Source organism: Pezoporus occidentalis, unplaced genomic scaffold (assembly GCF_034315485.1).
Source record: "Pezoporus occidentalis ecotype Australia unplaced genomic scaffold, CSIRO_AGI_Poc_V1 ctg89, whole genome shotgun sequence".
NCBI lineage: Eukaryota > Metazoa > Chordata > Aves > Psittaciformes > Psittacidae > Pezoporus > Pezoporus occidentalis.
This window is the reverse complement of record NW_026916253.1, coordinates 782,818-847,502: the sequence shown is the minus strand read 5'-3', so window position 1 is coordinate 847,502 and position 64,685 is coordinate 782,818. Positions and strand designations below refer to the sequence as shown.

General features: G+C 38.5%; 1 protein-coding gene across 3 annotated transcripts; it reads right to left on the bottom strand.

Moving 5' to 3' along the window:
• Window positions 1-17,991: 17,991 nt before the first annotated feature.
• N4BP1 (NEDD4 binding protein 1) lies at window positions 17,992-34,977 on the bottom strand. 3 transcript variants are annotated; one of them, XR_009962016.1, is made up of 8 exons: window positions 34,628-34,977; window positions 29,930-31,692; window positions 26,282-26,412; window positions 25,048-25,144; window positions 23,309-23,416; window positions 21,630-21,737; window positions 20,622-21,448; window positions 19,927-20,079 (listed from the first exon to the last, which is right to left on the bottom strand). XR_009962016.1 is itself a non-coding variant. In XM_062604936.1 (7 exons), exons 1-7 carry the CDS (start codon window positions 34,829-34,831, stop codon window positions 18,550-18,552), a joined length of 2,748 nt encoding a protein of 915 aa, XP_062460920.1. In that variant the 5' UTR covers window positions 34,832-34,973; the 3' UTR covers window positions 17,992-18,549. The 3 variants fall into 3 exon arrangements, 2 of the variants coding, with proteins under 2 accessions (XP_062460920.1, XP_062460921.1); XM_062604936.1 differs by lacking the exons at window positions 19,927-20,079; window positions 20,622-21,448 and adding an exon at window positions 17,992-18,886 and having other exon boundaries at window positions 34,628-34,973; XM_062604937.1 differs by lacking the exon at window positions 19,927-20,079 and having other exon boundaries at window positions 20,618-21,448.
• Window positions 34,978-64,685: the final 29,708 nt, after the last annotated feature.

Sequence of the window (64,685 nt, the reverse complement as noted above, 5' to 3'; positions counted from 1 at the left end):
TACAGTTCTATAGACTAAAATCATAATGAGAAATCTATTTAATATTTTCAACCTTATTGTTAGCTTAGCTTAAAATATTTCAGCTTGCACCACCATCAAATTGCCAGCTCAGTTACTCTCTTTTAATTGGGGAAAAGCAACAAATAGGTTTTGAGGGCAAGACTCCCATCCAGAGGGACTCAGTCTGGAAGCTTGGATCAGCAGGAATCTAACAAGATTCTAAAAGAACACGTGAATCATCCTACATTTTGGATGGGACAACCACGTGCGAGCATGCAAGCTGAGGACAGTTAGGCTGGGAGAAGCTAGGATGAAAAGAAGCTGGTAATAACTGGTTAACAACAAGCTGAACATCAGTCCACAGTGCGGTCTGTCTAGCACACAAGATAGTCAGTAGCCTCCTGGGCTGTATTAACTGGAACAAGAGGCAGAAGAAAGCGATTGTCCCTCCTATACTTAGCACTTACGAGGCTGCATCCAAAATACTATGACCCATTTTGGGTTCCCCAGTCAAGGAAGACATTGGTAAACTGTCAAGAAAAGTTCAGTGGAGAACCACCACAACAGACAGGGTTTGGGGCACTCATTCTGTGAGGAGAGGCAGAGGAAATAATACTGACACAGCCTGGAGATGGGAAGGTTTTGGAGGGGGGTAACACATGATAGCAGAAGGTTATCAAGGAGACAGAAGCAGGCTCCTCACAGTAATGTGTGGTGGAAGGATGAGAGATAAAAGACAAACTGAATCCAGAGAGGGCCAGATGGAAGGAAAAAAAATAATCTTTTGAGCATGAGAATAGCCAAGCAGTGGAGCAAGTTGCCTACTCTCAGTTCTTGGAGGTTTTCAAGAGCCAACAGGATAAGGCCCCAGGCAGCCCGATTGTCCTGCGTTCAGCAGCAGCAGTCATTTTTTCTGCTTCTTAGTAGCTGGTGCAGTGCTGTGTTTTTGACTTTCTGCCTGGGAACAGTGCTGATAACACCGATGTTTTTAGTTACTGCTCAAATGTTTAGTCTGACCAAGGACTTTGAGTCTTACGCTCTGTGAGGGAGGAGGGGAAACTGGGAGGAAGGAGAGACAGGACACCTGACCCAAACTAGCCAAAGGGGTATTCCACACCACAGCATGTCATGTCCAGGATGCAAACTGAGAGTTACCTGGAAGGGCTGGCTCACTGCTCGGTTGGGCTGGGTATCAGCGGGTAGTATTGTATTCTCTTCCCTTGTTATTTCCCTTACCATTATTATCATTGGTGGTAGCAGTACTGGTTTGTGTTATACTTTAGTTACTGGACTGTTCTCATCTCAACCTGTGGGAGTTGCATTCTTTTGATTCTCTTCCCTGTGCCTCCGGGGGAGGCGGGAGGAAGAGGGGGGGGGGGGAGTGAGCTAACGGCTGTATGGTTCTGAGTTACAGCTGGGCTTAGACCACGATACTGATCTAGTAAGAGGTTGGACTAGGTGATGTCCTGAGGTCCTTTCCAACCTGAATTAATCTATGACTGTATTGGCTTAGTAAGCAAAATTGGGCCCTGCCTTGCACTTGACAAACAATTGCTAGCCCTGTGGAGAGCAGAGCAAGGGCTTGGAGCAGGCTGGTAGTGTTCAGTGCCTGTCAGATCCTCTTGCTGGTACAGTGGGCCCAGTGAACCTGATCAGCGGTGGGGGGCAGAGGCAGTCCCAATGGGGAGGATGGCAGCAGAGCCAGGGAGGCAGTGGCAACAGAAGAGGACCTGGCCCTCAGCTTCAGCTTGGACTCCAAAGATCCCTGAAGCAGAAATGCTGACCTGCTCACTGCTGAGGAGCCACTGCTGGATCCTGAAGCTAGGACCTGCGATCCAAGTGGCCATGGTGACCTGCTGGTAGGAGAAGCCCGCTAGTGGGAGAAGCCCGCTGGGACAGCTCGGCTGGAAAGCACCCCAAAGATGAGGCTCAACCAGAGATCGGAGCCCCTAAAGCCAGTTTGGATGTGAGGGGCAAAAATGACCCTAAAGACTTACCCCTGAGGCAGCTGCCAGCTCACACCCAACATCACGGAGCACTGGGTCATGCTGGGACAGGATGCAGCAAATGCCAACATGGGGATGGTGGAGCTGAAGGCTGAGGCTCTGGCCTGGGATGGGAAAGGGGCAACAGAAGGAACCACAGAGGAGACCTCGGAGCAGTACAATGGGAGTGTAAACCGTGCTATGGCAAAGGGCAACCGGCTGCAGATCTTCCCTCCAGCAGCCCCATGCTGCCTCCCCCATCCCAGAGACAGCCTTGGGGAGAAAAGGGGGACCTGGAGCCCCAAAACCTGAGGTTGATTTGATGGCAGGAGAAGAAAGCCCAGAGACCACAAGAACAGTGCCCAGGAATGGCAGCAGAATCCTGGCCAGTAAGGTGACACCAAAGGGACACTGGGAGCCCCCCTAAGAAACCAGCTGACCAAAACTCATCTGTAGGGAGAACAAAAGATAGTTAAGGTCTTTCACCAAACATGCTTAGACTTTACAAAAGCATTCACTGCAGAGAACATAAAAAAAAAAACACACAAAAAAGAAAAAACAACCACCCCCCCCCCCCCCCCCACCTCCCTAAAGGAGGAATAAGCATAAATAAGCATATTGGATGCTGGCTTTGCTACTCTGAAAAGAGGATCTGTATAGACATGATATTGTAATATTCATGGAAACAAGAGATTTTGTCTAAAAATTCTTGTACATAAACATTTCTCTTTTCCCTATCCCTGTTATCAAAGGGAGGTTCCGGAAAACCATTTTCAGATTTGAGATACAAGCTCAGGTCTTATTTTTGCTTTAATAATGTAAGATTTTGCAGTTACTGTGTTTATGAGGAATCTTGAATCCTAATTTGCATATATACAGCTATAAAAATCTACCAATACAGAAGGATCCCAAATGCTACACTGTGTTTTACTTAGATACATGAATATTCAAGGACTTTACACAAGTATTTGAAGTTAAGCAGAAGTTACTGTAGCCTAAAAAAATATACATATATGAGTAATATTTTTTTAATGCTTAGAACTTCATAAGCAGTGAACAACTATGGATCTTTACATGGATACCTTTATTCTGTACATTAAATTATATTCTTTTTCGTTTTCTAATTCCAGGCCTTATGTTAGCCATCAGGTAAACAAACAGTGGGCAAGACAGAACTAATGTACAGAATCACTGTAATATCAACCTATTAATACATTTACTGGAAAAAGTTTGGTCATTGAGACAATTTCTTCCAAACTTAAAAAAAAAAAAAAGCCCAAGCAGGGATGTTGGTCTATTAAGGTAAGGTGAATAACAGCTGCATGACTGGGAAGCTAATCTATTATATTAAAGTCAAATTTTAGAATATTTAGTAGATATTAAGGAAATTTACAAGGCTATAAACTTCCTAGGTAACAGCTTCACTGATGTGGATAATTTCCAGTGATTGCCTTGTGGCCAAGGTTTCTCTTAATTTCTGATCTATTTTTTGAGATAAAAGTGTTCCAGTAAATAGATTACGAGGGGAGTTAAGCATCCTAGCTCAAATAATAAAACCTTGTGCTGATCCCAAGGTATACCTGCAGTCTTCCCCAGTGAACCCTTAAGTTTACCTCATAGATAAACCAGCTGGGAAGGTTCTGCAGCACTACAATGAATGCCCTCTTCCAGACCATATGCCGTTTGTGTCAGTCCCAGATTAACCTAGTTTATCTGAATTCAAAAGCCACACATGGTACTTTCGTAGGCCATAGGAGTAACTCACAGAGCTCCCTGCTCTTTCTCTCAGAACCCCCCACCCCCAAACCTACCCTACCCAAACAAACTTAACCCCTTGAAAATGCACCTCCAACTAAAAAGAGATACCCCGCCCTCCTCAGACCACACAAAGCATTTTTTTTTTATTACAGACTTTCTTTACATAGAGAAAGAAAGTTTTCTATTTTTTTTTCCTGTCATGGTGAAGCAGAACCAGAGGAGGACATACTGAAGGAATTTGCATTATTAAACTAGTTAAAACATAAAACTCTAAATTAGAGTGCTTCCAAATTGAACCAAACCAAATAAAAAATTAGACCAGTTACAATGTCTCTAGGATTTAGAGGCACACGGTTGTCTGAAAGTCCTTTCTTCTTTAAATCCACAACCAACTTTTTCTTGAATGAAATAAATAGTGTGTTCAATATTCCATTTGAAAGTGCATTGGCTCTTGCAACTTAATTAAATGCCTCACTAACTTCACACATCCAAGCATTTCAACATGGTTGCCTCATATACAGTTCAGAAGAAACAGAACATCACAGTTCATAACAGTTCAGAAGAAACAGAAAATATCACAACATGCTTCTGATATCAGATATGCCAATGTTCTATAATTTGTTTCCGTGTAATAGGAATCGTGATAATAAATGCAGATGCAGCTGGTAGAGAAGCCTTTATGGTTAAATGGTCCATCATTTCTTTATCACTGGTTAAAAGAGGGGAATTCCTAAGGAGACAGTTATAAGAAGCTTACCTCCCAAGTGCTGGGCTAGGAAGATTAACAGATTCTCAGTCACACCAAGTCATCATGATTGTTACTTCACTTTTACGCAAGTGTTCTGTTGCTTGCTAGTTTTGGATACACAAGTTGTTTGAAAATACATGTTTCATGTAAGCATTTGTGCTTACTTTTGTATTGAACATCAGTCATAAAAGGAGTCAGGATAGAGGATGAACTAAAGACCTGGAAACCACCAGCAAAACACACGCTCAAGAGTAGAAGATGGGGAGTTTGTCAAGAAGCTTTGTCAGACCAAGAGGGCTCTGATTTCATATGAAACTAAGATCAAAGCATCAGTACATTTAATGTGCCAAAACCATGGCTGTACGACATACTTCACACTGGAAAAGTTCTTTCTGTGTTAGAAGAGTACTATCCTGTGCCAGTTTTAGACAAAAACAGACACCTCGGAGTGTTCTGAAGCTTCCGTGAAAGCATTTCAATGTCAGTCTCTGCAACAAGATACTGACTGAATTCACTAACTTTAATGACAGCTACTAGTACTGACACTCTAGTCTGTATCTCAGTATGTGCAAACACCAAATCCTCTAAAAGCAATCTTGGCCTGTACTAACAATTGCAATGAAACCAGCATCCCCCACATACTTCAAGTTGCTATGCAGCCACTGTAGTACAACCTGCTTCATGTTGATACCTCCAGCTTTTAGTGTCTAGTCTTGGATCCCTTCTATCTTCATGAAAAGAAGTTTAATAAATAGAAGAATTGGAACTAAATCCAGTAAGTTTAGCAAGTCCACAGTTTCACTACAGTGAAATCAGTCCCTTCCCCTTTCTGAAATCTTTTAACAACCTGTGGCCATATTTGGGGCAGTTTACATGGAAATGCTGCATTGCCATGTGGCTGCAGTTGCACATTCCTGTGGCATGTGACATACTCCTCCAGATGGTGCTAATGAATTGGGACCTAAAGTACATTTACCTCCCACTATAAATCCACATCTGATCTTCCTTTCCCAAGATAGTCACATTTTGGTAATACTATATGAACGCAAAAGATGGGCTTTTCAAAACTCTTAAGTGCTTAGGTGCTAAACCTTCACTTTCTAAAGTACTTGATGCACTGTGGCTTTCAGAGGTATTCATGTACCTATACACTAATGAAAATTCTGTAGAGCTCCTTTCTTTATCTGTAGATGCCCAAGTGACATGTAAAGCTCTTGAGTACCTTCTGGAACAAAAACTGCCCTGTCAAAAAAAAAAACACCCCCCCCCCCAACCCAAAAAACAACAACAACAAAAAAAAAAAAACAAAAACACACAAAACCCCAAAACAATCCAAAACTGACAAACTAGTAAGAGAGAGAGAGAGAGAAGCTGAAGCTCCTGGACCACTATCTGTTACAATTGAATGAGTTGCCTGTAAGGAAGTATTTGTTTCCATCTTCACATTGTCTGCAAAATTATTTCAGATCTAAAATGCAAACTGAAGGAAAAAAAACAACCCAAAGAAACCAAAACTAGGTAAGTAGCATCCCTACTGAAAAGCAGAAAAAAGAAGGATACAAAAATTCAGTTCAGCTGATTTGTTTTCCTCAAATTCACATGATATTATTCCCTTTTAAACATAGTAAACAGCTTTATTATATTAAACACTAAATCACAACAGGCAAAGAAAATGCATAGAATATTACCATCATTTAGAAAGCGTCCATATACTGACTGGCAACAACTGTATATAGAAATATATGTTACATATAGTGATGCAAATCTTACATTTACTTTTTTTATTTTGTAAAATTTTTGGAATATTGGGAACACAGTAGTCCCAATAGGGTAAACTGTATTTTCTCTACAAGATTTTTTTCCTATTACTTTCTTTATTATCCATTTAAATTACAGGTTTTCCAAGTTGCCTAAGCAACCCATTTGACTTTACTGGATTTTAATTTATCCATCCATCAATGGAAGTAAAAATACATACTTCTTACTAACAATTCCCTAGAGATTAAATGTGAAGAACCCTCCATGTATCTCAAGAATTATCACTGGTGTGTAAACATTTTGTTCTGCAGCACTTTTAAATGGCTTTCTACCTACAAAGGGTTTTTGTAAACAGCTTAACAATAATTCATGACTGCAGATCATGACACCACATTTTGATAAGGGAACAGTTCTAGGACTCCTTGATGGTAGGCTACTTAAACCTTTGGGAAAAGCATACACAGGGAAAAGTTCATTCAAGTAAGTGTGTTAATAAGTTGCAACTAACTCGAAGAGAAACATTACATCTCAGTAGCTCAAAAGGTATTGAGGCACCTGAAGATACCAATTTTCAGTAGTTATTTTTACTTCTAGATTAATTCTAATCTGAAACAGAGTTCTCATGGAGAATCAAACCAATATAACAGAATAATTAAGCTAGCAGGTGGTTGGATAGGCCAATTACAAATAAATCATAAATATCTACGTAAGTTTTTCACTAAAACATTACGATTTAAGGTGCAGCAAGATAACTAAACCCAGAGGAAAATAGACTTGCATAGACATATAAAAGTATCACATTAAAAATTCCTTATAAAAGTCCTTATAAATTAAGACTTGATCATATGATTTTCCAAGCTCACAATTCTGGCTTTCTATTACCAGTTTAATTTCTTCCCCCCAATCACTTACCAATACATTAGTATCAAATACAAAACATCTTAGGCTTACACAAAATCAATAACTTACATCGATTACTAAAACAACAGGAAACTGAAAAAACCCACCAACAATCAAAACTACAATATAAGTGGGAAACAACAGAGAAAAACCCCAAACATTACATGTAAAAATAGCCAGCAAATTCTTACATATATGCAACACCCTCCCAGTTCTCTAAATTTTCCATTCATGATGCAAAGAGTTTCATCATGTGACCTGCCTTTTATCCTGAATTTGCAGGTCACATGGCATAGCAGAACCTTAATTCAGCTGGGTCTGTCAGGTGTTTCCATAATACCAGTTACCAATCATTCCAGCATATCTTCTGTTCACCTGTAAGCTATATTACCTTGTAGGTGCATCACCTTGCTTTAGGAGTCAAGGGGGAGAAAAGTATCACAGATGTCTTTAATATAATGCTTGCAGAAAACTTTGGGGAACAATCTGTTTGAAGGAGGATAAGGTCACAGTCCGGCACAGTGTGTGCCGTATTTCTCCCTGATAGTTCTGTTAAGAGGTTGTGAACCCTTCCTTCTCCTTTTTTCTGTCTTAGCAGGTAAGACTTGGAAGCAGCTTTACAGTTTTGCAAATGGAGGGGTTGCACTGATAAGTTAGATAATGGTAGGTCCTGATATAGACCTTCACATGCTCTAAAGCCAATAGCTGCATAAAAGATACACAATATATATGCCATTTTAACTTCTGAAATATGCACAACAGAAAATATGCGCCTATTGCCAACACTGTTCAGTAGCATAGAGTGTCAAGTCCATTAGTAGGTCAGTTCTCAGAAAGGCAGTTAGTTCAAATGATAGAAAATATAAAAGTTAAAGTTGTACAGTAGGATATTATTCCATACCTAGCTCCTTTGACAGTTACAGTCTGTAGAGAATGAGACAAAAACATTCTCTATGGCAGTTTGGTAGATTCTTACAACCTATTCCAAAATGTAAACGCAGCTTTCAAATACACTGTCAAATTTTTACTTGTAGAATACAACTCCCTCTATATACCCACTCAGTGTGTTTCAGAGACTTCTGCTGAATGCTGCTTATCATATTTCCCATCCTTTCACAGACTGATATCTGATCAGACCTTCTGCTCCATGTCTGTGTTCCCTAAGTACAAGATAACCCTAAACAAGACTAATGGACAGACTTTCTGCTCGTTTCATTCAGCAAGAAACTGGGAAGAAACCTTCTTAACTTCAATTTTAAATAATAAAAAATAAATTTATAGCAGCATATAGAACTGTCCATTTTATTATTACATCCTCTGGACTAGAAATACCTTTCTAGATAGAACAGCACATCTTGTTTGGTATCAAAACAAACAGTAGAGGTTGTATCTCCTTGCCCAGCAGCTTGCTTTGTTTAATTTAGCTGAATTCAGCTTGCGTGTGAGTGTTTCTATATGTTTACAGCATTAGGAGATATTATCTTAACAAAACTTTTTCAGACTATACCTACCCTTTATTTTATAGGAGAGAGAGATCGCAACACTAATATTTAATCCATAACCACCACAACTGTATAGCAGTCCTAGTAATGAGGAGGTGTCATGTATATCTTAGATGGGAAAAAAAAGAACTAGATTCTATTTCTGTCTCTGCCACTAACATTGGCAAGTCTGCTAACTCTCCACTTCTCCTCCCACCTAAGGGCTTAAGAACAGATACACACAGTTTAAGACAGGCTTCCATTACATCTTTCTTACTATGTATTACACACCATTAGTGCATTATGATACAAACAAAAAACAAGCAAGAGCCTATCAGTGAGGGAAGAAATAAAAGGCCATAATATTTTTTACAGGAACATTGCAAACTTATTTAAACTGCCTTATTATTTGTATATAATTAAATATAATATTAAAAGTAATCATAACCTCCCCTCCCAAATAGCTCCTCAAGCACCAATTACAATCACCTCCTACCAGAAACATTTGAATAATGTCCCTGAAAGGCCCTGACACTAAACCCACCAGATGGGATAGACGAGATATCCTGGGCTTTTGCATGAATTATTTCAATCCATCATAATTTAGAAGACTCATAGCTGCTGTAATACTGGAAAGCTTAATTTGATTTCCGTTTATAAAGTAGGGCTTTGATGGATGCTATAAACCAAAGGATAACCATCCACCTACTCTATCTTTATCTTCTCTCCATTTTTGTTGACAGCAGAGAACTGAGAGCTCTGCTCATGACCCACAGCAGTTTAAAACAATATGCCAGCTGTGACAGCTGAAAAACTAACACACAGCAGCCCTGCAGTAGCAAGGGTAGCTGAGGTGAATCTTCTGCCAATAACAATGGCAACGTTTTAGGCCACAGCATATACTGCTTATGAATCAGAGCCCTGAATAATTGTGAGTCAAAATTAATATATTGAATGGTTTGAAACAAAAATAATTGTGTGCACACACTGAATCTGTAAAGACTTTGCAAATTAATTTAGACAGTAGCATTGTCTTAAACCATTTAACTTTTAGTGCCATCTCCTTATTCATTTAATCAAAAGTCAGTTTCTGACTCAACTCTGGAAGGAAAATGACTTTGAATGTTGGGGAGCCGAGTGTTGATGTTACGTGCTTCACACTAAGTTAATTCAGTCCTGGAAATTTCTCTTTAGGTTAGGTGCTAGCAGCTGACAGACACACATGCCAAGAGAATAAAAAAATTGGTTAAAAGTTAGAATATAGCGAATTCTATTTCCCTAAGGTAAAGAATCCTTGGCTAGCTACAAATGCAACGGAAATCATGAATTTGTTTCCATTGGAAGTCAAATATTACTATTTTAATGCCCCTTCATTTCAGAATGTCAAGAATATCCTTATCCATATTCTTGGTGTTCTGCCAGTGGTAGATCTGGCCAAGGACTCTGGTGTGCTTTTTAATTCCAGGCTGTCTGCTGCAAAGATCTCCCACAGAAAAGTATTTTTAAACCACAATGTATATCCTCCTCCTCATCTCAGAAAATATAGCTAGACCTTCATGCTTTGCCTTTTAGAAATTATCAGTTTACTTCTGTCTTTGCAAAAGACACAACTGTTTGGGTTCATTTGGATTTGTAGTAACGTTTTTCACACTAAGGAGTCAGGTGCAGCAGACTGGTTCAGTATCATGTAGTCCTGTGTGCTCCACTGTGTGTCCCAGTTAGATGGCTGTCCCCTTCCTGCCGCTGCTTACCAGGTTAGGCAAAACTATGCAGCCAGCTCTGCTCCTGTCATTATGCAAGTCTCTGTGATATCTTCTCTGATTTTTCATGTAATCCCTCTGAATTTATTTATTTATTTGTTTTTAATATAACTTCTGATGTTATATGGTAACAGTTTAGGCTGCAACAACATACACTGCTTATAACTCAGAGCCCTAAATGATTGTGAGTCAATATACCTGATATCTTAACTTTTGACAATCAGGATTGTCCAAACAGCAGATTTTTGTTTGCAAATGAAAGCTAGCATACAGTAGGAAGGATACCAGTAAAAGTCTAAACAAATACGAAAAGACATACAGGTGAATTTCTGCACCGCGGCAGCGTCACCGTGCAAATACTTACTATGTTCATTCATCATCCCACAACATCCTACGTTTTCTTTTGCAAGCCAAACGAGCAGCAATTTTACATACAAACTGGGGCGCTAACAAGTGGCTCCCCCTGCTGTTACAAGAATGTCGGTACTGGTATTTCTTCCCAGAAACTTTTAAACTGTTTTGTGACCATTAAAAGTATTATATAAAATTAAAGAACTGAAACGCTCATAGTTTGGACTAATTTTTAACATCTGTTTTAAAAAGCCTGTATGTGTGTGTTTCTATACCAAAATATATGCAAACTAACCTTTTATGTTTTACAAATACCTCTGAATAATATTTTGCTTAGCAGTGTTTTCTTTTAAAATTAATGATACTGAGACTCACTACTTCGAGTATAGTATGTTTATTCAACAGCCAGGGAGAGAAATTAGACATTACTTTGGGTTTGAATCACAATGATTCCTGTACTTAATGACAAATGATAGAATCATAGAATAGTTAGATAAGAAAATAAAACTTAATTGGTAGGTTTCAGCTGAACTCTGATGTCTTTGGACCAGAGTATTTAATTTTTTTTTAGTAAAAATATGTAGTATTTTTGTTCTCTTATGTAGATTGAAAGTACTATTCCTGAAACAGTTAAAAATGTACTCAAGTGTAAACTGAAAAGGGGAACTGATGTGTTCAAACCCAATTTCCTCTTTAAAAATGCTCTCTTAGAAGTAGCCATTTAAAACTATAATGCAGTCTTACAGAATTTAGCTTATAGACAGGCAGCAAAACTTAATTTGTCATATACAGCTGCAGAGCTTCCACAGTACAATGGAACCACATTCTAAACATAAATGTGTACACAGACAGGAGAAAAATGCACATATCTAAAATCCATCTGGTTTTTATAATTAATCAATAGTTTATCCCTTCTACCTGAGCATTGCAACATTTCCTCTGTATGCAAAGAATTACGTGCCAACATCTATGTACAAAACTGAGCACACACTGCAGCAATCTGAGGCACTAAAAATATGTTGAGCACAATTAGTTGCACTGCTGTAAGGCCCAAGAGAGAAACTGAATGTATCAGAGACACGCCTGGTTTTGTAACCAGACTCCTCCAAATACCAGAATACCTACCATAGTTTATACCACTTCACACAGCAGATTAGGTTGTTTTTGAATCTTCAAAGTAATTATTATTTTAAACTGTATTTGTGAAAGTAACATGTCCTATACATAAACTATAGCAGAGCTACAAGCTTCCCAATAAAGAGCCTCCCAGAACTTAAATTAGGCCCAGGTCTAAAAATAGCATTGCATGCAGCTACAAAAATTCCAGCAAGAAAGGCATTCATAACAAACACAGCCTGCAAGCTTGCAAAACAGAAGGAACCACTGTCAGTATTAGAAAGTGTATGATTCACTGTTTTTAATGCAACTTTCTCAGACACTTGCTCTGCTATTGCAAAAGGCAGCTCAGAAATGCTCTTCCAAAACACAAACTACCCTTATATGGCACTGAAAGAGAAAGGAAAAACAGCAGCCCCAGCAAACACTAGGATTCATTTGATAGCTTCGCATGTTTACAACAGAATAAAATTATTTGTATTACATAATGACTATCTTAAAACTTGGAGGGAAAAACTGCTTTAAATAGTAAACTGATGACTTTATCACCATCTTCACACAAGGCATCAGAATCAAAGTCTCAGGACTTTGTCCTGGACAGACATTCTGTGAAGTGTTAAAGGCAGGGAGAGGGGAATACCACAACACTCACTGGTAACGGATGGCCCCTGTTATTTTCCACTCAAAACACTGCTCCCAGTAGTTTTTTCAGAAGTCAAAAGCTGCCTAGCATGAAGCATACTTCAGGAACAGACTTTAGACAAAGAAGTAAAGGTTACAATATGTGTATTTTTTCACACCAGCACCTAAGAAATTAACATGTACGCAACCAGGATACGCATAAGTGAAAGAAGACAAGTTCTTCAAGGAGCATGTTCACACACGCATGCAGGCTCCAGGCAGTTTAAGGGAGCCTACAGCTAATATCAGACCAAGTGAAAAAAGGAAAGGCTATTTCCCTTTAAAACCAAGAACAAACAAACAAACCCCAAAAATCACAGGGGCGTTCTGGCTTTGCTTGATTAAGTAATTGTGTGACTTTGAAGTGATTCATCTGTTCCTGATTAAATCCAAGCATGAATATTTATTTTGGCATAAGAACATAAAACTGAATACTTTTCAAGCATAGCTCAATCATTTAGGACAAGAAAAACAAACCCCCAGAATCCCTGCCATCAGTTGTGGCAAACCAATTCATATGAAATAAGCCTTGCTATACACTGAGGTAAAAAGATGGAATGCCATCTCCTTCTTTACTACGGATAGCTACAGTGTTTATATAGCCCTAACAGGAAACACATTCTATTGTATCTTACAGGAATTACTTAAAACCAGGAGTACAGTCTTGGCCTCTCTGATACTTGCTTTCTATCTAGGCTGTTCAGCACAGTGCGCTACCTGCAGTTTGTCATCTCAGTTTAATACTGACATTATTTTATCAAGCTTAGCAGTATGGGAATAGCAATGAGATTTAAACCTACCTGAACCACATGCCTACTGTGGGGCTGCTCTGTACCCCGCCGAGGGCTTCGTTGTTACGACAGATTCTGGCACTAAGCAGGCGTTAGGCTTCTGCTCCACCATTCCCTGTCACTTTCTTGCCAGCTTCTCTTGCCTCAATGTATCACACGCATTCACTCTTAACCTGCCTACAAAATGAGGCCAAGGCATAGAAAACCAGCACAGCTGCTGCCAGGCTGCCATACAAGATCCTAAATCCTACCCTGAAGCCCTGTGTCAGTCACCGGCCCTCCTGTTCCCCCATGCCTCTTTGCTTCCATCCTTGCCACAGCTCACCTGAGGTGAAACAAGATGGATGCCCTCAGCAGCCTCATTTTCCACAGCAGCAGGGCTGTTGTGGTGCTGGTTACAGGGTGGAGAAGAGCTAGCTGAGAAGCATCTTCACATTAGGCTTGAACAGCCTAGGCAGGAGAGAGATTGCTGCGGGATGAGGTGGGATTTACCAAGGCTGCTGCAGTGAGGCTTAGGGAGCTTGCTCACCTTCAGTCTGCCAAACTGAGCAGTTTTAGGCAAGTTGGTTCTTTCTTGTGCCTCAATGTCTCTGTTTGAAAAATGGGAATGATTATGCTGGCCATCTGTGTAGAATGTTTTGGTTGATAAGAAAACAGATATGCATCCAGTACACTCCTTGGCAACTCATTAGCTCCTCAAGTCAAAGCCCTTTTGCTGCATGTTTTCTACCCATTAAAATCTAAGAATTGACTCACATCTATCTTACAAAGAATGCGAATTATGCTGTATTTCATCCTAAAATCAACTCTCCACATAGAATCGTAGAATCATAGAATAGTTAGGGTTGGAAAGGACCTTAAGATCATCTAGTTCCAACCCCCTGCCATGGGCAGGGATACCTCACACTAAACCACGTCACTCAAGGCTTTGTCCAACCTGGCCTTGAACACCACAGTGGATGGAGCATTCACTGCTTCCTTGGGCAACCCATTCCAGTGCCTCACCACCCTTAAGAGGTGATTTACAATATGTTGTTAAGTTATCATTAATCAATCAGTGCCTTTCATAGACGTAAAGAACACACATGCACTTTCTGTAAAACCAATGGGTTACCTGCTGCCAATAGGCACTTTCTTGTCCTCAGCAAACTTGCAAATGTACCTGTGTAATATGCCTATGTGAAAAAAACTGTTCAGTTCTCTAGCAGTCTGTCTAGGGATTTTAATTTACATATGAGTAGATTAGGTTTTCATCGTAACTTTTTTCAGTGAAGAAGAGCTTTCCCAAATACCACAGTATTTCGACAATTTTCATATTTTTCTTCATCATGCAAGTTAGCATTAGAAAATAGTATTTTGCAATAAATACAATAGCGTATTTCATGTTTTTAAACTGAGGTGCTTTTTCCTTTAGGTTGTCAACTCTGTTTTCCAAGATGAGGGGATCCTGTTGGTCCCAAACTGACAAATCCAGAGTAGCTTGGGTATCTAAACTGCACCGTTTGGTGCACAGTGATCACAGCAGAAGTAAACCACTGTTACATATCTGTTATCACACAGACAACTACTTGAATGCACTCAGGCAATTATGATCTTCTATTGTTTTAGTATGGAGCTAGGAGATTACACATATATCTAGGATTTGGGTTTTTTGCTGTTGATAGGTCTTGGCACTTTTTAATATCACAGGTAAACCCAGGACTTTTCTGTCTAGGTAAAAATAGCTTTATCTACTTCGAATTATAAATATCTTCTCCTAGACAACAGAGAAGTTCTGTGAAAGATCAAAGAAATATTTCTTCATCTTCCCATAATACTAAGAAATTGAAAGTTGCATTAGCAATATATATACCGTATCATAAGAAAGTAGTTTATTCTAGGGACCAGGAACATTCTGGCTACATTCAGACTTAGATTTGACCTTTTCCTATGACATTTCACTTTGAGCACTTTGTGCAATTGATAAAGGAAAATCTCAGTCCAACTTTCTTGTATAAAAAAAACCCCATCTTATTTTCTTTGCCATTAAAAAAAAAAACAAAACAAACCCAAGAAAACACCAAAAAATCCAACCAAACCTTGTTCTATTGGGTGCAAGAAAGTTTTCTTGGTTGCTGTTTCATGTAGTGCTAGCTCTGTTGCACCCTGAAAGAGCCATACTAAGTAGACTAGTAGGGAACTAAGAACAAATGAGACTAATGGAAATACATGGTTTTGTTCTAAGTGCAGCTGAAATGCAACCCTGGGTGTTCCCCCATCATATGGCATAGCACTACAACAGCTTCACACCCATCTCCCAAGGAAAATTCAGACCATACTGTTATGTCTGTCATCTTTCCTGTTAACAGAGATGCAGTGTTCAAAACACAAAGCTGAAGTGACAATATAAAATATAACCTAAAAAAAAATGGGGGGGGGGGGGGGGGTGAGGAGAGAAAAAAAGAAAAACAGAAACCAAAGAAACTTTGGCCTCACTTGGCACCATTTTACACGAACTTAGCTGTGACAGTTTGCTTTAACATATAGCACCAAGTTTCTGCTATCAAAACCAATTTGTCAAGTCTGTCCTCTATCTGGGAAAAAGTGACAAGATTACAGATTTTTGATAGCTACTATTCCCAGCTAGATTTATTGTGTCATGCAAAAGTTATCAGCTACTATCAGGGGGGTGGAGCACCTCCCATAAGAAACTAGGCTGAGAAAGTTGGGGCTATTCACCCTAGAGAAGAGAAGCTGCATGGAGACCTCATAGCAGCCTTCCAGTATCTGAAGGGGGCCTACAAGGATGCTGGGGAGGAACTCTTCATTAGGGACTGCAGTGACAGGACAAGGGGTAATGAGTTAAAACTTAAACAGGGGAAGTTTAAATTGGATATAAGGAAGAAGTTCTTTACTGTAAGGGTGGTGAGGCACTGGAATAGGTTGCCCAGGGAGGTTGTGAATGTTCCATCTCTGGCAATGCTCAAGGCTGGGTTGGACAGAGCCTTCGGTGACATGATTTAGTGTGGGATGTCCTTGCCCATGGCAGGGAGTTGGAACAATGATGATCTTAAGGTCCTTTCCAACCCTAACTATTCTATGATTCTACTATGCTGCTGAATACTTGACACTACTTTCTTCTTTAATTCCTTTCAAATTGGATGTTTAGTATAGAAGCAAACAGCACATTTACTAATATTAATATAGTTTCCTAATCCACTGCTAACTGGTGACAAATTTCCATACTTCACCACATCATCCCACACATCATGATAGTAATTATGATGGTACTTATCTCTTGCTGCCCCGTAGTCATAGACAAAAGTCTATTTGGATGTAGAAACACATTAAAGGTCTTTCTTCATTGTTACTTGTATTTTTAATATGCTGCAATAACTGTTCCTAATACTTTGTTCTTTCATCTTTCCCTTTGCTGTTGGTGATGGACAAGCAAGACTTTGTCTTCCGTTTCTGACTTCACAATAAATGTGAAAGGGCCACATGTGAAGACAAACTTTCAACACCCTCATTTCCTCAGTATATTTAAGCTTTCTTGCATTTAACCAAAGAGTGATTTCAGAACCCAGGGAACCAGACAGAAAGCCTCTAGACTTCTGCTTTAAGGTAAAGCTCAGTATGTCAGAAGTTGAACACGGGCTCTGTAGCCCAGATTGTGTTTGTAGCCAAATTTGATTTTACTAATGTGAACACTTAGCATGAGAAAACAGTTAAAAGAAAGGTATAACAGACTTCAGCATGTAGAGACACACATTATTTTGACTTTGCTCCTGCTCCTGAAAGTGGTCCTGTTGGTCAGCTTTCATAAATTGTTCCTTTTTTTTTCCACCTTACCTATGTGATAGATCCCAGAACAGACTCCTCTTTAAAGGTGGAGCTGACTGTTAACTGGAGTGTACTAGCTCTGCACTAGACAGCATGCCATTTCTACGTAAACAGCAGCACATTCTGTTACTAGCTTGTGGCAGCATTCAGATTTAGAACAGACAGGGCAAAGACAAACAAGTAACAGTGCAGATTGACACAGATACTAAAGGTACTCTGAAAAAGTACTGATGGTCACCAGAATTTCCAACTTAAAAGCTAATACACTTATCAGAACTTTTAAAGCATTATAGGTATTTTCTGTTGATTAGGGCTGCGAATTTACATTTTCTACCTGAAACCTTCCTTCTCCTAGGAAGTATAGTATCTCTCAATCTGGATAAAAGGTGTCCAAGAGAAAAAAAATGACTGCTACAGCTGAACCCAGGACAAAAAGCAAATTGAGTTTCTTGGTTTTCATTCTGTGGAGACTGAGATTTTATCCACATACACAAAGCTCCAGTATCAGAAGGCTGCTTCGTAAAAGTTATTAATGTAATTACACAATTTTATCCATAATACTTTTGTTATCAATCTTGCATTTAATCTTTCTGTATACAAGTACAAGCATTTCAGAATGCAAAAGCCTTCCTGTGGATCATTACAAACCAAGGGATGCATAACGCCACCTTGTGACAGAACGTAAGCAATGCACCGAACATCCAGTGATTCCACGCAGTCATCTTCAAACTGCCATCTACAGATCATTAGGAGTATAGCCTAGTTCCAAAATCCACGAAGCAGGCTTAAGGAAAGCAGGTTCACATATACATTATGTAAAAGTCTTCACATCTGAAAGTAATAAGAAGGTCTGTTTTATTTCTATGGCAAAATATGACCAAGTTCATAAGTGAAGGAGGTACTAAGGAGCATTTGTTTTCTAAGAATATCTATACTCTAGATACAAACACCAACAATGATATCTGACAGGTGCATGACTTATGTTAAAGTCTGTTATGGGTGTACCTGGAAAATATATCTAAGGCTGTAAGAGTCACTTTTAAACCTCTGGCATGGCTTTCGCCTTTTGAGGAAAGGGTTTCTTAAAAAATGCTAACGCACTATTTAAAGTGGCAACAGTTCTTTAGAACTGCTGCTGCTTTAATAAGCAATTCATGTGAAGCAGATTTGTTTTTTTTTTTTTCCTAGAAAATATGCCTACAAATTTTTAATAGCAGCAGGTTTTAATTTATCAAAAACTGCTATCTATTAGCAACAGAACATATACAAATAGCTCTGTTTATACAAATAAAATTAGGTTTTGAATAATCACAAAGTAACATTAACTGAGCAACATTTTTCTCCACATCGATATTCGAAGTTAGTCCAATGATTTGGATATAAACCCCTGTATACTATTCAGTCAAGCACCATAGCAGACAGTGCATTAAGATCTCTCATGAATGGATGATCAGTTAGTATTTGATCAATCTTCTGTCTTTGCTCATGATCAGGAAAAATTTTTATCAGGGCTTCTCTTAGGCGTGCTGTTTCTGAGTCAGATCTCTGTGGTGGAATGGCTAAGCAGGCCTCTGTGTTTGTTTCCAGTGGAAGCAGTGCTGATGCATGATCACCATGTACTCTGTTTTTAGGTTGTTGACTGCTACTGGTTGGTCTGGGGACGGGTGTGAAGAAAGGCGTCTCAGAAGAATATTGTCTACTGCTCTGGAAAACCCTTGGTGCTGACTGGAAATCTCTATGGAACAAAACAAAAATTCTGATTAAGTAGATGTTAGCTGTCTCTGTAAAAACACAGACAAGAAAAATTGAGTATAACCCCTCTACTTCAGTGCTGCTCAGCTAGTTATGGATTGGAATCAAGTAATAAGTATTTTTTCAAAGTGAAACAAAACAGTAGGTATAACAGTTTTCAATTTGAATCTGGCATGACTAAATAACATTAACATTATCTCAGTCTAGTTACAATAAATGCAAGTACTTGACAGAAAACAGCAACAGTCAAAGCTTATTTTATGGAAGAACCAACACCAGTGTTATTGAACCAAATGGATAAAAAGACACATTGAACACACACACGATTCAGAGCATGTGAAAATACTGACAGAGCAAAGAGACTTCCAGATGCTCTGTAAGACTATTCCTCATCTACTTTTACTCGTGACTGAGCTGCGCTCACTTTTAGACCAAGGTGTTGTTTCCCCTGGAATGAGATCCTAAATGGGGCAATGAGGTTTTTCAGCAGTGTCAAGATCTGAATATTTTTCCTTAATTATTGAAATTTCATGTCAGACTTTGAAAAGCTGTTGCTACTCTGCTAGCACTACAGAATTTAGGGCCAAGTCTACTTCAGTTGCCACCAGGTAATGAAGAAAACAAAGAAACGAACTCATGTTACAGTCTAGTTTCCTACCAGCAAGAGAAACAGTATCTAAATTAGAAACCTCTATCTTAAAAGCATTTAGATTAGGACATCTCTCATTACTCAATATGGCAAGGCTCTTTTAATTGCTGAAGATCTTTCTAGTTTCTGCTTTTACTCCTGGTGCCATTTATGCTTTCTGCATTATTTAATTCAAGTAGAAAAGTCTCAGGTAAGGAACAAAATTAACTCTTTACACTGGCATCTTTCCTCTGTCAAAACCATCAATATAAAAAAAACCCACCACTCCAAAATCAAAGCCTACTTCCAGTTCCAAGTTTACTGATAGGAATCTAAGCTCTTCTACAGTCTTCTCAGAAGAGTCTCCTTCCATTTCTACAGTGAGCACTGTACTGCTTTCACATTTTTCAGACACAGCACTGTGTTTTGGGCAGCTAAAACACAATGTTCCACATGACATCTTCTAAGGACTTTATATTACAGCCCTTCTATTCAAAAAAAATATATTATATTTAAATATTATTTGTAATTATGCATAATGTACTGTCCTGGGTTCAGCCGTAGCAGTCATTTTTCTCCTTCTTAGTAGCTGCAGCAGTGCTGTGTTTTGACTTTCGGCCTGATGTTTTGGTTTGGCCAAGGACTTTGTGAGCCTCATGCTCTGCCAGGGAGGAGGGGAAGCCGGGAGGAAGCAGAGACAGGACACCCGACCCAAGCTAGCCGAAGAGGTATTCCATACCACAGCACATCGTGCCCAGGATGTAACTGGGAGTTAGCCAGAAGGGCTGGGACTGCAGGGTTGGAGGAGGTATGGGTCAGAGCTTGGTCGGGCTGGGGAAGCGAGTTATCGGTTGGCTGGTGGTGAGGTGCTGTATTCGCTTCCCTTGTTATTTCCTTTATCATTGTTATTATTGGTGGTAGCAGTAGTGATTTGTGTTATACCTTAGTTAGTAAACTGTTCTTATCTCAACCAGTGGGAGTTGCATTCTTTTTGACTCTCCGTCCCTCTGGGAGTAGGGGGAGGGCAAGAAGGGGGGGGAGTGAGTGAACGAGCTGTCTGGCTAGGGTTTAAACCACAACATGTACTTACATATGTACTTACAATAAGTGTTATATTATTTTCTTAGCATTTCCTACTGGAGTTCTAGAACTACACTAGATTTTTCATGACAACATTAAACACAGTTATTTTCAGATCAACCTGTGAACTTCTGGTATATACTTCTCACTTTCCTCAGTTGTTTCCATTAGCTGAGATAAAGATTTACACATACAATTAGTTAAGTATAACTTGTCTTTTTTATTACTGATTTTTAATTACCTCAGTTGTTTCTAAAAGATCGCTGAATACTCCTCACTACCATTAGCATTTATATACTTAAAGTGGTGAAAGAAAAGTAAAGAGCAGCTCATTTTCTCACACAAAAGAGCAAAGCCATTCCCACATCTTGATGGCTAATATAAAGCAAATTCATGCTTGGAATATATGAATATTTTAAATGTATAATAATCTTACAGGAACTATATATTTATTAATATTTAAAAATATTATTTAAAAAGCATTTAATAACAATGCCCTTCAAAAATTGTTTTATTAACAGCACAATTTCATGTCTCAAGTGAGAAGAGAAATGCCTCTCTCATGACTGAGTGTAGAGTTTCTATTGTACCACCTATTGTCCCACTATGAATAAGTGATAAACCAAGGTGTTTTAAATAACATCACCATAAGTAACAGGATACAAGGCTACCACCACACCCAAACCACTCCAGCTTTGTGCTATGTTAACATAGTTTGGACCACCTTTGAATGAAAGCCATCACAATTGAATCTCAGAGGAAGTTATTGTTTTACTTATCTTAGCTCTGAGAGAGATCTTGATTAGATGCAAATGTCACCAGCAGTTTCTGAACAGGCTTAAGAAACAGAAAAATCATGGTTTTGTTAAAGCTACTACAACCTACAGTATTCTTGCCTAATTTCACTATATATTTACTAATACAGATCTGAAGAGGTGTTCAAGTGACTCAGGAAAACAGTTTATTCCAAATGTGAAATTATAACTGCATCAAAGAAAAGTAAAAGTAGTGCTTATACCTAGAAAAGTCTTCATTTTGAAGGAAGTCATCTAATCTAGGTCCATTTCTTCCCAAAGGATCATCAGGAACCATAAATATGTCACCAGCAAAAGTGTACTGGAGCAGCCTGCAAGAGATTTCTTTCAATGTTATTTAATAACAATGTATTACATCTTTATTACCTTCACCTTTGTAGCACAGGATAAGTTGCCTTATAGCAGATACACTATACCATATCAGGAGTCACGGAAGCTTAACTAGTAATCCATTTTAGATACAACCAGTATTTACTGTCAATTTAATTGGAGCTTGGGAGCTTTTGTGATCTGTTCCCATGGCACTGCAAAAAACTAAGCTTTGCTTTTTTTTATTTTATTTTTTTTTTTTTCCCCTTGACAGCAAGAGTTGAATGACTGCAACTTTTTATCACAAAACCAGAATGGAATTTTCTTGGCAATTAGAGAAACTCTTCTGGTTGTTCAAACTTGCCTTACTTGTAAGGGCTTTCAACCATGTAGCTAAAAAGCATATGTTATTTGAAAGCCACAAAACTAGCAAACACAGCATTAGCTGTTTACAGATAAGACACAAGGAAGTTCTTTTTCTGGAATCATCTTGGGAACTCTGCATTGAAGAAAACCAGTTCAACTAAAATTTGTTTTCAAGGAGAAAATTTGGTATAGTGGAATTTTCCCAGAAGTAAAACTAACAGGAGATGTTAACACAAGCTCTTAAAAAAAAAAAAAAAAAAAAAAAAAAATCACAGATCCAGAATGATATGCTAACAATTATTGCTAAAGCTCTGTAGAACAAAGCCTGACTTGGGCAGAACTCACTCGATAAATCATGCAAATATCTACATGATTAGTCAACATGAATTCCACATTCTCCCAGCTATACTGTGAGAACCCAAGGCAGGTTTTATTTATTTCATTTGACCTATACACATCCCACTCACTGCAGCAGATGTATCCTCAGAAAATGTCATGGAGACTGAGGGATTAGTGGGCAACAGAAGGTCATACCTTAATAATAATAAAATGACCTTATTTAACTGGAGGAGGAAAAAGCAAAACAACCAAGCAAACAAAAAAAAAAAGAAACACTTGAACAGGAGAAACTAATTGACAGAGAATCCACAAGCTCAAGCAGGGATAATGTGATAGCTGATTGAATTCATCTAAACCAAAAGGACACTCAACAATTGCAGAGAAATGGCTACAGGAATATTGCAAGAGTTCATTATTTTCTTTAGCTATGCCAATTTGTTGTACTACAGTAATGAATGATTGATTCTAAGACCTTAAAAGTGGTGCTGTACGTGAGCATCAGATATCATGTCTCCTTCAAGAAATGATATCTAAAACAAGAAAGCCTATGAGAATAGACTGCAAAGCATCTACTCTAACAGGATTTAACACTGAATTTCAGAATTGACATATCTTAGCTTCTAAACCAAGCTCCTATTTATGTGAGCAATTAACAGATACACATTAGAGAATATATAACAGGGATATTAGACTACTCAACACATGATTATAAGGCCATGAATCAAAGTGGTGAAGCACAGACAGTACTTTTTTGGGATGCACCAGAATTTCATGACAGACTTAAAACAAAAATCCCATATGAAGGTAGAGTATCCACACCTGTAAGGACAGACATCCTTTTATGCTTTCATAGAAACGGAGTAATTACCTTCTTTGAATAATTTCTCTCCAGGCAATTGATTCTGTCACAAATTCTCTGAAGTTATCATTAGTCACAATAACACCTCCAGTTTTATCAGCAAGGTGTAATAAAAACCTGTAAGATTTATTTCAAAGACAGTTAAGAAAATCTGCTTTGCTGAAAACTGTCTACAGATTTCGAAAACTAAACATTTTATCATCCAAGAGCGATTGCCTTGCATGAAAACAAGCACTCTGATTACCAGAAAATGATGCTGCTCTGACCCATCATATAACTATAAGCATTTTAGGTGGCATGCATTTATTTAGTGCAGCAGAGTCTTCATGGGAGGCTTTTTTTTTCTCATGAAAAAAGAAAAAAAAAAAAACAAACCCCAAAAAACAACCACAAGAAAAGCTTCCTCAAATCCATCAGATTCTAAATATTTGTAGAGATAAACGGGTTGCTTTACAAAAGAGTACAGTATTTCTTACACATTCCAACATAAACTTGTTTCCATATACTATTTTGGTCAACATGGATATCCATTTTCTGCATGTCAGTTGTTTGCTCTGTCAACACTTGTTAACAAAGAGTGTGGTTACTACTTTGTTGTTAAATTGTGACAAAAGGAAACTACAGATTTATTGAGATTTATTTTTTTTTTTTACCCATCTGAAAACAAGCTTTTTGCCATTGAAACTATTTAGCAAAGAGATGGTGTCCTTTAAAGAAAAGTGTACACTTTTGTGCAAATATGTTAGCACAGCACTCATTTCTACTGCACCTAAATAGCATTTCTATATGAAATGCTGGGTGCATATAAAGCATGAGTGTGGAAACAACTCCAGTTTGGCTGCCTTGTACTTTTTTTTTTTTTTTGCCATAACATTATTATTTAAGAGATCACAGTTACCATATTTTAACAAGGATGATATATAGAGTGCACTTATCTTTTTTCATATTAAGTTTTGCAATCAGGTGCATGACTGCACAATCTAACAAAACTAGCCATGCCCATGATACAAAAACATTACAATTTTATAGCCAGAAAAATAACGTATGAATGATTACTTGTAGGAATAAACTTAAGCAGCATGTGCTTTCAGCCATACCTGAAGACTGGGAAAATCTGGCAAGAAGAAGCCCCTGAATCTTACTGTACTGAAAGATGATCCCCACATTTTGAAGCTGAACTTAGGTGTTCAAGTTAACTTGGAAATTTAGTAGCCTACACATTGTTACAAATATAGTGCTCAAGTACACACCAATATCTCTATGCCACAATGGCATCAAGAAAGAAAATGGAACAAAACTGCACCTTATTAGTAGCTCACTTATGCTAGTGTTCTCCAAACATAAAAGTCAATTCCAACAGACTGATAAGGAATGCAGAAGAACATTACTATAAGACTTAATTTCTTATGCAATGCAAATGGCGAGGTTTGAAATGGATCTTTGGGTCTTTGTTTGGTTTTTTTTTTAATGGTTAAAATTGCCACGAAAATGTGCCATTTTCCACTAATTTCTGTGTACATTATTTATCTCTGTGTACATATATATATTTATTTTCTGTGTACATATATTTAAATACACGGATGTTTCATTGGACAGTAAAATAACATAAATGTAGACGTTAGTCTTAAGTTGGAAGCATAGCTCTCTGTCTAGATAGGTTGAAGAATTAACTAATACAACCACTCATGAAGTATGAGGTTTTTATACCCGTTAGACAGATGTTTAAAAAGACTGTATATATTCTATACCTGTCATCATGAGCAGCAATTCTTGCTCCTAAAACCACCCTTGCAGGGGTTAAAGATAATATTCCAACATCCTGGAGCTCTGTTAAGAAATCCTGCTCTGTTAAAACATGAAAAAACTTTTCTTAAAAACAAGAGTCTTCTTTGAGGCTATTTATTCAACAATTTGTGTGAGGTGGGTAAGTGAAGATAGGTTATTTTTGTATCTGTTAACAGAAATAACATTCATAAATGAACATTGCTAATATGAAAATCATCAAATCATAGAATAGTTAGGGTTGGGAAGGACCATAAGATCATCTAGTGCCAAGCCCCCTGCCATGAGCAGGGACACCTCACACTAAACCATGTCACCCAAGGCTTCATCCAACCTGGCCTTGAACACTGCCAGGGATGGAGCATTCACAACTTCCCTGGGCAACCCATTCCAGTGCCTCACCATCCTAACAATAAAGAACTGCCTCCTTATATCCAATCTAAACTTCCCCTGTTTAAGTTTGAACCCATTACCCCTTGTCCTATCACCACAGTCTCTAATGAAGAGTCCCTCCCCAGCATCCCTATAGCCCCCCCTTCAGATACTGGAAGGCTGCTATAAGGTCTCCACGCAGCCTTCTCTTCTCCAGCCCCAACTTTCTCAGCCTATCTTCATACAGGAGATGCTCCAGTCCCCTGATCATCCCCGTGGCCCTCCTCTGGTCTTGTTCCAAGAGTTCCATGTCCTTTTTATGTTGAGGACACCAGATCTGCGCACGATACTCTAAGTGAGGTCTCGCAAGAGCAGAGTAGAGCGGCAGTAAAACTGGGAGGAAGAGGCTGAAACTAGAAACTAAAGAGCATTCAAGACCCAAAACAAACAAAAAGGCCTTCACTGATTGCACATCAGTTATCCTAAACAGCATTTCAGAGAGTGTCTCATACTGTATATAGAAACCCAGCTACTGATGCTGAGCAGCCAGACTGACATGCTGTGGTATGGAATACCCCTTTGGTTAGTTTGGGTAAGGTGTCCTGTCTCTGCTTCCTCTCCTCCCTAGCTAAGCACGAGACTGAAAAGGTACTTGGTCAACGTAAGCGTTACTTAGCCATAACTAAAAACATTGGTGTTATCAGTGTTGTTCCCAGGCTGAAAGTCAAAAACACTGCACCAGCTACTAGGAAGGAGAAAAATGACTGCTACTGCTGAACCCAGGACAGTAATTTAATAAAGAAAACATTAGGAAACTATTTCCCTCACCTGTAATGTTAGGATCACGTCTTGTTCTCCATTGCGGAACAAACACAGTAATATTTCTGTGGCCACGTTTCCAAAAGTAGTCAACAGCTATTGCGATTCCTCGACAGGAGAAGAATTTCCTTAGCCCATGACTGGGGGTGAAAGAAAGAGAGGAGATATGAAATTCACTAGTTTTACTACCATAAACGCAAAGAGAAAGGAACTAAACCTTGCCAAGTGAAGCTGCCAGTTACACATGTGGCCTTACCAGACAAAAAAAAAAACAAACAAAAAACAAAAAAAAACCCAGTAGATTGATGCTACAGATGAAGAATCTTATAAATGGAAAGAGATTTTCAGCAAAAGAAGAGAACAGAAACATCACAATTCCTTAGCCCAGTCTCAGTTTCACAGTCACAACAATATTTGACTAAGCAGCAGTCGGTTTATCTTTAAAAAAATCATCTAGGAATTTCAAGGTGTTAGCTGGTAGTGAAACTAGAAGCATACATCCATTCAGAGCAGCCCTGCAGAGAAGGACTTGGGGGTGTTGGTCAATGAGAAAATGAACATGAGCCAGCTTCAGTGTGCGCTCACAGCCCAGAAAGCCAACTGTATCCTGGGCTGCATCAAAAGGAGCGTGACCAGCAGGTCAAAGGAGGTGATCCTGTCCATCTACTCTCTCTTGTGAGACTTCGCTTACAGTATTGTGTGCAGTTTTGGTGTCCTCAGCATAAAAAGGACATGGAACTCTTGGAACAAGTCCAGAGGAGGGCCATGAGGATGACTGGGGGACTGGAGCACCTCCTGTATGAAGACAGGCTGAGGAAGTTGGGGCTGTTCAGCCTGGAGAAGAGAAGGCTGCATTGAGACCTCATAGCAGCCTTCCAGTATCTGAAGGGGGCCTACAAGGATGCTGGGGAAGGACTCTTCATTAGGGACTGTAGTGATAGGACAAAGAGTAACGGGTTCAAACTTAAACAGGGAAGTTTAGATTGGATATAAGGAAGAAGTTCTTTACTGTAAGGGTGGTGAGGCACTGGAATGGGCTGCCCAGGGAGGTTGTGAATGCTCCATCCCTGGCAGTGTTCAAGACCAGGTTGGACGAGGCCTTGGGTGATATGGTTTAGTGTGAGGTGTCCCTGCCCCTGGCAGGGGCTTGGACTAGATGACCTTAAGGTCCTTTCCAACCCTAACTATTCTATGATTCTATGATTTTCCTCCCCATTAACACAACTGTGTACATGCATGTATGGATCTGTGTTTACGTAGTTACTTCTGGGAAACTGTACCAGCTGTCAACTGTCTGAAACATTAAATTCGTTCTAGATCTGGCTTCAACACTGTTTTGTTATAGTATGTAACACTACACTTCCTCCCCCCCCCCCCCCGCCCCCCATGGAGATGTTTATTTTGTTCTCCTAAACAAGATTTAAGCCTGTTCTTTAGGAAGCATCTTTAATCTAACAGCACAAAGTAGATGACATATGAGACATGTATCTTAAGCAGTCATACAGGTTTGGCTCAGCCAAAGAGCATCTGACAGAATTCATGGGATCATTGGCAGTAGAAATTATCCTATTCAAGAGTTAGTTCCACCTAAATAGGAAGTTAATACAGCCAATACAAAGCTTTTCAGGACTTCCAAACTCCAAGATTAAAGACTGTATTTTAAAATAGTTAAATGTTTAGGAAACAGTCTAATCTTTTCCCACTTTGTCCGGGGATACAGGTGACCTCTCAGAATTACTATTTTGCTTAAAGTACTCTATTTTGTTCTGGCAGCATGGTTTCAAAATGAAAACTAACACAGGTTTATGCATGTTCAGCAGTGGAACCCAGAATGCACTGAAGAAATCTTATATAGCAAGTTCTCACAGTAAGTTTACTCATTAGTATTGACAAGTGGAGCAGACAGTCTGTTTAAAAATTACCACTTCCTCATTAAGAAGTACGGTACTTGTCATTGCTCACTCTCATATTCCAAAGCTACAGAAAAGCCCCATAGCAAGCACTGAATAGACCTTTTGACCTGAGTGTTTGCCAAAATTACTTAGCATAAAAAGAACAAATCCACATCTCTTCCTGACTAAAGAACAACAAACAATTCAAGGACAGTTTTGATGAGATAAATGTCAAATAAACCAAGCAATGCACAAATGTTTCAAATTAACTGAGTTTTGATATTCCAGTTAGTCATAACTTGAAAAAAGATAAAATTGTAACTTGCAACACTTTCCAAAGTTGTCTGCAGTAGAAGCATGAAAAGAGAAAAAGGAATTAGAAGGCATTTACAATAATGGAAAATCCTTGCATCATGGTCAATGCAGTGAACTTTTCAAAGTAAATGATCTTTTTAGTATTAAGTGTACCCACTTTATAGAGTTTGTTTGCATGGTGCTTTGTCAGCCAATCTGTTACAATTATACAACAGCTCTACTCTCTTTTGCATACATTCTTTCAGGTGATGAATAGGCAATGAGGCGTGTGCACACATACACAGGGTTCCCTATTCTGCAAGTTTTATTGAGGGGGATGGAATATTTTTGTTGCATGCCTACATTTGTAAAAAGTAAACAGGACCCAAGCACTAAGGTGTAATGTTGTTAAAGGAAAAATACATTACTACTATAAGAATCTCCACTTCAAAATTACAAGATGCTAAGAGCAGAAGTAAAAAAACAGAACACTTACACTGATGGTAACTCAACTTCTTTGTTAGATGCATGAAAAGCAAATTAAGTTTGATGCACAAAATTGCTTGCAACAGAGCAGAGCTCACTGAAATTAAATTCCTACTGAAGTGTCCATGGAGCTCAAGCACTAATAGTTCAAATCAGGTTGCTTTGAAGTGGCACAAATCAGGCTTCAAATTTGACCATTGCCTAGTAAGCAAGGCTGTAGAATTAATTTACTTTTCATTTGGAAACATATTGTTATCAAATAGGATCTTGCCTACCTCCAAAGCATATCTAGTTTTAATTTTCTTTGTCCATTCCATTTTTTCAGATTACTTTAGTATTTGGGTTTAATAAATCTGAGCTACTCGTTTTTTATAAATTTGCAATTTTTTGTTAGAACAGGAAAGCTAAGCCTAAAAGGCTTTACAGAAAATATTTTCCAGTGTATTGCAATTACCAACCAATTTTTAAGTCAAAATCAAGGACCTATTTTAACCAGTTATTGTATTTGTTCATCTCCAGACTACGTATTCTTTTTTAAGTCAAAAGTAAATTCTACAAGAATTGTTTCATATTAGAATATCCTGCAATGGCACTGGTCTAGCTGGTTTTGTGCACTGAAGTGGACCGGCTAAAAGAACTCTGGATTTCCATCTGTTCACAGTACCTCAACAAGGAATAACTCCAAATAAGTCAGTTATAAAAACTGACACTATCACAAAAAGAGAGTAAAAACTATTAAAATTGCTATGTGCTGGAAATTAAAATGGCTACAGCATGCTCATGTAATTTTTCATTATCAAGCCTTACTGTAACTTACCATTGCAGCCATTCCCAGTAGCTGAAAACCTTGCTGTGAACATGGGCTTTTGGTCACCTAAAAGCTAGCTAGCAAAAGGTTTACATATGCCACAGCATCCTCAGTTTCCGTTTCATTTGAAAGCTCATTGAAATTTTAATAGAGATAGCTGAAGAGAACAATACTTACGTGATTGCAACATTGCTTCCATCAATAATGATGTGTTTTAAATATGGTTTCCCAGGTTCATTTTTCAATTCCAGTCTGTATGGCTTTTTCAGAGAATCCAAAAATCTCTGAACTCCAGTAACAGAAGGATCAGGATGATGTCTTTGTGGTCCCACTGTCTTTTTATCAGGATTTGAGGGCTGCATTTGTGAAGACAATACCTGGTTTGAGACAGGATTTTCTGAGTTTGAGGTTTGGGAACGGCGTTGGTTAGGAGATCTCCCTTGAGAAGAGCTGCAGTGTCCTAATTGGTCCTCAGAACCAGGATGACTATTCTGTACAGTTGAGGGCCCTGCAGTGCTTTGCTGAACTGCAGTTTTAGTCTTAGTCAAGGTACACTGCACATCTGAGCTCCCTCTGGCTACAAAATCAACATCTTTTAGAGCTCCAGCTTGTATAGTCCCAAAAGTTACACCACCATCAGTATCTCTATCACTTGATCTCAAACTGTAATTCTTACCCTGGCAATAAATGTCTCGTTTTTTATAGCACATAGCTGAATTTTTACTGGAAGGAGAAACAGGTTTACCTACCAACGTATGCATTTCATTTTCTGCATCAGCTTGCATGCTTGGTGGATTTCTCATTTTGTGATACTCACTTTTTGTCCCCCTTGAAGTATGACTGGATTTAAGCGGACTTTTATTGCTTTTGTCTACTAGCTTTTGTGAGTTATTTGCATTACTTCCTAAAGAGGGATTGTCAGTTTTAGGCATTGGAGATGACTGCCCATGCTCTTTTTGAGATTTCGCATTTTCCTTTTCAATTTCTTCTAACAGTGTTAATGGTTCCACAGATTGCCCTAGGATACCAATGACTTTTTCTACAATATTTTGGCGATATCCCATTGTTCTGAAAAAGTTCACAAGAATTCTATATTCCATTTCCTCACTGATTTCATCACCTACTTTAATGTGATAACTGGAATCATTTGATCTCCTTTCATTGCAGCTATCTGAAAGCAGATCAATAATTGATTCACTATCTGAATGATTACTGTGTGAAAATATGACTTCCTGATCATTTTCTGAAGAGAACTGCTTTTTAGGAAGCCTTTCCTCATCATAAGAGGATCTTCTTTTACATGACTGCCTTTCTTTAGGCACTACTGTCTGTAACACAGGCACATTTATGGGAACAAAACTTGTTCCAGGAGCATCAGAAAACACAACGTCCATTTGCTTTGTAAGTTCAGTTACAGGTGTTCCAGCATTGTTTCTTTCTTCCTCACCACCTTCTCTTCCATCTCTGTTTGTAGCTATTACTTTGGGGGCTTCGTTATGTAAAAGCTCTGTTGGGCTTTCAGAACCTGTCAGATCTATGATACTGCTCTGCACTTTACAGCATTCAGCTTGTGTGAGAGCTAGGAGCTCTCTTTTTAGTGAGCTGGGCAAAATCAGTAAATCCATTGTGTATTTATCTGCATGTGCTTCCACAAATTGTCTGAATTGCTTCTTAATCTCCGACTCATTGTCACTTAATAAGCTTTCATTACTCTCAAAAAGGTTCACAAACTGCTGAATATGACTCTGAGCCATAACAACAGCTTCTGCACCCCCTTTAATACCGAGCAATCCTATTTCCAGCACTGATATATCAGCACAGGTATCCTGAATAAGACTGTTGAGAAACAGGCTTTGTGCACCAACAAAGATGCAGTGCATGTCCTTTGGGTAGTACTCTTTTTCTTCTAGTTCAGGTTCGCAGAGTCCCTTAATATACTCCTAGAAGGACGAAAAGACAGCAGAGTGAATATTTGTGACAAGCTGGTATATCAAGTTAGTTTTGGTTATGTCAGAAATGGATGAGTACATTAGAAAATAGTCAACTTGGCACAAGAAACTTGAGAAAGTAAATACTGCCAGTAAACCAGATAATGGAGAGAAAAGATACCTGAAATGATTTTTAAATAATTTATATATATAGAGAGAAGTCTAACTTAAATATCCTAGTGTTTATAAGTTTACTTGAAACTGACAGTAAAAGAATATTTAAGTTGAAGCTCAAACAGTTTAAAAGACAAGTCAAAAGAGATTTATTTTCCCAGCCCCATTCTTTGGTCAGAGGACATATGCATCATGAACAAATGCCTCACACTAAAGAATTCTACCTCGTCTGCAAAAGTGAACTTCTAATAAGACTTTCTAAAGGTAAACTTCCAAAGGCTCATCAGAGCAGTAGCCATCCTACATTTTTTAGTTGTTATTATGTGTTACTTATTACTCAATCAAGGACATTGATCCTGCGGCATGGCACAACATAACTAGTAGCCACAGTAGGATCCATTAAAAATACCTTACAGGGAAGAAAAAAATAAAAAACTCTTACCCCAAACAAATGACAAAACCACTGTCTGGACTGTGATAGATTCCTTAATTAACCCAATAAAATATTTGGATTTTAAAACTACAACTGCCAGACTACCTACTTACAATGGGCATATAACACGGGGGGAAGGGGAGGGGGAAATCATCACACCCCAAAAGCTCCACAGCAAGCTGAGGCTTTGAAACTCAGTATTTTGAAAAAGCAGATATTGACAAATGAGAAAACTCCAGGCTCCAGATGGGTTTGTGCCCCAGAAGTTCAGGTTTTTAATAGATTAAAAACCAAAGAAAAAAAAAACCAAACAAAACCCAAATCAAAAACCAAACCAAAATCAAACAAACAAAACTCAAACAAAAATCCCACTGTTATTTCTGTCACCTAAAAGTTACCACCAGAAAATTCACTGTGCTGCCTTATTTTAAATGTGTCAGAGTTGAGAACTCTGTCAATACAGTGCACTGTTTATTCTTCCAGGTAGCATTATTTTTTCCCCTATCTCTTTCTGTGCTTTAACCTCTTATGCAGTAAAACTAGTTTCTAAGCTGTAGTCATTGTTTTGCAGACTCCCAAGTATACCAAATTTTATTCTCTGCCTTAACTCTTGGATACCAAAAGTTCTCCTGTGAATGGAACTGAAAACAAACAAATACAAGGTAATGAATAACATAAGACCACTTTGTATCATCTCTTGAGTTACATCATCTTGATTATCAGGGCAAAGTACTCCAAGGCCATATTAGCACAACCTGTTTCTACAACAAAATCCATAGGATTACTTTTTGTGCTTTAGTCATCATACGACATTTTAGCAGATCAACAAGATAATATAATTAGAAAAAAGGATATACTAAATCTGGGAACTTCCCCCACCAGGCAGCACTGAAGAATGAATACACTTCCTGCAAGTGATGAATTACAACAAATTGCTATCACAAAACCTTTTGAAGGGAGACAATGAAGATGTGCAATTGTTGAAGATGTGCAATTGTCTGGTCAATAACCCCTCCAGGTAGGGTCTGAAAATTGCTCTACATGTAAGGGAAGTCACGTCTCCCACACCCTTCAAAGCATTTGGAGTAGAAAACATTTTTTATGTTATTAGGAAAATCAGCAATTAGAAAATGGAATTCTTGTGATATTTGTTTCAGGCTTCAATTTTCTGGAGAAAAAAAAAAAAGAGAAAAGTTGTACTGCAGCTGCCTGGAGAAAAATGAATAGCTGTTTATGCTACCTGTAACAGTTTCTGGAGTTTCTTAAGCCCGAGTATGCAAGCAAATTGTGTTAAGAGTAAATTTCAGAATCAAATAACTCAAGACCCTAAATATTCATAGTATTTTCCTTGCATTACACAGTTGAGGAATCAAGTTTTTGAAAGCGGACTGGTCAGTCCATGAATTAAGTCACAAAACACATGCTAAGGATCCCCACTAGCATGTGTCTGTTCTTAAACAGATACAAAAGTCTGCATATTGAGATTTGGGGTTTGAAAGCTACCTCCAGCCTTGCCAGTGCTCACACCATCCTTCTCATCATACAATTCAAACAGGCATAGTTATCAAGTCCACTATAAGTGATATTAACTTCATCGTTACTGCTAAGCCTCCCCCAAAAGGTTTGTTGTACAAGAGATTCACCAAACTAACTCTCTGACTTCTAAAGTGAAGATACTTTACAGCAATTAGTGTCAGTCAGAGACTCGCAGAGCCTAGACCGCTCTCCCTTTTAACGTCTTTGGTTAAAAAGAAAGCTCTCTGCTCCAGGAAACAGACTGATGAAGCAAGAAACTCCTACACTTTCCTACTAGGAAAGACCAGCCGGGCTAAACTGATAGCGAGCGCATTAAGTAGGTAAAAAGTTACTAACTGCCACAAAGTTACGTTTGAAACGCAACTGTGAAACGCGGTAACACCTAACCGAGAGTATTTACTCGACTTTGGGAAGGACAGGGATACATTTTAACCGCGTTTCAGAACACAACTTAGCCCACTCCCGCACGTGTTTAACCCCCTCTCGCAGAGGTATTTCACGACGCGGTGGCCGGGCCACACCGATGAACTTCCCACTTCTCAGCTGAACTGTTTCTCTCTATTCTCCGAGCTTGTGTCAACACCACCGGAGACACCCCGGCACCCGCGACACGCCTGTTTCCAGGGCAGGGCTCTGTTTCACCGTGAAGCACCGATTTCTCCCTCTCGGCCCCGTACACAGCAGCCCGAGCCGTGCCCTTGCTGGGAGGGGCGCTATCGTATGCAAACACGGCCCCGCTCCCTGGCCCGGGTGACAGAGGCCCTGCGGCTGCTGCCCGCGGCGCTTCCCACCAGTCCCCCGTACCTTGGCGGCGCGCACGGCCTTCCAGCCGCCCGCCAGCTGCACCCAGATGCGTCGGTCTCCCTGCGCCCCGAGCACGGCCAACTGCACCTCGAACAAGCACTCGATGCGGCCCCGGCTGCCCTCCAAGAGACAGCTTTTCTCCGCAGGGACAGTGAACTCGTCCAGCCACGGCTCTGAGCCGCGGGCTACCCACTGAGCTGCCATCACCACTGCCCTCTCAGACCTAGCATAGCGCTGAGACCCCCGACGCCAACACGGGGAATCCCCGGACTCCCTCAGTGTACGTCATCCGATCGCGTCCGGAAGCGGACTGAAGCTTTCTACAGCCGGGGAGCCATCTTTAGTCAGGGCGGACACAGCGCTCCGCCCTCTTGGGGGCTGCGCCAGGGTAAGACGAACCCTCCCACACAGCCGCTCGCCGCTCGCTAGTCCCGCGGAGGGGGTGGGGGGTGTTTGCCGTCGTGGCCCAGGTGCCTTGAGAGGACGACTTGAGTTGCCCATAGCGCCAGGCGCGATCCCCTCAGCGGCTCTTACCATCGCCGCAGGAAAGAGCCTGTCCTCTCACACGATCCCACAGCCTACGAGGTCTGTTTTAAAGGTACTTCAGTACAGCCATGTCCGGGTATAGCTGCCTCGGATTTCGTTTTTAAAAAAATGTGCAGTTTATCCCTCGTGGTAGCAGGGCATAGAAGTGTGCCTCCATCCCCAAATCCTTAGTTCTGATAGCTTGGAAAATGAAGAGGAAACTTTTTTTCACTAAAAAACAATCAAAGAAAAGTCTTAAAATGAGACGGTAAGGACCAGATTAGTTCTTCAAAAGTAGCTCTGGGACTTCACTAGACTTCTGAATGCCTGAAGTTTGCCTGGAGTTGGCAATACAGACCAACTGTTACACAAAGGAGTCAATGTCTTAGTTTCTTTTATCTCTTCCAATCCCGTACCCAGGTAAACACCTTCCAAGTTCCCTCTAGGCTATTGGATTCACACTTGTTTTGTTCATCTCTTTAGCATCACTGTGAAGTTAGTTTTCAGTAGCTGTTCTTTAAATACAGTGTCCTAAGGGAGGACAAGTATTTTATGGTGGTGCAAATAAATACACATATCTTATACATATCTTGATTTAATCTACTTATATGTTACACCAGTAAAGGATTAATAAAAATCTGTAAATTATCATTTTTATAAAGGCACTTGTATCTCTGTTTAGAAACTTTTTAGCCAGATGAGTGTTTGCAGTTCATAGAATGGTTTGGGTTGGAAAGGACCTTAAGGTCATCCAGTTCCAACCCCTGCCATGGGGAGGGACATTTCACCCTAGACCATGTTGCTCAAGGCTCTGTCCAACCTGGCCTTGAACACTGTCAGGGATGAGCATTTACCACTTCTTTGGGCAATCTGTTCCAGTGCTTCACAGTAAACAGCTTCTTCCTTATATCTAACATGAACTTCCCCTGGGGGATGGGTTTAAGTCTGAACCCATCACCCCTTGTCCTATTGCTACAGCCCCTGATTGTTGTGGTTTAAACCCAGCTAGTAACTCAGAACCACAGAGCTGCTCACTCCCCTTTTCATCCACCCCTGCTACAACAGGATGAGAAGGAGAATTGTAAACCCCATGGGTTGAGAAAAGAACAGTCAGATAACTAAAACAATACAAGACTACTACAACTACCACTAATAATAATAATAAGGGAAATAACAAGGGGAGAGAATATAAAGCTAAAAAGGGAAGGAGAAAAAAAAAACAACAGGCGCAAGTGATACACAGTACAGTTGCTCACTACCTGCTGATCTATTCCCAGCCTGACCTGAGCAGCAATCTGGGCTTTCTAGGTGACTCCCGCCAGTTTACATACTGGACATGATGTGCTGTGGTGTGGAATACCCCTTTGGCTAGTTTGGGTCAGGTGTCTTAACTTGTGCCCCTCCTCACTGGAGGAGCACTTGAGAATGAAGTCCTTGACCAGGATAAGCATTACTTGGCAACAACTAAAACTAGTGGTGTACTATCAGCATTGCTCTCAGACTAAAGTCAAAAACACAGCATTACATCAGCTACTAGGAAGGAGAAAAGTAGCTATTACAGCTGAACCTGGGACACTGATGAAAAATCCCTCTCCAGCATCCTTGTAGGCTCCCTTCAGATACTGAAAAACTGCTGTGAGGTCTCCATGCAGCCTTCCCTTCTCCAGTCTGAACAGCCCCAGCCTTCTCAGTCTGTATTCGTGTGGGAAGTGCTCCAGCCCCCTTATCTAGACAGTTACATGTTCTAAACAGGGTAGAATTTGACAGTGAGTGTCACATTCCAGAGACAGATGCTGTACTTTCCTGAGGATAATTTTTACCTAGTTTTGTCTAGTAGACGTTTACATTTTCCCTTCCGATCAAATTATTCTACAACATTCACATATAAGAATTTAACTGACTTTTGTCTAGGCAATTTCTTGAGGTGATTGGTGCCACCAGCTGTTAAAATATAGTCACTGCAGCCATTATAGTCAATTACAAATGAAATCGTAAGCAAGGAGCTTTATAGTAGAAATGGACTTAACAGCATTATGGGATACAACGTATTACTAAAGCGCTGAAAGAAAATGCTTTTATTTCTGTCTACCATTTCAACACAGCCTTTTGGAACATCTCAGGATAACTGAAAGCGGGCTGGTTTCTAAGTAAGGTGGATAATGCTTGGTGCTGTGTGTATTTGCTTGTAGCCTGTTATGCCATACTCTGTGTATGGTCTCAGTGCTGAATTTGTTGTAATCTTTATAATTCTATACGTATTATCTATAAATCTGTTTTCAAAGGTCATTTGCAGCATTATAATATCTGAAACTGCTCTCAGGGAGGCCCTTGTGAGCATGAATGGTTCTGCAAGATTGTGATTCAGTCTGCTAAAGCAGGTTAGGTAGAACCTGACAATGTAACATTTCACACAAACTAAAGCCTTTTTGAAATGAAATTGACAATGTTATTGAAAAGGGTTTACTTATGTTTACAAACATGGGTAGGTTATTAAAACAAGTTGGAACTTTCTTCCTGCATCGTTATAACTTAGACTAGAAAAAAACCACATTTATAGTTGTTTTTGTTTCTTGGTTTGTTTTTATTTTAGTGACCTTTGGATACTGCAGCCTGAACTTAATCTACCCCACACTGAGAACAAATTGCAAGCCTCTTGTTACAAGCCCACATTCAGGTGTACCAAAACTAAATGTGAAGTAGGTTGAGAACACTAGAAATTCTCTTTCATTTTATAATAGGCTGTTTACAAAGAGGATTTTTTCCAGGAAGAAAGACTTCTTCAGCCTACAGGCTTTTCACAGTAAAACATCCATATTTAGCTGGAGGGCAAATTTCATTTTCCTGAATCTTTGGTTGCATTTTGTAAGCTCATTTTAGGGAAAGTACAATATTTAGGTGGTGACAGTCAAAGGAATTGGTTACACCCAATGCCAGCTCTTGCACTGCTACTTGGAACACCAGTGGGATGTTTTACAGGTCACCCTATGTCGGAGAGAGCGACTGGAATCAAGAGAACGACTCAATATGAGTTATGCTTCTTGTTCATTTTATACAAATCCTTAACCCCTTATATACTATTTTTTACATGCACTTACAGTGATTTGGCATATTATGATTGGATACATGTTCTGAAGACCCTTAGTGACTAACATATAATTGGTTAAACACAGGTGTGAGAACTTGACCTCGAAAGCTTGCCAACAGTCCACAGTTCTCATTAACTCGGTGAATTCCAGCCTCTTATCTTGCTTGCCTAAGCTTCTTTGGGCCTCTCATGGCCTTGCTGTATCTTTCAGGATTATTCAGAGTTTATGTATCGATTATGCATTCTCCCATTTCTCCCATGAGAACACTGTCTCCACAACCCTAAACGTAAATAAGTTATTGCCAAATTCATTATCTGTATCACTGTTGGAGAAATATTTTGTTTTCTTTCATGTTTTGAAGTCACTGGCTTCAGTTGCTTTGTACAACTTCCTTCTTTTTATTACATTTTCTGTAATTGAAATTTGGTTATGTAAACGATTTATGAAACTGGGTCTTCCTGAAATGTTTGGGCTTGAGTTGCATGTACTTGAAGCAGTTTCTGTGCTAGTTGAAACAATATGGAAACCAAACCTTAAACTTATTTTTCAGATGAGTGTTGGTTAAATGAGCTATGTAGTCTATGATGATGCACTTTAGAGATGGTGCTCTGATCCTCATTAACAGTATTATGGTCATCAGTGGGGTTATGCACATGAATAACTTTAAATATATATTTTTTTATAGGATGGGGAACTGCCATGGTTTAAGTCCAGCTGGTAACTCAGAACCATGCAGCCACTCGCACACTCCCCACTCTTGCCCCACATATATATAGTTGTGGTCAAAGACTCAATGTCCAGCTGGAGACCAGTAATGGCTGGTGTCCCTCAGGGAGCGGTGTTGGGACTGGTCTTGTTCAACATCTTTGTCAGTGACATGGACAGTGGGATTGAGTGCGCCCTCAGCAAGTTTGCTGATGGCACCAAGCTGTGTGGTTCGGTTGATGGAGGGAAGGAATGCCATCCAGAGGAATGCCAACACGCTTGTGAGGTGGTCTCCATCTCTTGTAACAGTCTCTCAGAGCAGGAGAGAGAGTGTGCAGTTTGGATTGTTGCCTGCTGATGACACCATGGAACTCCTCTGGTCAGTGCTGAGCTCGTCTGGTTTCATCAAAGTTCATTCTCTGTTGGGATGATGGTCAGAAGGAAGTCAGGGCCAGTCACTGGTGACCTGAAGATATCTAGCTGGTGGGCTATAAAAGTGCTACACAGCAGGCAACAGCATACGATTGAGTTCATTGGCTGTTTTCCCCTAAAATCAAATCCCTTTGGGGTATACATCAGACTTGCCTTCTTCCTGCATTACCCACCAAGTGTATCCTGGTCCCTGAGCAAAAGCAATCCCACAAGTAGGTTTGCATTTACCTGAAGCAGGAATAACCCAGACTGTCTTCCCCAGCAAATTTTTCATGTGCACCACAGGAACTTTATCCCCTTCTACAGTATGTAAAAGTTCTGACTGGGCTGGCCAGCCCTGTTGGTAGATCCTCTGGTGTTGACCAACCAGGTGGCCTTTGGTAAGTGTGTATCCCAATGTTCTGAAAGTCCCATCACCCATTGCTCTCAGTGTAGTTTTTAACAGCCCATTGTACCGTTCGATTTTCCCAGAGGCTGGTGCATGGTAGGGGATGTGATATACCCACTCAATGCCATCCATGCTCTTTGGCCCAAGTGCCTATAAGGTTGTTTCGGAAATGAGTCCCGTTGTCTGACTCAGTTCTCTCAGGGGTGCCGGGTCGCCACAAAATCTGTTTCCCAAGGCCCAGGATAGTGTTCCGGGCAGTGGCATGGGGCACAGTGCATGTTTCCAGCCACCCGGTGGTTGCTTCCACCATGGTAAGCACATGGCGCTTGCCTTGGTGGGTTGTCAGCAGTGTGATACAGTCAATCTGCCAGGCCTCCCCATATTTGTACTTCAACCATCTTCCTCCATGCCAGAGAGGCTTTAACCACTTGACTTGCTTAACTGTAGCATGTTTCACAGTTGTGAATAACCTGGACAATAGTGTCCATTGTTAAGTCCACCCCTCCACCATGAGCCCATCTATATGTTGCATCTCTGCCCTGATGGCCTGAGGTGTCATGGGCCCACTGGGCTAAAAATAATTCACCCTTATGTTGCCAATCTAACTCCATCTGAGCCACTTCAATCTTAGCCACTTTATCCACTTGTTAGTTGTTCTGGTGTTCCTCAGTGGCCTGACTCTTGGGTACATGGGCATCTACATGACGTACCTTCACCACCAGATTCTGCATCCGGGCAGTGATATCTTTCCACAGTGAAGCAGCCCAGATGGGTTTACCTCTGTGGTGCCAGTTGCTCCGCTTCCATTGCCTCAACCACCCCCACAGGGCATTTGCCACCATCCATGAGTCAGTATAGACATAAAGTACTGGCCACTTTTCTCGTTCAGCAATGTCCAGGACCAGCTGGATGGCTTTCACCTCGGCAAATTGACTTGATTCACCCTCTCCTTCAGCAGTTTCTGCAACCTGTCATTGAGGACTCCACACAGCTGCCTTCCATCTCTGATACTTTCCCACAATACGGCAAGACCCATCAGTAAACAAGGCATACTGCTTTTCACTTTCTGACAGTTTATTCTATGGTGGGGCCTCTTCAGCACGCATCACCTCCTCCTCTGGTGACATTCTGAAATCTTTACCTTCTGGCCAGTCCATGATGACTTCTAGAATTCCTGGATGACTGGGATTTCCTGTTTGAGCTCGCTGTGTAATTAGTGCACTCTGCCTACTCCATGTAGCATCAGTTACATGATGTGTAGAGGAGACCCTGCCTTTGAACATCCAGCCCAGCACGGGCAACTGGGGTGCCAGGAGGAGCTGTGCTTCAGTGCCAATCACTTCTGAAGCAGCTTGAACCCCTTCATAGGTTGCCAGTATCTCTTTCTCAGTTGGGATATAGCTGGCCTCAGATCCTCTGTGTCCCCTACTCCAAAAGCCAAGGGGTCGACCTCAAGTCTCCCCTAGAGCTTTCTGCCAGAGGCTCCAGGTAGGACCGTTCTCCCCAGCTGCAGTGTACAGCACATTTTTTACACTTGGCCAGGTCCGGACAGGTCCAAGGGCCACTGCATGAACTATCTCGCGTTTAATTTGCTCAAAGGCTTGTTGTTGCTCAGGGCCCCATTTAAAATCATTCTTCTTCCTGGTCACATGATAGAGAAGGCTTACAATCAAACTGTAGTTTGGGATGTGCATTCTCCAGAACCCCACAATACCGAAAGCTTGCTTTTCTTTCTGATTAGTGGGTGGAGACATTGCTGTTATCTTGTTGATCACATCTCTGGGGATTTGGCAATGTCCATCTTGCCATTTTACTTCCAAAAACTGAATCTCCTGTGCAGGTCCCTTGACCTTACTCTGTTTTACAGCAAAACTGGCTTTCAGCAAGATTTGGATTATTTTCCTCCCTTTCTCAAAGACTTCTTCCGCTGTATCGCCCCACACAATAATGTCATCAATGTATTGCAGGTGTTCTGGAGCTTGCCCCTGTTCCAGTGCAGTCTGGATCAGTCCATGGCAGATGGTAGGGCTGCGTTTCCACCCCTGGGGCAGTCGGTTCCAAGTGCACTGGATACCCCTCCAAATAAAAGGGAACTGTGGCCTGCACTCTGCTGCAAAAGGAATTGAGAAAAATGCATTGGCAGTATCAGTCGTGGCATATCACTTGGCTGCCTTTGACTCGAGTTCATACTGAAGTTCTAGCATGTCTGGTACAGCAGCACTCAGTGGTGTAGAGCATGAGACTCAGAAAATCCTTGGTCAGAGTAAACATTACTGAGCCACAACAAAAATACTGGTGTTATCAGTGTAGTTCCCAGGTTGAAAGTCAAAACCACAGCTCTGCACCAGCTGCTAAGAAGGAGAAAAATGACTGCTACTGCTGAACCCAGGACCAGAACTAAAATACTAGGGTGTAGAAAGTACCTTGCATGAATTTGAACACCAGAAACTTTAATTCGTAGCCATAACACAAAGAGCATATTTTTTTCTAAAAGTGATGCCCCAAATTCTATGTATTTCAGAAAGGGAAAGGAGCCTTTACTAGACCTCTCAAATCCTTGTGTATAATATAATCCTAAACCTTAAGACTGCCTCTGATTGTATCAAGTTCCATTAAGAGATATTGGTATACGCTTAATTAAAGTATTGTCATTTACAGAATTGCAAAGCAGAAAGCCAAAATTGGTTTGAAATAAAATGACTTCACAACACTTTATAAAGACAGACTTCTAGATCTTATTCCAGTCTCCAGTTACGCAGTTACAGACATTTATATTTGCTTCAAGTCATGGTGACCTTGTGACTAAAAAGGTTTCCCTTTTTGGAACCTTATTGCAATTTTGGAGACCTTATTGCAATGCTGACATTTTAATGAACTTCCAGATCAAAGATTTGGTCTTATTTCTTTAGTATCAAGAGAAAAACTTTCTGAAAATTCCCCAAGCTATAGATTCTGCAATTAGTCGTTTCTATTAACGAAACATACCCTGTCCCTTAATTTTGGAATTATTTTATCTTGTTTCAATTCTGAATTTCTTTCAAAAGAATCTGTTGTAAATAACTGTATCATTATAAGAGGAAGAAAAGATAAAAGCTTTGAAATTATACATGCATCGGTTGTTGAGAGTTGGTAATATTTTTATGTAATGGAGTCTGCACTTTGGTTTTGAGTCTTTTTGAGCTTGTTTGCTCAAGTTTCTTAATTAGTTACAAAAAGCTGCAGGTGTATTGGCACAGATTGTTATTTTGCCTGGGAATGTTCCAGAAGAGAGTTTTGTAGGTTTTCTTAATGTAAATATTTAGCTGTATCATTACTAGTCAGTTCAAAGGTTCCACACTGTGCCTGCTGTGCATTTAAACATTGCAGCTTCACTTGAATGACTGACAGAACAAATGATAATGTAAGAGTGTAATCTTTATTGTGAGAGGCGATTGAACACTACTGAATTACTTGCAGAAATGACAAGTAGTATTTGAAGGTGTGTCACCATCATGCAGCTGTCTCTGAGGAATACACAGTCCAGCTTCAGCTGAAATGCTGCAGATAGTGGTCTGTGCTCAATTGCCACCCTGTAATTTAGTTCAAATAGGTGTACTTTATCAAAGTTTCTGCAACTGCAAAAATTAAAGCAGTAGTCTTGCTAATGTTGTAACTAGGGATTTTATAAATGTCTTTCAAGTAATTTGTTTATGGTTTATCAAAAGGTAGACTTAGACTTTTGAGCACCATTAAGATTTTATGATTTTTGCAGCCAAGTCTTTTTCTTTTTAGTATTCAGAAACAAATATTTTGTTTCTAGTCTGACTACAGGAATTTAAATCCTTTTTACAAAGCAGTAGCTATAGTTATTGTGTAATATTCTTGTATATAATGTACCTGGTTGGTAGCTGACTGCTGATAGAACAGCACCTTACAACTGATTTCTCTTTGTTCTCAGAGGTTTAGTACAGTATAAAAGAGTTGGTGGAAAACAGCACCAACAGTTGAAAGGTAGTAGGGGTACAGTAAGCCTGAAAGATGTGCTTACAATGGCTTTCTAATGCTTTAAGAGATGCACCATGTAGTAAAGCTAACTGTAGGTGATTTGCTTTTTGTTTTGCTAATTATATTTGTGCAAAACAGGATGAGAATAGATGTAAAAACATTAGTGTCTGAATGATACCAGTTTGCAGATAGCTTACACAAAATCTAACTGTTGTAAGGATAAGACCAGTAGAGGAATAAAGATATTATTCATCCTTACACATGGTACCATTGACTTCAGTGAGAATGCATTCCATCTGAATGAGGGAAGAGCGATGAAAAAGGAAAGTATTTTGGGGACACATGTAGTTGATTTGGACAGCCAGCTGTATAGAAATGGCTATAATTGTAATAGTCCTAGTTAAGTTGAAAATCAAAAGCCAAATAGTAACAATGAACAAGAGAGGAAAAATTATTTGGTGAATTATCATCAAAGGCTAATAGATCATAAGTTACAGGTGTAAAAAGAAGTACCTATCTGGCTACGCAGTCTTCAAGTGAATAACATTATTACTACTGGGTGGACTTTTACATGGGTGCTGAAACTTTAGTAAGGTTTTCCAGCATCTGTTCCTAAATTTTTATTTTAATGTCTACAAAAGAATGGTAATGTTTGGTTTATATCTTTTTGTACAAAACTCTGAAATTTTCTAAAATTTATGTATGGGCAGTAGGCTGGGACACGCTTTCAGTACATTTAACTCCATGCAATGACTTCTTGGTTGAAGTATGTAAAAATGTTTCTGATATGTTTACATTATATGATGCTTTCTTGAGAGACCTGTATGAAAACACTGCAGTCGAAAATTTGGCTCACAGACTTTCTGTGAGAATAGGGTCTAGTATAGTTATACTAAAATCAGTGAGGTTAATCATCTGCTGTTGTAAATCAGAATATTTCCACCAATTTCAATTAAATTTTACTTACACCAACTGGGCATGCTAGGCTTATCTAATAGTGGTGAAAAAAGAAAATTAAGCTGACTTCCTTTACATAAAGGACAATGATGCATTTACATTTGACTCCAGTGTATTTTACTGCATGCCTCAGAGCAACAGCTGTTTAATTAAATATCAGTGGAGGGCTTTTTCTAGGCAGAGACCTCTGGAAATTGCTTTAACCCTTTAACATTTAGAAAGCATATTTAGAGAAATGGAATGACTCCTTTTATGCACTTGCTTTCAGTGGTAGAAAAATAATAAAACATTTGCAGGAAGATACCATCCCATTTCAATCTATGCCACTAGAAGCAATAGAAATGAGCTCTTAAGTTTTGTTTTATGATAAAGACTCCTATATCAAAATCTAGAAAAAACAACTTGCAGATAATTTACTTTATATGACATATGAAATTTCCGAAACTTCTCTCAGTCATGATATCACACTGATGTCATGTCAGTCTCTGGTCATCTTCAGACTTTGAATTCCTAAACCAACACAGTTTTATTGTACATGTAGAAATACATATAACTCAGTTTTATCTTCAGTTGTATTTGAGTTGTATTTGAGCACAGTTAAGTGCAATTTTGCCATGGAAATAAAACATAATTATTAGAATTCCTTGCCTGTCTTCTATTGAACAATTAAAAATCATGTCTTATGAATGAAAATATTTTATATTTCTTAAAATCTGTATGTATATCTAATTCCAGTTAACCCATAGAGATTTACATTAGGTGAGGACTGGAAAAGGATAGTTACATTGCAATCTCTTCAACTAGTGTTATTCAGCTAACACTATGAGGGACAAAAATTTTTGCCAGAAACTGTCAACAGAAAAAAAAAAAAAAGAAGCTGGGAAAAAACCTGATTTCTGAGCTTATTTGGAAAATCTTGTCATGACAGGGAGTGATTTAGGTCTTTTAAAGAATCACTATCAAAGGTATTAGTAAAACAATCTTTAATATAGACCTGCAAAAGCACAACAAAGTTTGGTGGCAAGGTTTACTAGTTATTGTATGGGAAATACATGTAAAGGAACATCAAATTAGAATCAATGAAGAGTTTATACAAAGAATTTATGCAAAGGTTGGAACTTGAAGGGATAGGAAGGAAAGGTAAGGGAGATCCTTCACTGAGCTGCGAGGTTCCGAGTGAGCCCCTCCCTGCTTCCTAAACTCTTCAGATTCCAGAAGCAGCTGGATTCAATCTTGGGTTTGGACTCAGGCAATGGTTTATGTCTGAAGGATTTAGCAGGACTTAATCATAGCAGCACTTAAATGTTAGATTAATCGCTTATCTCCTATAAACATAGCAACAATAATATTATAGATATATGTACAAAATAACAAAATATGTACAAAATTAACACACACAGAGGTAGATATATGTATACATACAGAGGTATATTTATTAAAAATTCTCCTCAAGAATCAGTGAGGTACTCATGTCTAATGCCTTTTTGGCATTTTTCAATAGGCAGGGGTTAAGCCTTGAGCAGTGGGGATATCAGCCCAGGTCCTGATATCAGCCGATGATCATCCTTTTGCGAACTTGGGAGTTCATATGCTCTGAGAGGCATCTCACTCAGAGGCAGACACTGGTGCAGCCTGCTGTGGCCTAGAAGATCTCAAAGGGTCTTACTTGGTTTAATTACCCTGCTATTTGCAGGGTCACCAGATACTTCCCTTTAGTCATCAGTAAATTAACTCAGAACATTCAGATAAGGAATGTTCCAAAGCTGTCAGGGGGATGACTGATTAACCCCTTTCTCATCTCCCATGGAGGAGTTCCTCTGTGCTGCTCCTGCCATAGCCTTATGAAGGTCCCCAGTATAATCAAAGGATGCTTCCCCACTGAGCTCTTATGGAAAGGCCAAGGCCTGACCTTCAAAAGTTATTGAAATCATAGAACAGGCTTGAGGTGGCCAGAGGTACGTGGGAGGACTTTTAAGGAAACACAATCTGTATGTTTATGTCATACAACCTTTGGAGTCTGAATTGAATTTATGTTTTGCTAAACCTCATTACTAAGACGGTCTTGGGTCTGGTTAATGTTTAAAGGGCAAACCATCATGATTTTTTTCATATTTCTGATGGGTTGTAAAGTTCCCATAAATGAGCAGAAATGGTCTATCCAATTTTTTTCCAAAACACAGGTGGTTGTATTTAAATTTCTTATGCTATGACAATGAACAAGAAAGTTTTTTGGTTTATCACATTCTACTGCAGGAGTGTGCATGTAAGAATCAGCAAAAAATCTGGTCCTCTTGTGTTAGTGTTTCTTTGTGCTTTGATTTAAAAATGACCAGTGTGAGGTCACAGTAGTACTGTCTAAATAACATCAGAACATACTGTAGAATTTGTGATAAAATAGAGCTCTCTAATAAAAATATAGGCCTATTAATGTCAGCCCATTAAATTTGCTTTATGTTTTGTTTACTTTTGTGCCATAAACACTTGTGAACTGTAGCCATTTCACTCTTCACACAAAGATAGGAGATAGCGATTTTAACATTTGGCATTTTGAAGAATTGTCTCAAGGCTGCTGGAGATCAGATCGTCAAAGGCAATATATACTAATGTAACTAGTTTACTTTGAAATAGAGAAGTTCTATCTACCTAAATACCTTTAAGAATTTGGGTGTTATTTTTTACTTACACTGATGGAAATCAAGTGTTAACAGTGTTAACAACAGTTACCATAGGCTCTACTTTGGCTTAAAAACAGAACAGGTAAAAGAGACTTTGGTAATGGCTTTTCAGTTTTTGAGCCCTGTCTTTCCCTCAAAACTATTTCAGTGAAATACTTTTTCAGACTGCTTGCTCATGAAGAAATTCGTTACAACAGTAGCTGTGATACCAGAACTAAACAACTGAGTTGAGAATTGAACTGTGGTCTTCCACAACTCTGTGATCTCTGATAGCTGTTAATGAATAGCTGTTAATGAATTGTGTCAACTTGCTAGCTGACAGCAGAATCAATGCTATCAAATTTACTCTTTGAAAATATCATTAGTATATAAAATTTATTGTTTGAAATTTTATGTATTTGGAAATATATCAAGAAAAAAAGGTTGTATTAATTCTTCATGCATAACTTCTGAGAAACTCAGCTGTTTATGTTCCTGAGATTTTCCTCTACAAGGCAAGATCTTTCATATATTTTAATTAAAAGCCAGAGAAGAAATAAATTGTCCTTGGCCTATGTCATGCTAACAAGCACTACTTAGTTTGAAAATATATGTTCTTTGGTTTTACATTATAATTTCCTTTTGAACCAAAACACCCTATTTGTACAGAAACTTTTTTGGAAGCAGTAGGGGGCATCATTTCACTTTTCTAATTCTTGAAAGACATTATCCCATTGTGTTATATGTGCAAACTGAATTTTCCTTTTTGTTTATGGCATTAATCCTGGGGTTAAGGTTGGCCTATGGTGAGCAATGATAAGTTTAACCTTTGACTTCATACAATAGGATGTAATCTATCATTTTTAGACTCTTTCGTAAGCGCCATTACGCTGTACTTCTGCTTAAGAGAAATTGAGACAAGTGAGCACTAGATACCACTGATCTTCACATGTAAAACGTAAATTAAATTTATTTATTGCCTGAGCTTATTTCTTTATCCTCTGATTATGTGTTTTAGGCACTACAAACATTTTTTTTTTGTTTGATGTGTTAGTCAGTTTCTGTAATTCATAGAATGTTTGGTCCTTCACACAGATTTCAAACCAGTAAATATAAATCCTGGATTGTCTAAATGTGTAGAAACTTTATGAAATATGGGAACAAAGCAAACAAGGTATTCATAATACTTACTTGCTAAGTAACTTTGATCAGGAAAACATTTAAATGTAAAGTGTCTAAGAGAATTTAAAGGTGGTTAAAAAACTAGCAGCATGTAAATAGATTGTTTTTTGTAGCCATTGCTATTTACTTTTAAAATATATGCATCTGTTATGTGTAATATCTTATTATTTTTTAATTGTAGGTGAAACAGTTTTTATTTTCTTTTTTATCTTAAAACACTGTTTTATAATTTGCATAAAATGTTAATGTTGTTTTTTATTTGTTATTGAAGAACAAATTTAAAGCAAGTGTATACTAAGAGTACTTCATCATCTTTTTGCCCATGGTGAGGAAATGCTGATTCATCAGATCAGATTAGCCACTGTTGGGTAGTTATAGGTAAGAGATGGGTAAAATACTACGAATCCAACAGTACCAGCCGTCTCTGCTGACACACAATAGACAATGATGGATTGTCAGAATAATCAGATTCCTTACAATCTTAGAAAGATAATTTTGAAAATATTCCTGCAGCCTGTGTTGTATAGACAGATTTTGCAATTACCCTTAAGTTTGAATTATTTTAGATATTGAAGATGTAATATTAAGAATTGAAGATACCATAATTTATGCTTATTTCACACACTGCAGCGATGTTGAGTAAACTGTGCTTAAATATGAGTTCAGGAGGAAGAAATTTCTCTAGTAATACTTGTAGAAAAAAGAAAGTACTTTTTTTTTCTTTAATGGTACACATGATATTAAAATAGATTAATTTATTTTCTAATAGTCTGGACTGCTGTATTTGAGAACGGAACAGCTGTGTGAAAAATGAAGGGTGTGCTGTTTGTTGATGAAGCAAGAAAATGTATTGTACTAAGCTATTATTCATACTGTAACATGCCATACCAATTTAAATGTTTGTAACAGATATCAAATCTCAAGACTAGCAATCCTTGCTGTGTGGGAGTGTTAAGGTATAGTAACTTCCACTTGAATCAAAGGAAAATTCTTCAGCTAATTATAATAAATGATTACTTTGCATATTGATCAGTTGTTAGAATACTATAGAACCATAGAATAGTTAGGGTTGGAAAGGACCTTAAGATCATCAAGTTCCAACCCCTTTGCCATGGGCAGGGACACCTCACACTAAACCATCTCACCCAAGGCTTCGTCCAACCCGGCCTTGAGCACCACCAGGGATGGGGCATTTGCAGCTTCCTTGGACAACCCATTCCAGTGCCTCACCACCCTCACAGTAAAGAACTTTCTCCTTGTATCCAACCTAAACTTCTGCTGTTCAAGTTTTAACCCATTACCCCTTGTCCTATCAATGCAGTCCCTAATGAAGAGCCCGTCCCCACCATCCTTATAGGAGCCCTTCAGATACTGGAAGGCTGCTATGAGGTCTCCACGCAGCCTTCTCTTCTCCAGGCTGAACAGCCCCAACTTTCTCAGCCTGTCTTCATACGGGAGGTGCTCCAGTCCCCTGATCATCCTCGTGGCCCTTCTCTGGCCTTGTTCCAACAGTTTCATACCCTTTTTATGTTGAGGACCCCAGAACTACACACAATACTCCAAGTGAGGTCTCACAAGAGCAGAGTAGAGGGGCAGGATCACCTCCTTCGACCTGCTGGTCACGCTCCTTTTGATGCAGCCCAGGATATGGTTGGCTTTCTCGGCTGCGAGCGCACACTGAAGCCAGCTCATGTTCATTTTCTCATCAACCAAAATCCTCAAGTCCTTCTCCGCAGGGCTGCTCTGAATCTCTTCTCTGCCCAACCTGTAGCTGTGCCTGGGATTGCTACAACCCAGGTGTAGGACCTTGCAGTTGGCATGGTTAAACTTTATAAGGTTGGTATCAGCCCACCTCACAAGCATGACAAGGTCCCACTGTCCATGTCAGCGATGAAGATGTTAAACAAGACTGGTCCCAACACCAATCCCTGAGGGACACCACTCGTTACTGGTCTCCAGCTGGACATTGAGCCATTGACCACAACTCTTTGCATGTGCCCATCCAGCCAGTTCTTTATCCACCAAGTGGTCCATCCATCAAATTGATGTCTGTCCAATTTAGAGACAAGGATGTCATGTGGGACAGTGGTGAACACTTTACACAAGTCCAGGTAGATGACATCAACTGCTCTACCCCTGTCCATCAGTTCTGTAGCCCCATCATAGCAGGCCACCAAATTGGTCAGGCAGGATTTCCCCTTAGTGAAGCCACGCTGGCTGTCACCAAGCACCTTGTTGATCTTCATGTGCCTTAGCATGCCTTCCAGGAGAATCTGCTCCAAGATTTTGCCAGGCACAGAGGTGAGACTGACTGGTGTAATTCCCTGGGTCATCCATTTTCCCCTTCTTGAAAATGGGGGTTATATTACCTTATGAAACTTTGAAATTTGAAAAGATAGAAATGTTTTTTCATGCCATGACCATGTGTATTTGACTCATGAACATACAATGAGGAGATGATCTTGTTTTGTGCAGCAGCTATTTCCCCCAGAATTCTGGATATCTGATAATGTTATCAGAACTGGAAATCCCAATCTGGAAGTTGAAAATTTTCAATAGGGGACAGAAAGTGCAAGGATACTACATGTCACTTAAAAGCGTTAGTCTGGAAGAGGTACAGACGAGAGATACATACTGCAAAGTGCCATGCTTCCCACTTCCCAGCCATCCTCAAAATAAGTCTGTCATATTTGCAGTTACTAATATTTAATGTGCAGTGACTGTTGAAAAATACAGGACAAAATCCTGTGACTCTTCAGAAGACAGATAATATTTCTTCTGAAATGTCTGTCATGGATGATTCCTTCTAATAAAAATGTGTTTTCTTGACTACAAGGATCAAGAGAAATACGGAAATGCTATGTATTTCATCTGCTTGAAAGAAGCTGTCCTTGTGGACCCAATAGAAATGTTGTTATCATAGTTACCACTTCTTTTGCAGTCAATATATCTTTCCCATGTTGATGAAGAAATTCCTATTGGTAGTAGGAAGGAAGGGAATGGAAAGAGGAATACTGATATGAAGATATGAAGATGTTAGTCCTACATGTTCATTGTTGGACTTTCATCCCTCATGTCCTTCCTCAGAATGTGATAGATTGTAACAAATGGCAGATACTATCAAAAAATACATTTCTGAACCCTCTTTCTTAATTAAATTTTTGTTGTTCTTTGATCAGATAAAAAAATTGAGAGAAAAATGAGCGAATTATCTTCATGACTTCTGATGTCTGGTGTGGGTAAAACATATGTATAATACATACATGAGTAAAATTTAATTATCTAAATGTAAACTAACAGATCAACAAACTCCTGTTATCCATTTAAAGGCTAAAATCAAGGGAAGTGTAGCTCTAAGCCCTGATATGTGAATGTACAACCTCGTTTTTCTCATGTGCTCTTTTTTTCCCTTTTGATATAGAAGTTATAATCACAGAATACTTAGAAATGAGTTTGCCACCTACAGGAGTGGAAAAACTTCCTTACTTGTCAGAGGTAGCAGTCTTTCATGAGGCTTTTCATTTTACTAAGTGGAAATATCCTCTTTCCACTGGGTGGATAGTAATTCTGACAGCTTTGCAGGGTTTATATCAAACAATGTGAGGTTTTTAAATTCTTTCTGAAAATTAAACTAGTCTTGGGATGTATTGGGATCTTCATTCTATCCTCCCTTCCTGGTGAGTTTCTCCTTACTTATAGCAGGGTTTTTTTTTAGGTCAGAAAAATGGTAAGCCTTTAAAAATCCCAGGTTAAAGTTTGGAGAAAAAGAAGGTTGTGGCTCATGTGGAGAAGAGAAACACTTTGGTAGATGAAGATGAATACAAGTCTCACAGCAGGGAGCTGCAGCTGACCTGTTACTCTCATCATTCCAAAACTTTTCAGTAGTGGACATTTTCTTCAACTGCAGCTGAGTCATTGGTGTACTGAAAGTGATGCAGCTTCTAGTACAGATACTTTGCATGAGCAGGGTGTTTCAAATAAGAATAAATTATTCTGGTGCAATTAGAATATTTCCTTGTCTGCACTCAAAACATGTTGGTGCTGTTGGCTATTAGTGGCTTTTCATTGGGGCATATTCCCTTTTATGGGCAAAGATTTATATGATGAAGAAATTCAGTGTAAATCTATAAAGTGAGTGAAAATTACCTTTCACACAAATAAAAGTGAAATGCTGAGAATTGTTTTGAAATTATCTTGTGTGGGAGACACTTTTTGAATTTTGGTGTTTTAGTCTCTCTAAAATCTGCACTGCTTTGGCAAGTGGCCAGGAGAAGAACTGCATTCTGACAGTTTTGCCTTTTTATAATTCTATCAAATACTCTTAACTATCCAATTAAGGCAGTTTCCCTTTCACTAACATGCTTTTTCCCTTGTATTTTCTGTCAAGATTTTTTTTTTCCTGAGTTTAAATACTTGAATTGCTGCTTCAAAACGACAGCTGAACATTTTTAGGTATGCTGAGATCACTTCAGGTGATTTTTTTCTGATAGGTTGTTATGACTTAAGGGCTCTACAGATCCTAATGCAGTGGCATCTGAATGAAGTTCCTGTGCATGTGGAATCTGGTTGTGGGTTACAATGTGTTGTCTTTTCTCTCTATTCCTTTTTTTTAACACAAAAAAACATGTTTCTGGGAATTTCCAAAGAGTACAATACACTTCATTTTTAGTTGTCAAGATCACTGACAGTTTATTGTGGTACTATGAATAAATTATTCCATGAGTCATACTTAAAACAAAGGCAGAAATGCTTCCTTTCTTTTAAAAAGCTGACATTTTGAATTTATATAACTATAGTGTTACCTGGATACACACTGCACGAAAATGTAGACTATTCAGAATGAATTATTAACCCAAAGCTTTTACCGTTACTCAGATTCACTGAAGTTACTCTGCAGGATACTATGGGGATATGAATGTGGCAGAGAATAGGGGGTTTCTCATAAGATGTATAACAGGCTGCAGCATCAGCAGATGCCATTGTTCAGCAGCTCTTTTCTGTAAGAGAAAGTTCTTTATTACTAAGTGCTGTGCAGAGACCTCTAACCATATTATTAGGAGAACAGGAGTGATGTAGTTTGTGGATTTACTTTAGGTAACCTTCTGATGTTTAGGGCAACCACATAGTCAGGATTGTAGTTTAAATGTAGTCAGTGAAACTGTAATCCAATTAACTGCTGAATTCAGTACACCTTTTTAATAGTGATATTTGAAATGTTTAATCTTGTCTCAGTGCTGTCAGAATAGTTGCCAGTCCAGTCTCCATGCACCTCTGCATGACTTTTTTGGAACAGTCAGCTTGCTCCAAACTGAAAGAATCACCTGTATATATTATCCTTCTAATTAAATATTTGGTGAACATGGTGGTAGGTGGCTTGGAAAGAGTATAAGATTATTGGCAGCATCTTTCTTTATAAAGATTGCAAAGTTTGTCTTTTGTTTTTTGGTTTGTTTGTATTGGATGAATAACTGAAGAGTTGGAACTTTAGGAAGACTGACACTGATTTCAGTGAACTTTGAATCATATTCTTAGTGTCATATTATTGATTGACAGAAGGTTTAGGATACTTCAGGCCCAATTTTTTTTTTATCACAACAGTTCTAGAATACCAAAAGGTACAGAATTATACAATTGGAAAGTTCCATAAAAGAACCATAACCTGAATAGTTTGAGAAGAATTTCTATGCTGATTGAAAGTATTTTCTTTAATGCCAAGACCTTATTTAAAAAACATCAAAATCACTCAGGTGGCTAAGGAAAAGTGAGTTTAGCTTGAAATAATGAAACTAGATAGTTAATATACAAGCCTCAAAACCCCCAGTTAATTGACATACAGGGTTTGAAAAAATAAATTTAACGTTGGCTAAAGAACGTAAAAAAATGCCCAGGTGACTTAAGCTCTGCCTGTGATCGTTGTCATAATTGTTTTAGACTTTCTAAGCAACTTACCCATTAGCTTCTCAGCAGCATTTGTAGCCAGTGGAGTGCTGGAGTGTTCTTAATATATGCTTACAAGGTGATTGTTTTATTTTTAAATGTAGAATTTGAGAAGTTAAATGATGCTGTCCTTCCCATTTTCATCATCTATAAGAAGACTCTACAATCAGTTTTTAAATAATCATCACCAATGTTTCTTCCTTCACTTTCTTTCTTCTTACCTTCTTTCCACTTTGGTTGATGTTTTTAACCTAGGATTAGTTATTTTTCTTTTTTTCAAATTCTTTTAAACTGTTTTACTTACGAGTGGCAATATCCAAATGACAGTGCTATGTGACCTGTACTTTCTTTGAGCCCAGGCCTATGCCTAGCATGGGATGGATATATAGTGCTAATGCTGCATAGCAGTATCAAGAGGTGCAATGTGTGCAGATATTTGTTAAACTCCCCTCCCCAAATAATTAAGCAATTATCTCCTTTCAAACAACATTTTTCCATTTCTAAAAGAAGTAAGTTTGAAAGTTCAGTTAATGTACTATTTCCTAAATGGAGCATAGCAAAATCTGCTTGATCTTCTCAAAAGGTTCAGCATATCTGAAAAGTGACCAGTAGATTGACTCAGTATTTTCTGGCTCTGTCATGCCTTGCAGCAAATGGCACTTTAAAGAGTTCTGGACATCACAGGATCTTGTACTCATTCTAATTTTACCTTCATGACATTGTGAAGGTCTGTTTGATTTGTTTTTTTAGCTGCAAAAACTTGAAATTGATATTTAGGAATTATTTTACTTCTTGAGTTAGTTGGAAAGAATATGAACTCAAGCTTGATTGGTTTCATTCAGCTAAAGTACGGGATATTGCTCTGGATCTTCAGTTGGAGTCTCTTCTTTTGTAATAATAATGCAACAAACAAGGAGATAGTTGAAAAACTGGATGCAACTTGTGTTGCAACCAGACCTATGATTCCCACTTCCTATGGGTGTTCATAATTTTCAAGAGAAGAGTTATGTATTTTATTTTAAAAGTATACAAAGAGGTATTTTTTCCCTGTGAAAGTCCAAAATTGACTTATTTCTCATCTGAGTGAATGAAAACTCATTTCCCTTGATTAACACAACCACCTTTACTCTTATATATGCTGAAGATAGTAATTAAGATATATTTAATATAAGCCACCCTCAGTTTGAAGCTGCCTCAGGTTGCAGCCCAGAGGAAAGCCAAGTAATTAAGTTTGGATGCAGCACTGAACTGAAGATACATGGTATTAACAAAACCCCCTAAATAATGATTTGGACAGTAGTGGCACAACAGAAGGCTCCCATTAGATCCTAGAGTACTGGTTTTGACCCTGTACCACATTAAATGACGTTAATTTCATGTCATGCTAGAGCTGGATATTTTACAAAGAGAGAACCACGTTCAACCTTGGTAATTCCCTAGGATGTCCATCCCTTGCTACAAAAGTAATGTCTCTACATTCAAGAAGCTGGCTGGAGCTGGCAATTAAAATGTCTCTGATCACAAAAAAAGAGCAGACAATAAAGAGGAGTCACTTCAGATGAAATAAAACCAGCAATTTAAGTGATTTGTGGATGGTCTGGGAGAGGAAGACAGGGGAAATCTGAGCAGAAGGGGTGAAGCTGGTCTTGGAAATAATTACTGCTGTGGCCTGGGTAAAAAACAAGTGTATGATCATAATTTCACAGGAAGTGGCAGCTAAGTACACATCTCTGCGGCTAAAACTTTGTGGGTCTTTATATCTACAGGGAAGAGAAATACATGACCATATATCTAAAACATTTACTCTTCCAAAATTTTGTGGCTATATTTGCTCCTCAAGAGCTGTGCAAGAGTTTGAATGAATGATTCCAGTGTGACTGTCAGTCTTCTGTTATTTCAGTTCTGCCAGTAATGTTCCAGTGTTTCCTCTGTCATAGCTATGATGTAACATCTGATTATATATATGTATATATACATGTGTGTATTGTTTGGCATACATTTTCCATTCTAATGAGGGATGCAGATGAAGTGGTGTCAGCAAAACAGCGTAGGTTATGCTGTTTCTTCAGAATCCCTGTGTTTTAGTACTATTTTCACGACAATTTTGTTCAGCCTTCCATTTGCAATATTCTGTTAGGTGGTGTGAAGCAACGTGTATTCTAACTGAAAACATTTAACACATCTGATGTGAGGAATCTAAGAGGATCCTTATCTTGTTGAAGAAAAGCTTGTCTCAGTCTTTCTTGTGAAAAAGAACCAAAATGAACTCTGGGTTCCTGGGCAACAAGTCTTCCCAATAAAAGAATTTCTGTTGCCTGTGAATGTACCTGAGCTCTTGCTGAGAGCATTCTGGCTGCCACGTTTTTCTGTACCGACTGAGGTGTCAGAAGATACTGTGTTCCAATGTGCTTTGGGACGCTGTCCGTAAAGAGGTATGATACAGAAACAAATTCTGTTTTATCTTGTTCCGTGAAATGGTGCAATTCATTTCTTAGTAAATACGTTACCAAAGTGATATTAAGTCATTCTGTCTAGGCATTTGACAGTGTCAATACAACACTCTAGTTCTAGATAGCAGATCTGAATACCAAATGGAAATAATAGAAATTATAATGGTAGGAATGTTCAGAAAATACTCTGATATTTTAGGGATAAAGGGTTTGATTGTATGTAGTAAATTTCAGGATTTTCTCTGTCTTCTCTAGGTGTCATTAAATGTTTTTATTACAACTTTTGTTAGGCAAAAAGATTACAAAATCATAAAACTGGTGGGTTTAAGTAACAGCTGCAGACACACTAGAATTATCCTGATATTTTAGTGAGTTGAAATGCTGGAAGTTTTGTGTGAACATTCTTATCTAATGTTTAATATTTTAATGGGTTGCAGTTAACTGCATATCTGTTAAATATTCGGCTAGCATTGAGGATATGATTGAGGTGGTGAAGAATTGCATATAAGGATGAGGAAGCATCCCCACTCATGCTCCTTTTGTTTCAGATATTTTAGCTAAAATCTTCTGCCATCTATTCTCATACTTGTGATTTTGTGAGATAGCCTGTTAAGTATGCTTGAGAAAGGTTTTTAATTTTTCATTTGAGTTATCCTTAACCAAAATCAATAGAATCATCATCTCTACATCATCTTTGATTTCGCTAGAGTTGATAAATATGCACTTTGTTTGACTGATTTTGGAAAAATAATAGCGTAGAACATATTGCAATATTGTGAAGTGCCCATTTACTTAACCATTTAACCAGGACATGACCCCTTTTCAGTCACCTTAGTGATTTCATATACCAGGTGAAGTCTCTCAGACCTGCTAGTGCTTTGGTTCAGTATTTTTATGATAGGAAAAGAAGGGCTGTTATCTTTTCTTTATGGAAATTCAATAAATGGAATTGGCCTGTTATAGTATAAGAAAAAGCATGTATTTGTATCATGAAATGCACACAGTTTAATATAGCATGTGTTTGTTTTTCCAGTCAGGTATGCACAGTACATGTAAGCATATGTCTTGGGTTCATCTGAACCCAGGACAGCATATCTAGTTGCTGCAGACAAATGAAGGAAAACTTTATTTAGATACATTTAATAAGCCTGAGAAATTATATAGTTTACTGCAAATAATCCATTCTATGGAAAAGAAACATTTATTTCTTCACTGTGGTTTTATTTTTTTAATCTATTTGTAGGAGACCACTAATTAGCTGTGGCATGATTGATGCATTCAAAACTGAAAGAGTAGTTGCATAGAACAGGGAAAGGACAGGCTTGTCTACGAGGGTTTCATTCCAGTGCTGCCAGCTCTCAGATTATTCCTAGCAAAGGAAGAATTTAGCAGTGAGAAAAGTGAATAATATAAAGAGAAAAAAGCATGTCTGATCATAGCCTAGAATTTAAAATTAAATACAAATTTATTTTACTGGTCTGGAATTTAACTCCATGTTAAATAATGGCTGCTATCTTGTTTAATTCTTGGAATGACAAAAAGAATTCCAAAACTGAGTCAGACGTTTTAAATCAGACTTAGCTGTGCTCTGAGACTAAGAGTGATAGTAGGATATGTCTATTGCAAACTGAACACATCTGATGGTTTGCTGAACTCACAGACCAGTTATCCTTTATCCATTATCTAGAACCATGCCAATTGCTGTGAAACTTCTCACAGTTGTTCCCCTCTCACTTGCCATATAGTCTGTCATTCTTCTCTGTTTCCTTTTCTCTCCCTTCCTTCATTCCTACTCTGTTGCCATCCTTTGAAAATTATTTTTTCAGAAATAGTAGCTGAGAAATAAAATGTACATTGCATTTATAAAACTTTCCCCCTTAATTCAGGTCATTATCCACTTGCTATTTTCAGATACTTTTTGTTATATTTTCATATTCTTTCTCCTGTAAATTCTTTAGCTCTTTATTGTGCGTAAACCTGTCAAACACTAAGGACACCTGAATTTTTCTTCCAACTTATTTTCTCTCAAATTCAACTAGATCCAATGTTAATAAACTTTCAAATGGCAAAGCCCTTGAGAGAGGTTTAGCATCAAAGTGATCAAGAATGCATCTGAATTCCCTACTGCAGTAATGGTGTGTGTGAAGGATATACATGGGATATGCAAGAAGAGCAGAAGATGAACTGGAATGTATTGATTGGGGTGTGGAACAGATGTTCTTCCTGGTTACTCATAAGAGATCTCGTCTACTCTGCATTTCATAGGAACTTGAACAAATGTTACTTTGTCCATTACACTTTTAAACTCTGAAAGATAGGATAAGGAGGTGCATATATTTTCACAATATATGGTTTTCTTGTGACTGGCATTATTATTTTGAAAAACGATTCCGACACCCAACATTCTCCAATAAATTCACAGCACCACAAATTTGCTCTTTTGTTCTTAATATTTGTTCTTAATATTTCTGTGCATCATCAATGAAGGCTGAATAGACTGTCTGTGGTATAGGGAACACAGAGAACTAATGCTGCAAATGGTTTTTCTCCTGAGGCATTCCGTAAAGTGAGAAGCCACGTAAGGGATTCTCAATCAAGACATAAGGTTACCTAACAAATAATTTCTCAATAGCAGAGCTTTAACTTATGAAAAACTTAAGAATATCCACAGGGAAAATCTTTGGTTCTGCAGCTTCATATTTAGATTGCAGTAGCTGGAAGTTAATTAGCCCTGCTACCCTTTTACTTTTAGGCTAATTAGTAGAAAAACTGGATATATAAAGTCAAAGTCATTTTGAGAGAAAGAACTTCAACATTTTGTACATAACAGTCCCTTCGGAGGATATTATCTCCATAATGACCATAGGATGCTCTCCGTTCTGACAGAATGTGGTTCTACAGTCTCTGGACTCATTTAGACAACGTCTTAGTCATTAATGATTTTAGGCCTAGCCGCCTGCAACTGCCAGATGAAACCACATGACATGTTGTTTAATTATGCAATGATCAGCAGCCTTTACATTTTAATTAGGGAGCCACTGTAATGAAGCCGTCCCACTTTACATACGACTTATTGGGCTGAGAGGTCGTCTTTACTAATTGGTTGCTTGAAAATTTAATTTTGACACAATACAGGTAGACTTGTCTTCACTTCTAATGCATTTCCTGATTTTTTTTTTTATTTGGCTAATTAGTGCTAATAATTTGGAAGCTGCATGGCATTCCAAAACTCCTGCTGTTTACTATATGTACGGTAGTTTTGTTAACAGATTTTAGTACTGTTAAAACATGGCGACATACTGCTACTGTCTACTCACAATTTTCTTTGGTTTTGCAAGATTACAGGGACTTTAATGTCACACTTTCCTTTCAGTTAGCCGTCTGTGAAACAGATTCCCGATGCAAGTTTAAAGAACTATGATTTAATAACCATTTGCAGTACTCTTTAGAGAATATTGGCATTGGAAAACGCATGATTTATTTGAGTTTAAGGTTTTCAATGATTAATTCATGAATATATGCCCAAGAATGCTGAGTGTTCCAAAATAATGAAAGCCTATCCTTTTGTAGCTGTTTGTTTTCATTTCAAATCAAAGCTGTCTTGTGTGTTTACTGTTTTAAAGAATAGTCTGTTCTTTCCACTGGGGTTTTGATAGAATTTTGACAAGTAAAAGAATTGATTTACATTAAAGAATCAAATAAGTAAAGCCTCCATCTGCCTGCGCACTATTTTATGAGATACGATAAGCAGAAACATTTCCCAACCCGCTTCACCAATCCAGTCCACATGTTGCATAACGCCTCTCTCCTAGGTGGTGTTTCATTTTGTTTTTAACAATAAGGTAGGTAGAGCTCATCTTAGCTCCTCACAGGGATGGCTACTTATGAGGATCCTAGGTCAAAAATATTTGGCTTTGTGTCCTTCCTCCCTTAAAGCTATTTTTGGTTATATCCAGATGAATAAAATATAAGTTGTTTCAGTTAGTTAAGAGACTCACTAGGAGTACTTCAGGCAAACATTACTGCTGCTCAATTGTTAGAGCTGTCTGATAGCCAAATGGATCTTTGGTTTGACTCAGTGCTGTTCTTATTTTGAGGGAGTCAAGATCCTGGGCTGAGGAGTTAAGAAGTCTGAGACAGAACAGTGGATGCTGGGAATCTGATAGCTAAAGAATAATACTTTGGGCATTGAGGACAAGAGTAAGAGAATAGGTTATGGTCTTATGGCAGCAGTGGGAGATAGGAGGTGAGACTGGATCTTCTGATTCTCTGTAATTGCCAGGATAAGAAAGGCAGCTCAAGACCTCTGGAAGGAAGGGCTCACTCTGTGGAATGAATAGAATGTAAAATATGAATAAGTAATGATACTGGGGTCTGGCAGTAAGAGCTGTGATTCTGGCACAAGTATGTAACAAAGGTTAGGGTAAAAAGAAGAGTGGGAAGAGGAATGGGGATGGAACAGCTAAGAATAGATAGCATACTTGCATATACACATTGATAGGAAGGCACAAAATATTCTTTATCTCATTCTTCACATGATTTAGCATCCTAAAATATAAATGAAATGTCCTTCTTATGATTGTATAATAGTAAATATTCACATAAACATTCAACATGTGCATCAAATAGTAGTTTTGGTAGCAACATTCCCTTGCAAGCTACAGCTTATGGTGTAAAAATAAACCATATTATTAAAAGTTATTTCCTTTTAAGATTTCCTTTTCCTTTAATACTGTAAGGTTTTTACCCCAAGGTTTGTATTTTCAGGAAAAAACCAAACAACCCACTAAAAGTAACTAACCAAATCTCTTGTTATGGGAGAGTTAGGATTTCTAGAACAGACTGAACATCAAGATAGTTGAGCTGCACATCTCTACTAAACAATTCTATCAGAATGGATTTAACCAATAAGCTGTTAACTTTGGCCATGCGCTACCTTTTTGGTGGATCCAAGAGTAAAAGTAGTTTTTTGTTGAAACAGGATTTGGGAGCTGCCCTGATGTTTTACTAAGTGAACTGTGGCTACAACTGCAGCTTTTAATTTCATGGGATTCAGTTATCCCCTACCAAAGCTTTAGCTTTCAGCCAAATTTGTTTTGTGGTGTATTACATAGTACAATGTTTAGTTTAAAATGTTAGGAAAGTACCATTGGATTAGCTTTATTTTATTAATACTTCAGAAAAAAAATATTCCATGTAAGAGATTTTATTTTACATTTATATCATTGGAATTTTCATTTAAATTTTTGGAAAATAAGTGAGCCTCACTCCTATAGATGACTGCAAAATAAACAGATGAGCATGGAATACACAGCACCTGAAACTAAACTTTGTACAATTTCAGGAAAAACATTTTGTTGTGCACAAATTTACACTTCTTTGGAAATGTCTTATTTTTACTCCACATAGGACTTTCCTGCTTTCAACTTTCTAAGTCTTAAGTACTTTTGGTTTGTTAATAGCTTGGATTACACTGCAAAATTTAAATATAACTAAATAGATAAATAGTTAAGTGTATTTAAAGTTTTTGAATTCTCTGATAACTAAAATATAAAGAAATTTATTCTCTTTTTTTTTAGGTATATATGGAATTTAGATATGTCCAAATTTTCTAACTTAAATATCTTGCTTATAGAATATTTCATTTGCTTTTATTTTGTAAATTGCACTTTTTAAATAAAAAAAACAAACACTGAATATTGTGTGAAAATATCCTGTAGGATATTTTTTGTATCTGTTGTTTTAAAATAAAGTACAGTGATGAGATATCCTTTAGAATTATTACAAATGTTTGGGTATAATACAGTATTTTTATCTCTTAGCAGCATGTTAGCAACTGAAGCGTATGAATTTTCCCATAAGTAGATATTAGTTAAAATAAACTTACTGTTGTTTGTTGAAAAGTTTATGAAAATCTTTTTCTTATCTGAAGTGGTGGGTGATTTCATTCCTGATGTAAACCAAAGTAATGACTGTGCCATGTACTGTTCCATGCTGGCTTCTGTATGCTTCTTATCAGAACCTACTGCAAAATTAAGAGATGTTACTTACTTACGGTCTCCTGCACTTATTTGTCTCTGAAACCAAAGTGAATAAGAGCACAACTGAATCTCAAGACATGATTTAAAAAATTTATTCCACCAGTTGCTTAGTTATGAAATGAATCATCACTGGTTGCCAAAATACCTGTTCTTTGTATGTAAAACTAGAAAAGATTGGATTAGCATTCAGGCAATTTGTTTTACCACCCTGCATTATGGTAGATTACTTACTGCACTGTAAGATGTAGATGTCACATAACTTGTACACTGATATCATAATTTCATTGTATACCCTCTTAAAAAGAGAGGAAACCCCCCACAATTAAAGCACCTGGAGTACATGTCAGGTATGTAGATAAAGGTACCCAAATCTCTAGCTGGTGATTTCTCTGTTAATTATGTCTCCCTTTCAGGTTTCTAACACTACCATTTGCAAGAATAGATTTAAGTTAGATATGGAATTCAAAGTAACTATCCAAGCTGAAAATAGGATGTTGACATTTTAGTGGTTTCATTAGTACTTTTATGAACTTGAATTTTAATTATGCTATACAGTGTAGCTGGTAAAACACCTGAGAAGCATGAACAGGATTATTATCCCCTGTGGTTAGCCCAAAATACTAAGTATTCACTCTATATCTTATTTGTGCATTACACAGCACTATCTAGCATCGTAGCAAAATGTCATCTATTTTGTAAACCCAGAGAGGGAAGGGGATAGCTCCTATAAATGCTTAGCAAAGGCCTAAGCCAAAGTCTGCCAGAGCCAGTGGGAATAATTAAGATTTGAATCAGGATCCAAGTACATCAGGATGATCATACATTATATAGGTCTTTATCTAAAATCAGATTAACTGCATAATTCCGGACACATACAGCAGAAGAAGAGAAAGAAATGCAGGTATCATGCAAAAGTGCAGGTTCCATACATAAATCATGCTGATGTGGCATGCCATCCATGTCAGAAAGAAAAATTGTTGCTCTTGCTGCTGAGCAAGGCTAACATGCTGCCTGTGAAAAAGAGAGGTTCTTTAAGCAACTGGTCAAGCTGCTAGGTAGAGGTAAAGTTTGACACTGATTGGGAGCTGCGTGTCATTTTTGGACAGGCTAAGCCTTTTTCTTCAAATTATTTTCTTCTTTTTTAGTATACAGAGCAGAATATTCTTTAATGTACTAATTTTTCTCAGTATATTAATTTTATGTAACTCAGCAGATAAGGCATTAGTATGATAAAAAACCCAGAGTGGTGTGAGTTGTTAACTATTGCAACTACAGAATTTTAAACACCCAAAATGTTTTAGACTAGTGACTATTATAACTAGTAAAAGTGATTGGTATTTTCAAAAAGATTATGAATGGCACAGTCACCTGCTATACAGAAATCCCTAAATATGTGTTTGGTATAGCTTTTCTCCTATTTGGGTGTCGTGGTTTAAACCCAGTCAGGCAAGTCGTTCACTCACTCTCCCACCTTCTTTCCCTCCCCCTATAAACCTGAGTCATGAGTAAGATTAAGCCTAAATGTTAAAAAGAAGTGATAACAATCATAAGAGTACTATCTCATGTTATTCCACAGCACTTCAGTGAGTCATGGGTTATTAAAGGCTTGATTGGATTAATCCCATCATTTAATTCCCCATCCTGCTTCTATAAAATTTCTAAATCTCTCATACTAAGGTCCATCTTTCTAGTAACAAAGGATTTCTTATATTTTTTT

Bases quoted from the DNA above. Each gene is read 5' to 3' on its own strand.
- N4BP1 (XM_062604936.1), bottom strand. From the start codon at position 34,831: ATGGCAGCTCAGTGGGTAGCCCGCGGCTCAGAGCCGTGGCTGGACGAG. The intron at 25,145-26,281 runs GTGAGGGAAATA...ATGTTTTAACAG, and splicing joins ACGTGATCCTAACATTACAG to AGCAGGATTTCTTAACAGAG. The intron at 23,417-25,047 runs GTATAGAATATA...TAAATCTTACAG, and splicing joins ATTGCTGCTCATGATGACAG to GTTTTTATTACACCTTGCTG.